Genomic DNA, 59,329 nt, shown 5'->3' on the forward strand with positions numbered 1-59,329 from the left:
CACATGGTTAAAAAGGAGGAAAAAAGAACCAAGGGAGACATAGGTTTGCATATGCAAATACATAGCTAGAAATGTAGAAATACCTATTGCAATATAAACAGAAAGATGGTATAGCGCAACCTAGCAGGGAATGCCATGGCCAGGGGGTGAGCTCAGTTTGCTGCCCAAGTGCTACACATTGAAAGGCAACTTCCATGCTCTTGTCTCTTTCTCTTCTTAACATTCAGCATCACTAAACACAAGGCAGCCCATCCGACAGAGAACGCCTTCAAAGAAGAATTCTTCTCTGACTGCCCTTCAGGTAGAGACCTGCAGAGCAGGGCACCTTGCCCTCTTATGGGGCTCTTGTGAATCTTGCATGTGTCTCTCATTGATCGCCATAAAGAAAGAATGGACCCCATTACCCAAACCCTCACAGTTCCGTGCAGATGCTATCACCATGGACAAGCCCAATGGCATCTTGGACTATACCCAGATAGCTATACTTTGGTTAGTTGGATTCCAACAAATATCCCTTCTTTTCTCTCTGCCTGAGCCAGTTATGCAAAGCAGTCAGCCAACGTATTGTATTGCCCATTTAAGAGAGAAATGCTGATAACTGTCTGTGTGCAGGCCAGGAAAATGCATGAAATATGCAGAGAATCTCTCTGGGGAGTGATAAGCACGCAGCCGCATCATGAAATTCAACAAATTGTATTTGTTGTATTCCAAATCCTCAAATACAAATCCTCCCCTGAGAAGGATCCAGCAGGAATTTCTAGATACAGTAGGACTTGTTGCTTCAGGTAATATCAATTTCATTGAAAGGTTAGGGAAAATAACCGCAACAAATGAAAGATTACTGTTTGTTCATTTCACTTGTAGTAAGCTACCACTTAGATGACAATCTCACTTCCTGCTGACTAAGTGAAAGTAGGTGAACTGCTTGATGGCTGCTGCAAATGCCATAACGGAAGAGGAGGAATGGAGTAAACATTGATGAAGCTTGAGTTTTCTCTCTTAAAAAAACAATGGAGGGACACCATTTAGGGGAGAGGTGCCACAAGCTGGGTTTTTTAAAAGAAAAAGAAAATTGGAGGTAGATCACTATGGAGGCTTACAAAGAACAAATTCAGCTTGTTTTCAGAAACCCAACATTGGCAACCAACTTGGTGCATATGGTAGGCATGTCGTGAGTGGAGCTGGCTGGAGCCAAGGGTCAGACTAGATGGCCTGGGAGACCCTTTCTGACTCACTCTGTTTCTATATACATCATGCCAGTTTGCTTTGTTTATTATATGGCTGTCGCATTTGTGGAGCTGCTATAATCTTGGTTTTGAAAGTGAGTTTCTTTACATGAGGCTTTTAATCTACCGTGTTACCAAAGTGTCTGCTTCCAGATGCTTTCCAGATTGGCTTCTTTACTCACGCTCCCTCAGCCACCAAGCCAGAGTTTTTCTTTTTCTGTCTCTCTGTATTTTTCACTGCACAAACAGCAGGTGGAGTTACAGAATAGTGGAAATGTGAAAAGAACTTGCTAGCACTGTATCAAAGAAAGTAACTGACATACTCAATCTAAAAAAGTCATACATGTGGAGGAGATACTGCAGTAATTTGTTGATGCTTTGCATTACTTCAAGTCGGGAATCATGCAGAAAAGCTCAAAGTTATGGAGCTCTAACAAGGAAAGAAAAAACAAGGTTTTTTAAGGTGGGTACCACAGCTTGGAAGGTCCACTTTGGTGAATGGCTGGTCAACATAAGGGAGGGCAGTATGTGAGGTATCCCCATCCCAAGTTGTTTAGGGCTTTGAATGTCAACAACATAGCCTTGAACATGGTGTGATAGCTAATGGACAACTAGTGCAGTTCTTTTAAGATTTTATGTGTCCATAGCTAAGGATGTAGAACACTGGAAAACTTGAATTTGAAGGACTTTGGCCACATTTCTGACTCAATAACCCAAAGCAGGTCAAGTTAGGAGAAGGCTCAGCTTCTGAAAAAAAATGCTGGAAATGTTTGCACAAATCTGAGCAGAGAGATGAGTATCTCTGGAGCAAATTGGGTAAATTTGTGCAAATCAGGGCTGACTCATTAGATCTGACTCATTCTTGCTGTTGTCCTTATAGCATTTAACATGAGAAGCATAGAAATATCCTCCTTTTGCTGCATATGCACACACTCCACCTTAGTCACCTTGAATTATATAACAGTTAATTTTGGATTTGTGCAAAATTTGAGCTTTGGCTCAGCAAAATCTACACAATTTGCACAGATTTATCAGATGAAGTCAACAACAGCAGGGCTGATAGAACAAGACCATGGGGTTCAGTCCAGAAAATCGATTGGATTTCCACCCCGCTTTGGATTCTCACACATTCCTAACTATATATTCCAGCAAGCACTGGAGCTACTGCATTCTGCACTAGCTGCAGCTGCCAGACCAGGTATGAGGACATGCAAGGCATTACAGTAGCCCAGTCGTGAGTTTACCATGGCATGGATCACCTTGCAAAGATTGTCCCTTTCCAGGAACCAGCGGAGTTGGAACACCAACCAAAATTGGTGATCCATGTTCTGGATTACTGGGATCCCCTGGGCCTCCAGGAACAGAGATGGATTCAGGAGGACCCCCAATGTACCTGCCTGCTCCTACAGAGGGAGTGTAACCTCATTCAGAACAGGCAAACAGCTCAATTCCTCGACACAGGAGCCACTCACCTGCAAAGTCCCTGACTTAACTTGATTCAGCTTCAGATTATTATCCCTCATTCCAGCCATAGCTGCATCCAGGCATTGACTCCAAACCTATGCAGAGTCTCCCAGTTCAGACGTCGCCATGTAAGAGAACCTGTTGTCATCAGCATACTTGTGTCAGCAACCCACATCGCAACTACCCATGCGCCACAGCATAGTCACCCACTACTATTCTCTGGAACTGACCGCTGTCAGGCAGCCCCTTCCCAATTCATGGGAATTGGTCCAGGAGGATTCCATATTCAAGAAGCAGCAATAAGGCACTGCTGCCCGTGGTGTTTGCTCTTTACACAGGCAAGAACACCATCGGAAGTAGTATTTCCTAGATCACAGGAGTTTCATGTAAGCATGAAAAAATGAAGGTTCTGGAATGCAAAATACTGTAAGGACAAGAGCTGGAGTCTGCATTTTCAAACAATGTTAAAGAGAAATAGCTTTCAATTATTTTTGAAAAAGGGGGTTTAAGCAGGAACAACACAGCTCAAAAATAATAATAAAATACTTCTGTGGTGTATTACAACTGTTTGGCAAAACTGAGGCTGGCAAATTCTATTCAAAATGGCTGTCAGTCCAAAACCTGCAGGGCAGGTTTACAATCACCTGTACGAAATGCAGGAATTTGGAAGCGTGAGGAGTAATCTCATCAAAGTGGAAGAGTTAGGGTCTCTTTGGGGGCAAACACACACATAACGGAATGATGTTCCATTTGAAGACTTGCTGTGGAGCGGTGTCAATGGTGTTTAGTTTAATTTTGCAAAGATTTGAAACATGGGCATTGTGCAGCCCCCAACCCCACGCCTAAATAAGGGACTACTTTGTCCTAAGCACAAAGCTTCCTTTAAATACCAAGATAATCTTTTGAGCTTTTCAAAGCAACCTATTCTCTTTTGTGAGCCTCCCATTATCACCTGACATGCCCTATGAGGGAAGGTTTAATCTCTGCAGTTGCTGCTTTCTGTAACTCCTAAGAGGAGCAATGCAAATACTAATGGTGTTTCAAAATGACCATGTAGGATGGACAAAAGTTTCTCTGGTTGAAAAGCAACACTTGGACATACCAACCCTTGGCCCCAGGTCATCCATCTGCCCTTCTTTTAGTTGCCTGAATTGACATAATGTTAGAGCAAAGAATATAGAAAGACGGTGATAGTTCGAGCCTTTTATTCACAAACCATTCATGGGCAGGGATTTATGTTTCTCCAGTGAGAAGAGCATACCCATCCATACAAACTATTTTAGTAATAACCATACATAGTATTTATATAAAGAATAGGCCTTCTTATCTTATCTTATAAATAGATAAGAATAGATCTTCTTATCTGAGCATAGCAAACTGTCCAACAGTGAATTATCTTTTGTAGAAGTAGGGCCTGTGGCCATTGTACAAGGTCCTAACAAATCAATCCTTTTACATTCTAGGGAACCAAAGGACTACCGATTTTTACAAAATTCCAGTAAAAGATTTGTGGGGAAAGGAAATCAGTACTTTTACTGAAACTACAGAGGTAGCGATAGTGGTAGAGTCAGCTTATTTCTCCTGCTGGTTCATGTGACACAAAATTTGGCTGTGAAGAAGAGGAAGAGGAAGAAGAAGAAGATGCAGCAGCAGCAGCAACCAATTCTTGCAGGGATGGGATTGATATGACTTGTACATTTTTGTTGTGCTTGTTGCAACTTCCATTTTGTTGTTGCTGTTTTTGTCTTAAGTGGCTCGGGTAGTAATTTAGATCCTGGACTTAAAGGTCTAGTGGATGTTAATGCTGACATCCATAAGACCTTAGTTGCTAGCATTTATGACCAACAAACTCAAATATGACCAACACATACACCCAACCACCGTTCCATGTTATACAACTCATTCTACATTTCTTAGGATAATAACAGAACAGTGTGCCAACACTGAGTAAAAGCATGTGCATTTATGCATCTGAAAGTTCTTTAAATCAACCAAACATTCATAACTACAGGAACAAAATGGACTTTGGCTTTGTTGACCTGATTTCCTGTTGGTGTGGGATGACAGCACTGAGCTGCAAGGCTTCTGACTTCTGCCCCATGGCCCAGTGCTAGCCCTGTTGCAGTTTGGTGAGAGTGCTGAATGAAAACAGGCTGCTCATTGGAGAATGGCTTTCCAACTCTTGCAGTCAAATCTTGCCTCTGTTCATCACCTGCTGGAATTGCATTCCCTGTATTAGGAGCATAGGCAGCTGCAGTATACGAATTTATACCATTGATCCATGTAGCCCAGCACTGTCAACATGGACTAGCCATGGCTTTCCGTGACTTCAGGCAGAACTTTTTTCAGGGCTACCTAGAGACATTGGGAACTTTTGCATGCAAAACAGGAGTTTTACCACTGAATTATGACTTCTCTCCTTGTGCTACATTTGGAGGTGATAGTCTGATGACCAGCACAACTATTCTGATTTTGTCCATGCCTTGGGAAATGCCATATTCAGCCACTTGAAGGGGAATCTACCACCAGAGGTACACTACTTAAAATTCACCTTCAAATTTGCTAATACAAAGATTGGCAGACATCTATTCATTCTGCTCTTGGACAGCCCAGGAAGTGGTGTGTTTCATCCAGTCCAAGGGGCAAGTCTAAATGACAGCTAGCCTTTACAGTTTCAGAAAATGGAGATGAGCCATTTATTTCCCTCTATCTCAAATTGCATTGCTGATGTAATCTGATACCTACATCACCTTCCATTGGCTTGTTTCTTCAGTATACAATCTCCATTTTGAGATAGGGCATAAATTGCAGACTGCTGGCCACAATATCTGACCCAGTTTGGGGATTGTTCTGTTCTTCTTCATTTCCCCAGCCCTGCTTCTTCCCTTCCCTTCCCTTCCCTTCCCTTCCCTTCCCTTCCCTTCCCTTCCCTTCCCTTTTCTGAAGCCAACTAATCCAAGGAAGACTCCCGGAGAACTCAAAAGTCTGTACTGTCCTTTCTGGCCTTTTGACTGGTCTGGAAAGACATAATTGTATATTGTTTTACAATAAACTTTAAACAGAAGGAACAATCAGTGTTGAGCAACCAGTTTATCTCTCAATTTCCTGGCCAACTGGTCCTAATAAACATATTACCCAACTGTGGACCTTTCACAGTGTAGAGCTAAATTGCTGCTGCTCATCACATGTGTATTATTATCTGCGATTGGCTTAATTAGGCACTGTTTTATGCATTTTTTAACTTTCTTCTAAACAGTTCTGACCCTAACGTTCACAGATCTACCTCCGGTGCATTACACTTATCCAATATAGCAGTTATGTGGCTTTCACATGAGAAACTGCAACATCACAGATACTAATTTTAGTTCTCATGTAATATTTATGCAAATTTCTGAAAGCAGGATTGTCTGTTCTTTCATAATATATGCAGAAGAGAATCATGATGGCACCACAAGGAGAAATACCTGCTCACTGATACCTTAAATTCATTTAATAGAATCCCCTAACTCCAATTTCTGGTGTAAAATGCAAAATAAAAAGAGAAACCTGTGGGAAAAGCAATATTCAGTACATAAATCAAACACATTTCAATACATAAAACATTAAAATACTAATGAAAATAATCTGAGGACAGCAGAGGAAATACCTGCTTCAAATCAAGCACACAAACATTGGGAATGTGTGAACCAGAACGTCTCTTTGAAAATTGTCAGTTCTCTGATCTTCCTCAGAGTCCAGTCCTGTTCCTATCCATATCAGATTGCACATTTCTGTTCACACAATAATTTGCATGCAGGTTTCAACTATATTTTTTTCTAAATGGACACATCAAAGGAACATGTATTCATTTCCGAAATTTAAGTATTTTTGTCCCATTGATGCAGTCCCAGGCCATAAGATGCTGTCTGGATGGTCAAGAGATAGTGTGGCTTCTGCTCAAAATACGTTTGGAGCTCAGAACTGGAACAATTACCACGGCATGCCCTCCAAATCAACTTTTAACGGATGCTGAATTTTCTGCACTTTTCAAGAAAGTTTGCTATAACCCAGGGTACTTGTTCAAAGCCTTCTATTTCTTGGTCATGTCCTGTCAGGACTAAATATGGAGCAGTGAACTGAAAACAGGAGTGTCCCAGTTTCCCAGACCCAGCCTTCCTCTCTTTCTACTGTGGGTGAATTTTCAGCTCATAAAACAGAACAGCTGCTGAGTTATGATCAATAGTGATGCTCATAGAAGAGGAAAGAGGAAAAATATGCCTATTTAGCATCATGTTTCATGTCAAGGTAGCAGCATTGCAAGTACCAAAGGGGATACCCAAAGGGGATACCTATTACAGTTCTCTAATAGGTGAAGGTACATGCCACTTTGCTCTCTCATGGTCAACACGATACAGAACAGAGACCCCCCACACACACCTTTTTTGGATCAGTGAGCAGCTTTGGAATTTTAAGAGAACATTTTGGGTAGGGTTAAGACAAACCCTATCAGAAGCCATTCCTCCAAGCATTTGTGGGCTCCCAACGTGAGCCAACCCAACAGGAAGTCCACAAATGCTTTTAGACGTCCAGTTGCACAATCAGCAACCTTATTCGGTTTCCAGTGCAATCACCCAGGCAGCTGCACCCGGTGTGGGGAAGAGGCATTACTAGTGGTTCCACAGGGCTTCTCATGGAGATCCCCTCACAACCAGCCTTCATTAGCATTGAGGAAGTTGCCTTTGCAGGCTGTGGAGCTTAGTTCCTAGCAAGTGCCCCATGAAAGCAGGTATCCTCATCAGCAACTTGGACTCAGGGCTGCTGCATGTGGACCAGAATCCAGGGAGCCAAGCCCAGGGAATCTGATGGATTCCCAGCCCTGATCAGATTCCTTACACATCCCTAGTTGTGGGTGCTCTCACAAAATGCCTGCCACAAGGAGGGGCATCCCCATTCATACTGTGTCATGTTTATTGTGGCTCATCACAGCAGCTCCTTTCCTAGGAAGTGAAGTGCTGAGACTTAAAGGAAAGTAACTTTCAGTGAAAGCCTTGCTGAACTTCAACCCAATGCTAAGAAAGGGCAAATGAAAGTCATTCCAAGACTCCAGCAGAATGTGATAAAAGGTAAAGTGAAAGAAGCTGCCATTCTAGGTGGAGAAACAGCACACAGTGAACCTAAGCACCCGAAGCATAGAACTAGAATCCCTTTTTGGACCCAAGTCAAGATGGCACTGATAGGCAGCATGTTGCTCTGGACAACCTTCCAGTAAAGGGAAGCAAAATAAAAACTGGGCAGGGCAGGGAGCTTGGCTGTCACCTACAGAGCACCACTTCAAAAGGCCCACAGTACAATCTCCACGTCTCCCTTTCCCATCCAGATGATGAAAGAACTACATGAGAAAACTGTGACGACCTTGGTGAACTTCAGCCCCATGCTAAGAAGGACAAATGAAGGTTCTTCCACGAATCAAACAGGATGTGGTAGAAGCTAAAGTGAAAGAAGCTGCCATTCTAGGTGGAGAAACAGCACACAGTAGGAGCAACCTTCTGCAGAAAAGCAGCTGTGGCAGAGAGCAAACGTCAAGACTTTTAAGTTTCCAAGGTTCTTTCTCAACACGACATCCCTTAATCTGTTTGAAGACGTTCCCTTGGTTAAAGCAATAGCAATGGTTGGCTTCAAGTAGATCTTGCACACATGCACCCCACCAAGGAGGGAAACAATGGGTGTTTGCCCAACCTTTCTTTGCTTTGATAACTTCCAGACAAAACAAGAAGACCCTGCAAACAAACACCCCCTCCAGCTGTGCTCTTTGGCGTCCTGCTGGTTTTCCCCTTTCATCATAGCATCAAGTCTAAAGCTCGGCATCTGCATCTGAACAGAGCCTGCCACTGATGAGGAAGGCCAATGGATGGCTCCCTTTACGCACATCATTTACATAAACAGCCTCCTACAGGGGCACATGTTGAACTACAGCATCCCGTTTTGCAACATGCATGGCATGTATGGCTGTGTGTGTGGGTGTAGGTGGGTGCACAGGTGTTTCTGTACTTAATGTGCATAACGGGAGCCATCCTTTTCAGGGAGAATCACTAATTAGAACTCACTTCTTCAAACGGAAGACTGCTCCTTAGTCAGCCTGAGACATTTTGCTGCCTGCAGGAAATGAGAAAATGGCACTCCTTCCCGTGACCAGGCTGCCAGTTGGATCATACTTCAGCTCTGGTGGTCTGTGTTAATCCTGAGTACAACAGGGTGCCGAGGGGGTTCAGGGAGGCTGTGCAGGTCACACGTTGCTCAGTCCTCAACTACCTTGTGGCTACTCCCCAGCCTCCAGGATCTACAGCCTATGGTAGCCACATCATTCTGATGGACTGTAGGGCCAGCCCCCTGCACAATAGGGCCAAACTTTGGTTTCATTGTATATTCCACAGGATACAGTATGTCTACCTAGGTTGGGGTGTCCAAACAGGTTTCTCCTTTTAAAGCATCTGTGCTAATATCATGGGATTGTTTTTAAGCAAATCAGGGGCATAAGAATGGAAGAAAAGCCATGCTGGATCCACGTAGCCCAGTAAGGTGTACACACTGTGGTGAACCAGTTGCCCAGAACATCCTTCAAGCAGGCTGAGCACAAGACCTCCCAAGCTGCTCAGAAATGGCTGAATTCTGGTGCTGAATTCTGAATTCTGGTGCTGAATTCTGAATTCTGGCATGCTGCTTCTGGTGAAGGAGGTAGCACTCAGCCAGCAAAGCTCATAGCCACTGATAGCTTTTGTCTCCATGAATCCATAGTGGCTAGATATATGGAGTTCCTTTTCAGTCATGTTTTGAAGAGGGATGTCTCCATGGTTGTCTATGGGCCAGATTCAAGCCCCAACTAACATAATGTTCCTTCAGACATGGTTTGTGCATGCGCTCAAATGGACATGGTACATATGAATCTCTCTCTATATATATATATTATATATTGTTTACTGTATATATTGAGGAGGGACATGATATCCCTTTATAAGTACCTCAAAGACTATCACAAAGAGGATCTCTTCCTGCTGATACCAGAGTGTAGGACATGACAACCCAGATTCAGACTAGATATCAGGAAAGGATTCCTCACTGTGAGAGCAATACAACAGTGGAACCAGATGCCTGGCTCTCCCTCACTAGAGACAGTCAAAAAGAAACTGGACAGCCATCTGAATGGAATGATGTAAATTGATGTCCTGCAACAGAAAGGGGTTGGACCCGATGGCCTTCATGGCCCCTTCCAACTCTATGATCCTGTGATCCTCTGATTCTAGAGTCAAAATAAGAGTAAATTGTGCCACATTTTTCTATCATTTTATGCTGGCTGCAGCTCTTGGAAGTTGTGGTCCAACAGATCTAGAAATGACTAGGTTGAGGAAGGCTGGCGTAGGATTATAATAGCTATGTGTTATTGTGCACATAAAATATTTTGTACATGCAAAAGCTGGCTATGCTATTTTTAAAAAGGTGCCAATATTTTAAAGTTTCACAATTCAACATTTCCACTGGATTGTTTACTTAGTGTCACATATCATCCTTCTGTGATGCTTTATGGCCATATTGGTGATCATCGTTAGAGTGTTTTACAATCTGTTGCAAATAACTGAAGAATGGAAAGGAGGGAAATCCAACCTCATCTTTTGAGGACTCTGCTGGAAGGTAAATGCAACTCTGCTGTTGTGTGTCACTGTGAGCAGAACCACATGACCTTATTATAAGGCTTATGGAATATAAGGTTGTCCATGCATCTGTAGGCCAAAGATTCGGGTAGATCTGTACTGAAGCAGCACAGTTTCACATTTCTGTTAATTCTTCTGTCTGTTCAAAGGATCCTGTAATTGAGGTACATAAACTCTGGCAGAGCTTTCATTATTTTCATATGCAATGACAAGCAATATGCAATTGCAATAGGAAGAAGGTATTGTTCTCCCTTGATGGTAGGGATAGCCAGTTCTCTGGGGCTCAAAAAAGGGGATAAAATTTATTTATTAATTGTATACAGATTGAGATTTAGGCAAAAAACTGACACGAGAGGGCTCCCTTTGGCCTATAGCCTCATGCTGCCCAAATGTTTTGGGCTATGACTCCCATTATCTCTGAGCATTAGCCATGCCGGCAAGGCTGATAGGAACTGCAGTGCAAAATATCTGGAGCCTAAGTGAGGCTGCTACAGAAAAGTGATGGAAGTACTTGTGTTCTTGTGCTCTCCACTCTTACCTGCTAGTGCATGCCATTGAACTTAATGAGATGTAAAATATGCATAAGATTAAGAATGGATTCGGATTGCTCTCTTGGCTGCACCATGATCACAGAGTCAACAATGCTTTTTCCATGCTTTCTTCTAATTTTGTTCCAAGAACCAATAGTGGTAGGACCACACAGAGTGGAACACATGAAACGATTCCTCACCAGAAAAGTGTGGTTGTCCTTGTGTACCATTTGCTCCATTTCTCCTCTGGTTCCCCCGTCTAGATCAGAGGTGACAAAGGTTTTCAGTCCAAGGGCTGCATTCAGTTTTGGAGAAGCTCTCAGGGGTGGGCAGGCTGAAGAAAAAGGGTCAGAGTCAGATTTTAGCTGAAAGTGTTTACTGCAAGGAGCTAAGCCTTCAAGAAGCATTTCAGCCTTTTATATGGGGATAAATGTACACAGATGCCATGAAAACACCAAATCATCAGCAGTTGAAAGAGGGAAAGAGCAGAGCTATCTGGAAAATTTTGGGGGTTTGGATCTGGCCAACACTTGATTATTGGTTGGCATGTCTCACAAACCTAGCAAGGATTACCCTCTAGTGTTAGTTCTTTTGAAACAACCCACAATGAGAACTTGTGAACTGTTCTAGAGTTGTTGTTGTTGTTTTGTCATCCTAACCCAACCCAACAAGCTGCAAGGATTAAATCAAACATTTTTAAAAGTACAAAATTAGACAGAAGGTTCGGAAACTGGTCTAACATCCTGCAGCTAGTCATCTGAATAAGGCAAGGCCCTCATTACAACTGTTAAATTGGCTATTGGTCTGTTTCAATGCACTATTCAAAGTGCTGGTTATGACTTATAAAGCCCTAAATGATTGGGACCAGGCTACCTAAAAGACCACTACCTATCAGTCTGTCCAAGTTTTCAGATCTACAGGGCAAGTCCTTTCAGTCTTCTTGCCACCAGAGTTATTTTTAAATATTATTATTACATTTATCACTCAATGATTATTGTCAACTACCCAGAGGCCTTTCTCAGTGGTTGCCCCTAAACTATGGAATGGCTGCTAGGAGAAATGCCTCTGATTTCCCAGATTGCTACCTTCTAGAGGAAGTTAAAGACATATCTCTTCCGACAGGATTTCCCAGATTAGTTCTTATATTTATTTAATATTTTATTATATTTTATTCAGATTTTAATCATTGTTGATTTTGGACACAATAATTAAAATGGTGTCATTGTTGATTTTTGAAACAATGATTTTGGAATTGTGGTGCTGGAGAAGACTCCTGACAGTCCCTTGGACCGCAAGGTGATCAAACCAGTCAGTCCTAGAGGAGATCAACCCTGACTGCTCCTTAGAAGGCCAGATACTGAAGATGAAACTCAAATCCTTTGGCCACCTAATGAGAAGGAAGGACTTCCTGGAGAAGAGCCTAATGCTGGGAACAACTGAGGGCAAAAGAAGAAGGGGACAGCAGAGAATGAGGTGGCTGGATGGGGTCACTAGGGAGGTGTGTGTGGGGTTGAGTGGACTCTGAAATAAAAATCAAAATAAAATAAGTAAAATTAAAAATACATGGATCTGTATGAAGCCATCAGTCCTTACTAGTAATGCCAGTAAAGCCTGGCAGCTGCAATCTCAACATATTTTGGTGATCCTGTATAAACCAGAAGAAAAGAGAATATCCTGGTCAAACAAGTCTGTGCAGCTTCTTCCCCCACCCCTTTCTTTTGCTGGTTTAGCTTTAGCAGGATGGGACAGAACTGAGTAAATGGCCTGAATGTGTTGACACAACAAGAGAAGAAACAAAGGCCTTGTGGCAGCATAAAGCCATCTTCCTCCTTCCTGGTCTCTGAAATGACTTGCTGAATTCCAGGAGGCAAGATGACTAGCCAGTCGCAGGGAATTCAGCAGCTTCTGCAGGCAGAGAAACGTGCCAAGGACAAGCTTGAGGAGGCCAAAAAAAGTAAGTTGCGACGTGGGTGAATTATTTTTCTTCATTGAATGCTCATTAGAAAAGCTTCCACTTGCTTCCAGTTCCCAGAGGAAGCACTGCTTTCCCATTGGGCAAGGGCTGAGCACCACCTGTGCAGCAGAAGCAGCAGTTGACCCTACTTGGAGACTGCCTGACGTATCTTAACATCAGATTCTGTTAATCATTTAACAGAAAGCCGTGCTTGGTCCCTGAGTGAGCATGTCAGGTAGCAAAGAATGGCTCAGGAAACCCCCCTCCACGGCTGGGGATGGTGCACCAAGTTCAGAAGAGGGAATGAAAGCTGACCCCATCCCTCTGAAGCTGGTGCAGGGAGAAAATTGGTCTGAAATTCGACCTCTGAGAGGTGAGAAAGAGGCCATTATGATGGGCTATGATTTATGATGCAGCTTGAGCCACCTTCCTCCTCCCCAGAAAGGGCCCTCACAAGATGGGCTGAAGAGCCCAACTAACAAAAATATAGGACCTTGAAGGATAGAGAGACCAAGATGGCTTCCACCACTCTTCTGGTCCTGCTGACTTCAGTTCAGCAGAGCATGGGATGCCTCTAAGTTCAGAGCTTTCCAAGCAGTGAATGTGGAGTCCATACCGTTGTGCTCTAAATTGTTGGCTTCATCACTACAGTGGAATTTGTCTACCTATCATGCTATTTCTTCAAATTACCCCCAAGATCCTATTCCAGCATTTGGATTATAGGTCGTACAGTTCCAACATTCCATAACTCACTCACTCCTTCCCTCCTTCCCATGATATCTCAAAAGGTATCTTGTGCACTCATACTCTATGCCAGAAATAGCCACCTGGCATTCTCCAGATGATTTGGATTACAATGCTTATGAGACCCAGCCAGCATGTCCAAGGATCAGGAATTGTGCATAGTAGTCCACAACATCTGGAGAGGAAGAGGTGACTTATGCCTACCCTATATTTCTTTTCCAATCCTCTAATGAAAGAAGTGGCTGTTTCCTCCAACTTCGGACCTTTCATATTCATGCTGGGACCTTCCTACTGTTCTTTTATCAGGACCAGCCCTCCCAATTAACTCAAGTATAACACTGAGCTTTAATTATACTCTTCACTGCACTAATGCCAGTATGTCTTTATCTCTTTTATGTTCCCACCCACTGTGGCCAAAATCTGCTTGCTCTTAGTTGCATCTCTAATGATATAGAGGATTAGGCAGTCCTCACATTTTTGTAACTTACATGCCATAAATACAAAACACCATCACTATAAAATCGTGTGTGTTTCTTATGCAGCAGCATTTATCCACTAAGCACAGGAAATTCCAGCACTGTTTTACCTTTACCCAAGATTTCGCTCCCTACTGCTGTATATCTCTTTATTTCCTTCTCTTGTCTTGGGCTCTGTCTTGAGCTCTGAATGCATTTACAACCAGCACTTATTAATATTCCTTGCCAGTGAAATCAGCTTCTGTCCCATGAAGCAAGATGTGCTCCATTAGTTCATGTCTTAGCTGGCTTTTCTGCTCCACCCTCCTGAGCTAGAAGCTTTCTGTTTCCCATTCACTTCCATTAGATCCCACTAAGGAAGAATTGGATCATTGTGAGTTCAAATGTGAATTGAGCTGATCTGCATCAAGCCACGTGCAGATCAGAATGTCGCTTAAGTTCAAGTTTTGTACTTCCCTCAATAGTGTGATGCAGGTCTCAGCTTAAAGAGCTTCCCAAAATAGAAAAAATGGATTTAGAAATGTGTACTTTGAGATAAAATGTGTTTAGAAAGAAATGTTTTGTATGTAAGTGTGTTCGCCAAAGCATATTTATGTTGAAGTTCAAGTTTTCTTGTGGATGGATTTTTAAAAAGCAAATTAATTCTGAATTGGGATGGAGTGGTTTTATGAATGAATACAGATGAAACTGACATGGATTGGAAATCTATTGCTCCATCCATATCAGACTGTTGCTGGAGCTGAATGAGTTGGCAGGATTGATTGCAGTGGCTTCAGTTGGTTGGAGGCCATTCACATGACGGAGGGGTAACAGGTAGAAAACACTTATTCAGTCCCAAACATTTATGTTGCATTATGGTTGTGGCAGTATCCATTCTCATGCAATTTGATGGAAAAGAAATTGCTTTTAGACAATACAAAGAAGAACACTTCAATGCAATTCTTGTAGTTGTGGTATGTCATTTCAAGTATCCCACTTCACCCTTGCTTCAATTAAAACCCAGAAGACGCCACAATGAGATAACTCATCATACAAGTTTGTTTCAGGTTTTTTCCAGATCAAGAAGCAGAAGCCACCAGGGAGGTTACAAAATGATGGAGAGATGAATAGTAGAAAGAAGAAAGCACAGAGACATGGTACAGTCAACACAACAGCCACACTTAAGGATTGAGTATGAATTGAGTGTGTGTCATTGTTGAACTGTGGGTTCTTGCTGAAATATAGGTTACTGTACTATCTGAACCCAGCAGAAATAACAAACCATGATGAACAACCCAATGTTCACAGCCCAACAACAAACCATAGGTTTTTTTTTCATGGGTTGTTCATGGTTAATTGACCAAAGCTTGTTAGTGCAGCTGGGTTCAGAGAACACAATTACACATAGTTCAACAACAGCCCACAATTCAACAACAACTCACACTTCAGTGTTAGAATGCAGGTTATCATGTTGTCTGGACCCAATAGTTTTGGCCAAATACATGCCACCAAAAGAAATTCAAATTAAGTACCTTTAAAAGGTGGTGGAAAATAGAATCCACTTTTATAGTGGGAGAAAATGTTTGGTGAATAGGAGATAAGATTTTTATGCAAGTCTAGTGGAGTTTGTACGGTTCAGTACTTCAGGGACACTTTCTCCTTTTGCCAGAAAACCACGTGGATTGCACTTTTCAGTAGCAATCAGCAAACCTGACATAAACTAAACCTACTTCCGTGCGCACCAGTTCCAGGGCAATCTGTACCAGTTCACCCTGCTCCGTGTTGAGCCATCAGCAGGACTCAGTTGTAAAGCAAAACAGCAAGCTTGCTGTTTATGAACAGATGAGGTCCTGGCACATTAAACTGAAAACATGACCTTCGTTTTCATGGGAACAGATTGTTGTGTAACTCCAACCCTTTAAAAAAAATTATGTGCTTCACTGATTGCTGCTTATTTGCTCTGAGGGAGGGTGCAAGAAAGGGCATTTCTAAAGCCTCTTTCAAAAGCTGGATCTGTAGAGAAAGACCAAGAGACAGAGATAAGGATGGATAGCTTATAGTATGGTTTTTCAGCCAGTAGGCTGGGGTGTCCAAGAAGATGCTTCTCAAGTCCAGGAAGGGCCACAGCAGTGGCTTGTGCAAGCTGGTTTGTAAAACAAAAAGTATGAACAAACCAGGAAAACTGAGTGACAGAGAAAGAGGGAGGGACCAGGAGAAACAGCCACACTCTCCCCTCCCCTCTGCTCCGCTCCGCTCCCCTATTGTCTTTAATTTTTACCTTTAATGGGTATTCAGGGCTGCAATCAAAGGGAGAGCAATGCATTCTCAAAACTCCAAAGCCCTGCCTACACAATGACCAGCTCCACTCCTGACAGCCGTCTGTTGCACATGGACATCTGCAGAGCAAAAGCTGAGCTCCCCCATGCATAGGCTTTCCCACTGCAGAAGCCCACTGTTAACAAATGGGTTCTGGAGTGTGGGACATGGAAGCCATGCATTCTCCAGGGCAGAGTCGATGCCACTGCTTTACTTCCCAGTGGTTACTTGAAAGGGGGCACAAGTCCCATCAAACGTCAGCTGAAATGAACTGCTCAGAGCTCTTGAGTCAAACCCTTCCTCACGGGCTCTGCTGTCCACTTGTTTAATTGACTGATATCTCACTGGCTTTTAGGGTTGTCAAATCAGCAAAATCAGCAAAATGTAAGCTTTCCAAAGTCCCGTTGACACAAATGCAGAAATGATCGTTCTAATTCAAACAGAAATACAGTGCATCCCTCACCATGCTATGGAAAACCCTGAGCCTGTTTACCTGCTCCATCAACTGTTCAGGTACAAGCAGCTGATGGGCAGCAGTTCTTATGTTCTTTATCTTTCAATTGGAGTTGGATGGGGCAGCCCTTCAAATAAAGGGTGTCGTCGAAGAGTGGACTACCCTAAGCAAAAGAGGGTGTCGGCCCTCCCTAATGTTCTGTTGTAAGAGAGGTATCACCTGTGGAATGATTGCTCAGTAGGTCTGCAGTCTGGCCTGCTCAGTCACCATTGCCTCCAGCCATGTTACATGCAGCCAGCTCGGAACCCACCCGCTCTTGAATAATGAGATGCACACATCTGGTACACATCAAGACCTGCTGCAGCCCAAGTCTTGCTGTCAGCTGTGTCCTTGGATGACCGAACAAGAGGCCCTTGTGTGCGCTGCCTAATGCACAAGAAAATGGAAAGGTTAATGGGATCCAAACCATTCATTTGTTTTGGGCTGGCCTTGAGTGAAACAGCAGGTTTAGATCTAGGTTCTGTCATGAGAAGCAATCAGGTGTAACATGGCCTAAGTCATTTATACTGACAGTGGTTGAAACCATCCATGACGGTGCAGGACCAGTGCCAATTTATTCGCAAAGTCCAAACGCAATGAAATGAGAAACAGCAGGCAACTGGTGTGCTTGGACCTAAGGCATGGCGGGAAGCCCAAGAGGCTCCCCTGCCACAATGACACGCACGCTCTCTGCATCAAGCACACCTTGCTTGATTTTGCAGGGTTGAAAAAGAGAAGCACCTTCCAGAGGCCAAAGTCTGGGGTGGTGGAGACTGTGGATTTCTGCATGCCTGGAACAGATCATACCAGAATGGATTGTTCACCTTAATTTAACTGAGGACTTTTAAAAATGTTGCCCATTTGACTGCTTGGTTGAGTAGTCAAAGAAGTAAGACCTCATTTAGAAGCAATGCTTACCTGCACAAAATGATAGCACCCTTATTGATATACCATGCATCTTGGCATTATGCATAAAAGGCATATACCATATAGTATTACGTCTAGACCAAAACAAAAGAGCTGGCTTTGCATACTCTCTCGAGTCAAAGGACTACTTGCATGAGCTATACAGTGAACAGCTTTATGTTGGAACCATGTCCAGCCTCTTAGGACTTGTTATCCTGCTTACTCTGTATGATTCCATGTATAAATCATCCAGTTCCGAACATGAATACCTTAGGATACTTCCTAATTCTGACCCATCTCCAGGTGCAGTTCAGCTGTCCACTTCCTAACGGACTTCCTGGAGTCATTCATACTGTGCACCCTTAAAAAAGCCTATGTTTCTCAGACTATTTTCTATAAATCACATCAAATATATGTACATGAGAAAAACAATTAAGACCAAAGTCCATGATGCAGTGTGACTTAAATAAAAGGATTCACATGCACAAAATGACTTGTTCTTTAACAAAAATATTCATTTATTTAATGGATTTTATATCTCACCCACCTTCAAACCTTTCAGGATAGTCTGTAAAACAGGAAGAAAAGCAGGGTAAAATATAATCAATGTGTTAAAATACCCTTAAAATACGTTTTTATTCTTTGCTTGTCATGAAAGAATCACATTGTTGGCACCTGGCAATTTATTTATTTAAACCTTTTATATTCCACCCTTCACTGTGTCTCAGGGTAGTAATGCAATAAAAGACAATAAAGTACAGCATCAAAAGATACAATAAAGAAAACCCAATCTTAAAATGGTATTAACAAGTCCCACTTATTTCTTGGAGCTTTGTCTTCAGTAGGCAAGTTTACAATAGCTGAACCAGACTTCCATTTCGCAAGCAAGGTTGAATATTGGATTTAAGGCCATCCTGAAGCATTTGAGTTATTCAGCTTCCAGAACAGTGGGTACCAGAGGCTTTGGAACAGTTGCTGAACGCACTGTGACTCAGTCATCTCAAATAAATGTTAGCCCTGGTAAAACATGCTCTGCAGGCTCTTTGCAGGGAGAAAACTCAGCCTTTAAAATAGTTTGTACCCATCTGTACATAATCCAAGAAATCGTCATAATACAGCGACATAACGCAACCTATCTGGCAAGTTCAATTAAATAAGAAGGACTGGGCAGAAGGAATACACATCCCAGAAGATGAAATGATTGAGAAATCCGCATAGTTCCTTGCCAGATAATTTCTTTAGGGGAGAAGAGTTGTACCATCACCCTTGATCTCTCTTTGTATCCTGCAGTAAGCAAAGTCAGCACGACAGGCCAAAAGGTCTGAAAAGGTCTTCAGCCCCTTAGTGCTCTGCCATCCTTCACTGACTTGGGACTCAGCTGTCCACAGAGCAGAAAATCCGTTGCCAAATCAGTCAGTTCTGTACAGAGTCATTTTTGAGTCACAGATCCACCCCAAAGACTTGTGTTTTTCCCCCTTCAATTTGTGCCCATCGCTGCATCATGCCCAGACCTAATTATTTATTAAATTTATATTCTGTGAATCAAAGTCCTGCAGGACTCTCTAAGAGGATTACAAGACACACAGAACCAAACCAATAAGGGACAATAGCAGTAAGACAATAATATACATAGTATAACGATCAACAAGCATTATCATAAACACAAACCTTACCAATATAACACACAATATAATACACTGCGGTTCACTGCTGCATGTCACATCTGATATTGCTTCGCATTCAATCCAATCTGGCATGGTGAGTTAGAGAAAAATGGGAGAAGGAAATGAGCAATTGCCTCAAGTGCAAAACATAAGCACACACTAAATTAGACTTAATTAGAGTCTCTCCTTTTTAACATGAGTATATGGTAACACAAAGGCACAGGTTGATTAAAAAGAGATTTAAGATTTTGGAATAGGAACCTGATGGGTCATGGCTTGCTGAAAGTAAGGCTTCCCATGTCCTACTCAACATAATCTTTCAGTGGTCCCACACGGGAGTCTAATATCCCATGATGCCTCTTTTGGTCAGGAATATCAATCACGACTAACATCTGCTCTAGCACTAATTCGTGACTGCAGCTTTTGGCATTGTATTTAATGTGAACTAAGGGATATACATTCCCTCTGACCTTTCCCCCCAGGGTTTCTTTATTTCTTTTTTCCTCCTGATCTGTTCTGTTCCATATTTTACAATAGGTCTACCCAGTACAAAGTCTCATAATTATTCTTAGGACGTGAGTCAGGAGAACTTCATCTGTAGTAACGGAGAAGTTCTCAGTGGATGGAGCCCAGATCTGGGCAGATGTCTGGCCTGCAAAACCTACTTCGTTTTTCTACCACTAACTGGAATCAGGCGCGAAATGCTGGCTGGGGATGAAGCCAGATGCAAAATGCTGTGGTGTGGATGGGTTGAATACCTCCTACCTCTGTGACCCATACCTAGGGTAGCCCGCATAGACGAGCGCAGACCCAAACACCTAAGGTGGGGATGGGGGAGTGTTTCTCATGTTAAAGCAGAAATCCTTGCCAACTACAACAAATTGTCAAATGAACTACCAGTAGATCCAATCTCTTTGCCTTTCCCTGGCAGGCACTGGATGACATTTGTAACCTGACAGTGTCTAACAGGATATCCTGTATTGGATCAGACAGGATCACCAGCTCCGTCACTGTTCTATTGTTTCTGATTCTTCTCTTTTCTATCATGGTCTTTGTTAGATATTTCTGATCTAATCTTCAGTTTTTGCTCCTATGATGCCGTCCTATAGGTGCATGCTCAGAGGTAAGCCCCATTGAGTTCAATGAAACTTACTCCTAGGTAGGACCGTAGCAACTACCATTTCACCAAAGAGGCTATATTCACCCTTTTTCTGTTAACAATTCCTGGACTTCTACATAGCAGAGATTTGGATTTCCATTTCTTTTTCTTTTTTAAGTTAGTACTTAGACTATTTGGAATGGTTTGTCATTGAGGTTTAAAAGGGTGAAGTTTAATCATCTCTAGCCTCTGCTTAGAGAACAATATAATGAGAGGTACTGAAGGAGCTTCACAGTTTCAGTATCTCATTTTGGGGAGTCCAGCTATGTAAACGGACCACTGTCTCCTTCAGTGCTAGAGACGTCACACCTTTCCCCTGAAGTTTTTCGATGATGTATTTTGAAATTTTTCATGCCCTTGCAGCTTCCTTAGTCAAGCCCAGTTCTATCAGCATCAGCCTACTTAATTATACCTCTGGAGTAGGTCAGAGTCCAGACTACCCATGTTTTAATTGCACATACCCCTAAGTTGCAAGCTCATTCTAAGAATCTTCTGCCTAAAATAATGCTGGCAGGAGGATTTTAAAATGAATTATCTGTTTATCTGACTCATCTCCATGTAAGCTGATAACTCCATACTGTTTATCAGAGGTGCGCAGGATCTTCAGATGTACATTTAATTAAATGGAGGCGAGCGCTGCCGGACAACAAATTTCTATATTGGCTTCAAATACTCATGGATGCTCCTTGGCTAGCAAGTCCAACTGGGGAATCAGCAAATACAAGAGACGCTACACTATGGCAGTGTAAGTTCCATGTTGCCATTGTAGTTTCCAGAAGTCCAATTACAGTGGGATTTACTTTGTACTCTCTAAGTATTTGAAGTAGCCAGGAGTGCAGCACAGAATCAAAGGCTTTGGAGAAATCAATATATACCACTGAGAGATTGTGTTTTCTCACTTATGTGTTCTCCAAGATCACAGCATCCACAGTAAGTTGATCTATACAACAAAAACCATAAGGCTGTACTAGCATTAGGGACTATAGTCTGTGCTGTTCAGCTAGCATCCACACTCTTTTTCTGTTCCCTTGTAAACGTAGCAGATTTTCAAATATCTTTGTACATGGATGGACATGAGGAGAGAAAGTCATGCCAGTGGCCCCCTCAGCCTCCCCAGGCTGATTCTAAAGATCAGAATAGATCCTATGCATAACGAAATCATAAACAAACATTCTGTGAATGTCTAAATGGACAGTGATCATTTAGAAGGGTTCCTAATAGCATTTACCGAGCCTTTGCATACCAGAGGGAAAATCGAGAAACAAGGACATTCAGACCAACTTTTTCGCATTCCTCCTTCCCACAACTGTTTCCATTCAAGTGAGCCATTACAAGAACTTTCTCACTTACAGGAGCAGTGCCTGAGGTGGCTTACTTTCCTCTTCCCTCCTCTTCTCCCTTTCTTTGTATGCCTTGCCTTTTAGATTGCATACCTAGCAGCACAGATCGTTCTATTTGGCATTGATCATTTGTGAGCTGCATGGAGAGCCCTTTTGGGCTTCAGAGTGACATAAAAATAATAAATTTGTTCTAGCAGAAGCCAGTTTTATCTGGGAAGGCAAACATCAATTCCTTTGACCTACTGCTTTCCTCCATACCATATTTTGTACTATTCCAGAGGGTTCTCCAAATCTCAGGATCAGTAAAGGATACAGCAAAATACAGTATGTACAGTGATTGTAAAGCCTGATGTGCGAAAAAAGGGTCTGTGCCACCACAGAGTTCAGCTTCATTCTGTAAGCTCTATTATGTCCTCGTGTTTAGCAAATGGAGTTAAAGACTGGAGTCAATGGGTACAAATCCTCACAGGGATATTATGAAGATAAGATTGAGAGGAGGAGGAGGAGAATTTTGTAAGCTGCAATTAGTTCCTTGGGAAAAAGGTGGGATACAATAATAATAAATACATACATGCATAGTGGCAGCTCGCCAAGCTTTTTCCATTCCTTCTTTTCTTCTGCTTCTCTGTTCTATTGAAACAAGCCTAAGGTGTTTTATACATTTGCTTTGTTTCTCCAGCCCATAGTTAAAATTAGCCATGGTTTAGCATTCAAGATGTAAACCAGAGTTATGTGAAACACAATCTTCTGATCTCCCTTTGCAGTTATGCAGAAGATCAGGGGGAGAAATGGGGCCCATGGCTTGAGCCTCATGCAGCTGATATTAAGCCATGGCTCAGCATTATGCCCAGACAAGAGCATAGGGACTTAAACTCTCCAGGCTCTGAATGATACTGAAGTAGGGAACATTGGAGAATTTTTCAGGTGTTGCTGTCAACTCTTCTGTACCTCCCAGGGGAATCCAGTGTTCACATTTTTTGATAACCCTCAGTCAGGTGACCTCATCTTCTGTTTTACCTTTTGTTGTGATATCACTGATACTTTTATTTCATGTAGCTATGACAGAAAGCCACCCATAATTTTCAGGAGGAATCATTGATCTATACCAGAGCTCCCTCCAGGAGATTTTTCTTCCTGCGGTCTGCGTTTTCCAAATTTCTATACAATCTCTTTTGACTGGCAGTAGCGTTGTTGATGATATCCAATCAAATGTACCTAACACTGCACATTAATCCTCTTCCTCATCATCATCACATTTCTATACCATCCATAGCCAAAGCAAAATATGTTAAGTCACCCATTCAGATCTCAACCAGGCCGGGCTCTGCTTAGCTTTCTTCGGCAGGATCAGACTTTTCAGGCTACACAGAAGCTACACTAACATAACAAAAAAGTCTCCATTCCTTCACCTGAGGAGTTTCCAGCTTAAAATCTGCACAGTGCATGAGAAAAAGGAAAGGCACCAGTAGAGAAGAGCCATTACACTGAGCTAAGGCAGTGTGGTACCTTTCTTGGCACTCACCAAGGTGTCCTAGGTTTGGAATGGGATGCATCTGTGCATACAGCTCTTCTTTGCACTTGGTCCTGAGCAGAGAGGAAGCCCGTGAATGCTCACACAATTCTGGTTGTGCAACTGGCAACCTTTTTCTGCAGTACAAAGGAAGGCTGCAAGTCACACATGTGGGAGAGGGAGGCTGCTTGTGCAGCATCCATGTGGTTTGTGTGATTTTCAGGCCAGGTGGCTGATAGGGAACTTGCCAACAGTGAGAGGATTAAGTTAGAAGGATGGAAACCATGATAATGTAGAAAACACTTGATCATTTATCAGGCTGAACATGAAATAAAACCAGGAAGTGTAGTAATCATGGAGGTTTGTTTGCCATGTTTTATGAACCCTGTCATCTTGTCCTGTCTGAAGCAAAGAAGCAGTGAGATTTGAGCCTGTGCACTTTTGAAAGCAAGTGAGGAATACCTTGCTAGAGCTCTTAGCTTCCATCAGGTACGCATGGACAGGAACCACCGGTCTATGCAAGAAGAATGCAGAAGCTACCAAGAAATGGCAATCTATCACATCTGCATTCATTTATTTATTATTTATCTCATTTTTAGGCTGCCAATAGCCAAAATGCTCTCTGGGCAGTTCACAAAATGCACCATCCAGGTTTAGTTTTCCTTTGGAATGAGATCACTGGAGCTTTATAGATATATTATATTATTTGCATGTATCTGCAGCATTTTAATGGTGGAGGTTCACATCTTCAGGCTGTCCAACAGATGTCCCCGTAGGTCACTGTTCCCTCATCAAATGTCTAGGGTGGGAGCAGCCAGTACCTTAAGAATTCCCAAATCCCTAGTTCTTTTCCTTCCACAGACCTGGCTCGTCCATCTGACCTAGATGACCATATTCCACAGGGATGGCAACATCATGGACCAAACCTGGATTCCCTGGGAGCATGGAGGCTGGTGGTCCTGGAGCCACCAGTCTCTACTGCCGGAGGAATTGCCCCAGTTGCACCTACTCACAGATAAGATCAAGGGACTTTCACCTGTGAGCAAAGCTTCTGGGACTCAGGCAGCAGCTGGGACAATGCTCCTGCAGCTGCCAGCTCAGCCTGGCACACACCACCCCTGCAGCAGCTTCCTCAAGCCATTGGGAAGGTTGTTTGGCCTCAGCTGCTCAACTGAGATAGTGGCAACTGAAGGAGTGTCCCAGTGACTTTGCCTGCAGTTGGAGAAGATGCAGGGCAGGCAGGGCAGCTTCAGGATATGCAGCCACAGACTGAATCTTGTCCATCCGTCCTCTGTCTCCTCGCAGTGGCAGAAGGCAAAGGAAGATACAATGGATTCTCCACCTTGGTCTTCTCCCATTGGAGGAGACTCTTATGCACCAAACCTGGATCCCGGAAGACACACTGTGAGGATCATAGCATCCTGGGCTGTGATCATGTCCTTTTGATATGGCCACACTCCCTGATATCATTCAGCCCATGGAGGAACAAACAGACGGTCATCTACCTCCCACATCCAATTTTGCTCCCACCCAATCAGAGAGGAGAGAAGGTAGGAGAAGAAAACATGTCCTTTTCCTCAGACACAGCCTTTGTTAAAGTCAATTAATCATCTTAATAAAGTGAAAGTACTTCTCTGCTTTGCCAGGGCCTTCAAATTACTCCTCAGTCATCCTACTGGTTGATCAGTTTGCCAGACTCTACCAAGCAACCCACGGGCCCGGAAGGAACCTCTGAGAGTTGATGTAGTCCAATTATTTCTCTAATCCCCCTATTTCAGCCCATAAAAGGAAACTCCAGATCATTCCAGTTTCCTCTACTGGCCCCTCTTTTTATTGAATCATAGAATAGTAGAGTTGGAAGGGGGCATGAAAGCATCTCTTCCTCTTGTATATATGGCTGTTTTTTCATTTTGTTTTTTGTTTTGGTTTCACTTCATTTTTCCCTAATGGGATCACCACACCCTTCCAACAGGAATGGGAACATGCAACCTTTCCAAGTTCATGGGACTGCAAGCTCCATCAGCCCTTACCACTGTCTAGGTTGTCTAGTGCTGATGAAAGTGGGAATTCAACAATATCCCCATGCTGCCTTTACTCCAGTCTGCTTTAGGAAGTTTCAAGGTAGGACATCCCATTCACCATGCTCTGGTAGCCTCAGACCATTGCATTGCACAACATTTCCATTTATTTTCCACATTTTGATGCTACCCAGTTCACAAAGCAAGCCTTGAAATCACAAAGCACAATATCCTAATTAGACATGAAATTAAAATAGTAACATGTTGGAAAGAGGTTAAAAAAAAAAAGCAGAAACAAAATCGTGTTTTTTTGCAAGGAGTTAAAAACATACTAGCATATTAAAAAAAAAAAAAACCTCATCAGAATGCCTAAAAGCCTGGAAAAATTAAAAAGACTTCACTTGGCACTGAACCAACAGGGTAGGTGCTAGGCAAGCTTCTTTGGAGAGGGCATTCCACAAACAGGGTACCATCACTGAAAAGGCCTTTCCTTACAGCTTCCCATATTTGCTGGGGACAACCAGAAAAGGGCTTCTGAGTGTAGCCAGATGGTCCAGGCAGGTACAAATGGGAAGAGCTAATCTTGTGCCACACAGAAGAGTTTCCCTCATGGATGAAGCCACCATCCATCAAGCATAGAACAGGAGTCCTCTATTGGTGGTTTTGGCAGCATGTTGGTGCAGCGAAACCAACACATTAAAGATCTCCATCTTAGGTAGGGTAACATGCACATAAATGCACAGATACATTTCACTTTGGTGGCTTTGGTCTGGGACTTTGCAAAATCTTTCTTCTTTTTTTCTAGAACTCCCTCAAGATGGTCCAGAAAGAGTCATTTTGTTCATTCCTTGATACTATTTGTGTCTCCAGTTCTTGATTTTACCTTCACTTTCATGCTGACACTAAATTAGTGCTTGAAAACGGCTTTGATGTCCTCACCCTCCTTGGCATTTCAGGGAGAGGGGGAGTGTGCAGGGAACCCAATAAAATGTAAATGTTGCAATGCCATTCAGAGTGGAGCTCTATCTTTGTAGTGCCTTGGAAGCCTGCCAGCATTAAATAGAATCCAGTTGGTATGAACTGAAGGGTCCCTGGCAGCGAATCAATATGGCAAATCTTGCAGAATAATGTCTTTTCTCATCAACGACAATAAAATCTGTTCTTTGGCTTTTGCTGTTGCAAATGGCATTAGCATTTGTGGGGAGAGAGGAGGAGGAGGGCCAGAGGTAAAGCTGAAAGCATGATAGGGAGTCATCCGTGGTTGCTGAAGAATGCGCTGTGACGACAGCCACTGCCTTTCAGTTAGCAAGCCTGGAAAGATTTGGTTGTTGATGTGACAGTTAGTAAATAAGGTGCTGCTGAACACAGAGGCAGAATGCAAGCAGGACACCAGCAAAATCAATTGCAGGAGTTTCCTTCCTGTAGTTAGCATGTGGAGCAACAAAAGTGAAAGACAGACTATGTGATAGTGGAAGCCATTGTTCTTGCACTGGGTTTCTGTACACTATTAAAAGTATGCATAAATGTCCACTTAAAAGTGTACAGATAAAAGTTCATCTCTCTATAGCGCAACATCATGAGATGTTCTCGGATGTTCTCAGAATCCATGCACCATGGGGCATGCTGGTGGCAAACACCAATTGAGTTCTCACATACCCCAAGAAACCAAAGGCGGAGTTTGGGGAGAATAATTTCTCATCTCTATGTAGGCAGTAAAGATGATTTATAGGGAAGCAGCCTGTTGAATTCTGACTATTAACTTCAGGTTCCCTGGCGCTGTCAGAAACTTAACAGGTTTATTCATCACATGGTTCTACTCAGCTTTGTGGCAGGGTTTTTAATGCAGGCCTGGAATAGAGTTTGTCCTAGTCCAAGGGAGGACAAAGGGCAGTCTGGAAGCAGGATCTGGAGGTTGGATTGTGTACAAGGAACAGGAGATGGTTCTTCACGGTGCCTGAAAACAGGAAATGGGATCAGCTGTGCCCTGCCTCAGTCCCTGCCGATGGAGCAAAGGCTAAGTGCAACACTCAGAGTGCCATGCTAATTCCCTGGCTTGGCTTGTTTTTCAGGAAAGGGGAAGCGACTGAGGCAAGCCAAGGAGGAAGCCACTGCAGAGATTGACCACTACAGGCTCCAGAGGGAAAAGGATTTCAGACACAAGCAGACACACGTAAGTTAGAGTCCAAAGGCAGACTCGATAAACCAGCCTCTCCCTACTTGGGACCTTCAGAAGGTTTTGGACTACAAGTCCCATAGTCACTCGCTAGCGGCCATGACAGGAGTTGCACTTTGAGGCATCCAGAAGGCACCTTGGTAGCCTTATTTGTCTGAGGAATGTCCTTCTGGGGCGTGACGTGATCCTGCATATAATGTCACATGTAGCATAACCCCACACTGTGCAGATTTGTGCACGGAAGCCCAGTTCCTGCAATCCTTCTTTCTGCGCTGGCCAAATCACATGCATGCAATGCACCTCCATCCTCAGTGCATAAAGCAGGACCCCCAAGTCTTTCTGGTCAGTAGGCACATTTGGAATTTGGAGACATTGTCTGGTCACTCTTGCAAACTGGATGCCTTGGAAGGTTTGCCTGTTGAGAAAATGGTTGACGCCAAAGCACTCATTTCACAGAAGCAAAAGACAAGTCATCAACGGTAGTGTGCCCAGCCCTGGTCTCCTTGTAGCCAAGTTGCCAGATTGTATGTCTCAAGAGTTACCTTTATTATGCAAATTATTTATTTATTTATTTATTTATTTATTTAAACATTTTTATGCCGCCCCATTCGCCGAAGCCTCGGGGCGGCTTACAACAATAAATTAATATAAACATTAAAAATCCAAAAAATACAATATAAAATAAGCTGCCCTGGCCAGATAAAATCAGTTAATACTAACAGTTAAAATACCGCTTAAATAAAAAGGTTTTCGCCTGGCGCCGAAAAGCAAATAACGACGGCGCCAGGCGGACCTCTCTGGGGAGCGTGTTCCATAAGTTGGGCGCCACCACAGAGAAAGCCCTCCTCCGAGTAGCCACCCTCCTAATTTCCTTCCCGGAGGGTTCCCAGAGAAGGGCCTCTCCCGCTGATCTCAAGGGGCGGGCGGGCATATATGGACGTAAGCGCTCCTTCAGGTAACCAGGACCCAAGCCGTTACAACCAGGACCCAACCCAATTACAAAACAATCAAACTCTTTCTCCTCCTGTCATCCTTCTCACTCTACAGGACCCATTTAGAAAGTACCTACCTGCCTACAGGACCCTTCCCAATAGCAGCCCCGTCACTTCCCTGGGCTTTCAGAGCAGGCTTATGAACTAACACACCTGAAACAAATATGGACCAGAAACAAATCCATCCATCCCAACCTTGTGTAGCAAGGCCCATAGCAAAGAAGGCCTTAACAGCATCATAGGTAATGTAACCGTGCATGCAAATTTTGTTTTGATCACAGAATACATTTTGTTTTGCCCCCACAGGTGATGGGCTCCCAAGGTGACCTGTCAGTTAAAGTAGATGATGAAACCTCCAAAAAGATCCAGGAACTCACTAGGAACTATCATCACAACAAGGAGAGTGTTATTGGACACCTCTTGGACAAGGTGTATAACATCAATCCTCAAATCCATTCCAACTATGCATATACAATTTAAAGTGTTTCCTGTTGCAGGAGTAAAAATACCAGTTCTGTCAGGCAGAGGGATGTGGCTTGATTCAGGCGGCAGATTGGGGAGAAGTCTATTAAATGGGAGCATATTGTCAATTACTATATTTTTGTATCCCCTGCAAGGATTCGGCAGGAGCCATTTGAATGTTCTGCCTCCAACACAACTGTCATGAGCTGTCTTTGAGCAGAAGGCATTATTTTCCTAAACCAGTTGTTGCTCAATGTTTCACTGTGTTGTGTAATCACAGAGGTGTTTGTAAGATTTGTGGCATGACCAGCTCCTATAAGGTTTCACACAATCATTTGATCGCATATTTGCAGCAGCACCAGTTTTCACTGCTCCCCACTCTTTTTTTTTCTTTTCTTTTTTGGTAGCAAAGAATGTATCACTCACATATAAGTAAAGGAAGAATAAGGAAGAGTTTGACACCAACAGCTTTTTAGTGGGTGTTTTTTACTTCTTTACTTATGTTCTGTACTTCTTAAAAAGTGTTCTGTTCATATGACTTGGCCCATTGCAGGAAATCTGTTTGTCACAATATGTGGAGTGTTTAAAATAACCAAGTATGTAATAAATAATATAGATATATTAGACCTAAAATTAAAACTCTTGTCTCTAGCATTATACATACAGAAACCCAAAGAGTATATACACTTGGGCATCTTTACAGATTATATCAAGCAACAGAGAATTCAGGCATTCTTTTTTCTGATTGAATATTTGCTCAGAATACTTCCCACTCCCTTTATAGATCTAAAACACATCCAAAAGAGAGCTAATGTTAGTAGCCTCCATCAAAGAGGGGACTCAGGTTCAAATCCCAAATTCTGGGCCATGGCATTTACTGGGAGACCTTCAGCCCTTTAATAGCACAATTTAACCTAATAATTAATTTAGCTGTGTGATTTAGCTGCATGATTTCTACGCATAGATTTCTATCTACAGAATTCTGCCTATATCTGTGACTATCATGTGAGATTATGTAATTATCCAATTTCTTATAGATTTACTTAGAAACAAGTCAGTTTCATTTTGACAGCAATGTGTTCAATGCCCCGCCATGTTTCCCAACACTTCATGCAATGGAACCATGGACTTTGTCATTCTACAGTATAACACAGTTTTATCCTGATTTGTTTCTTTGCATTTGTTCAGAAAATATGTAGAATTGCAAGGAAGAGGAAGAGGAGGGGAAGGGAAGAAGGGGGAGGAGGGAGAGAGGAGAAAGGAAGAGGAGGAGACAATCTTGCAATCTTTGAATTGTTCCATTAGGGAGTCAAGAAGATGGAAACACTACAGACAGATCAAAGATAATAAACGTAATGTCTCTCAGACTAGATAATTAAAAGTGCACATCTATGGCCACTGACCATGCCTAGGTGGGCACAGGAAAAGTCAGAATTCCACTTCACCTTGGAAAAGCTCTCTAAGGTTGGCGCCAAGACTCCACCTTTGGAGTAATCTCCCTCTGCCTTTTCAGCTGACACAGGTCTTTCCATGCTGGCTGTGGATCCCAAGGCAGAGCACCAGCTTCTGGGCTGGCACAGAGAGGATGTCCAGGGGATGGGGAGGAGAGGGGTGAGGAGTCATCATGCTTTGTGGAAATCCAGCAGTGCATCAGCCCTCCCCTCCTTGTGATCCAGAAGAAAACAATTAAAATGGACAAAAGAAGTCATCCAGGTATCTTGCAGCCACATCGGATCATGCCACAACTTTCTCAGACCCGCAACTGTAGTGCAAAGAAAATAATATTGTGTACCTTTGTGGCTTACTCTTCTGGCTCAGCCAAAACTGACTGTGATTTCCCAGAGAAGGCAGTGATCTTAGCACCACCAGTTAGCATCTGACCCTAGGAGAAGGCTGTAAACAGCTGAACTCAGTCAGCTGTTATTGAGGAGCTACTAGCTGTGGGCTATTCGAGACCCCTGCATTTCCTGCCTGTCTTGTATTTCTTTGGCTTTAATCAGGCTTTGGACAGCACTTCAAGTAGTGGGTGCCCTCAAACAGAGGACTGTGCTCTGCAAAGTATGACTCATGGCCAACCTCAGTCTGAAGATAGTTCAGGGAGTCAACAGAGAGATGTTGTATTTGCCAGCTACTGTTCCCATAATGTCAGGGCTCTCTCTTTATAATCCTTCTTACAGCATGTCCTCAGAATAACTCTTGTGGATAATGCTCACTTCTGTGCACATAGTCACATGCATGCACAAGCCGTCAGGTTTCCAGAACTTTCTCTTGGCCTGGTGTCCATATGTCCTGTTTACAGAGGACAGTCTTCTGTTTGAAGGGCTGCTGAGTCCAAGTTCATTTTAAAGGCAAAGAACCATAGCATAATATAAGGTATCTTAATTGTCCCCATCTTCTCTACTCCAGTGGGACATAATGGCTGGAATCACACCGCACAATTGCCCACCCTCAAGACTGAGTATGGATTGAGTATGGTCTGTTCCTGCTGAACTGTGGATTCTTGTGTTGAATGAAAGCAGCTAGATTTACAACCCAAGATTACAAGCAGTCCATAGTTCACAGCAGCAAATAATCAGTTCTCGTTGTGGATTAACAAACCATAATTTGTTAGCAAACCTGAGTTCATACCCATGGTTCAACAACAATCCACACTCCACCCATACACAACTTTGAGTGTGGATTGTTGTGTTGGGCAAACCCAATAAATGCCTTTCTATTATTTATAAATTTGTATCTATGCATATGAATTAGCATATGCAATTTTCATTTTGTGCATATCTTCCTCCCTCCTCCTCCTCCTCCTCCTCCACCTCCTCCTCCTCCTCCTCCTTCTTGCAATGCAAAATGGCAACATTATGTTACTGGCTTACTTTATGATAAAAAATATTCACACAGGGATCATTATTTCTCTAACATTCTTGTCCAAAATCAGAATGGGAAAGGCCTATGATATTCAGGTACAAGTCAGCACAGATAAAATATTCTTATGAAAGGGAAGAACTCATGTGCACATGTGAAGCTGTAATCTTTCTGAAAGGAAAGTGGAAGAGACTGAGACTGTCACATGTCAATTCAGTGAACACATTTCCTTGCAATACGGGGAAACTGTGCAGCTGCCAGATAAAAGTTTAAGAAGGTGGGAAGCATTTTGGCTACAGCTCAAGCAAAGCCAACAGAAGTTGAATGACGTGGCCACCATGGTAGACAGAAGAGTGAAAGAGATTCAGGTGTGCAAAGAAAAAAGACTCCAGCATGGAAAGGAGCTACAAGACTTGTATGGTGCATCTGGCTTAGAGGAAAAAAGGAGAGGAAGAAAAATACCCAGAAGGAAGACTTCGAGAGACTTCCTGAAGGGAGTCACAATACAAGAGCATCCTGTCTGGATCAGAAGAAAGATCCATCGAGTCCACCATCCTGCTTCCAACAAGCAACCAAATGCTCGTGGGAAGTCCGTAAGAGGGGCATGAGCCAGCCTCTGCTGTTAAACTCCAGCAAGTCACACTCAGCAGCAAATTGCCTCTGAACCTACTGGTGCTGCTGAGGGCTGAACACCACAGAGGGAGAGAGAAAGGGCCTGCAGTGCAGAATACAGAAAAGAGGAAAGCATTTTCCCGCATGATGCATGGGTTACATTTACACTTGCAAAGGAGACTGCCACTCGCGTCACTTTAAGGCCTAGTTTCACCCAGCTCTGTCCCACGTCCGAGATTTCAGCCTTCCTGTAATCAGTGCAGATCCAACCAGCTTTGATGCAGAAAAGCAATCTGGAAGATCAAAAGAACTAGCAGCATGCACAGGTTCTGTAAATCATTCAGTGTAGCACAGGCATCCTCTCATTAAAAACAACACTCCCCATCCTGTTTTCTATACACACAGGCAAAAAAGCCATGATAGATTTATTGTACATCAACAGACCACACCTACCCACATTTCGGCAACCCTTTAGTTCTCCTGTGCCTCAGTGTAAACATAAGGGATTGTATGCTCCGGTTTCCTGCACTGATCATGGTAGCCTCCCTTTATTTGCAGTCCCTTTGTTTACAGTCCACTGTTCCTCATTCTTGGAAATGCAAAGGACACCTCAAACTGCTGCATTGCAAAATCCATTCACTGAAAACACAGGACCATGGAAAACTCTGTGGAATTCATCACTCGGGACTGGAAAAATCATGAAAAACAAATCCAGGTTGTGGGGTGTGTTATGAATGTTGTGCTGTCTTCCAAGACTAATATCCATCAAGAAAGCCACTCACTGGAAGGCCTGGCTCACAGAAGGTTTGCGTAAAATAGAGGTGCAGAACGATATTGGGGTGTGGGGCCCAATAAACCCTCTACGAGCCAGGTGACAAGCCACTCTGTGCATACTCAGAGTTTCATTCTGGGTGCTTGTGCTTCTGGAAAATACTTTGGTCAATAAGAACATTTTTGCAAGAAAGGTCTGTGGCTGTCAATGTGTAAGCAGAGGAACCCTAGTCCACAACCCTGCCATCCTGCCCCATTGGGGCCTTTCTCCACACTGGGAGAGACACAAGGTCTGTGCTTATTCCAGTACAGAGAAAGGAACCTGGATGGGATGGTGAGGAGCATCCATCCCAGTGGAGTGCCGCAGGAAGAATCTGCAGTGCCGGAACCCCCTGTTCTCTTGGTATGGGAACAGAGGGTGCAGTGGGACTTCCCATATGCTTGCTTCCCTCCCAGTGGGGGACTCCAGGAGGCTCTGGGGTGGCGGAAGGGCTCTGTGGGCTGGATTAGGACCCACGGGGCAAGGTTTCTACACCTCGCAGTGGTTCCAGACCATTGCTGCAATTTCAAGGAAAGGGCAGGGGAGGGGGGAGGGCAAAGAGCATTTGGGGTACTGAGGGTACTGAGTACCTCAGCATTTGGGGTACTGAGGCTGTCAGGGGAGTTTGGAGGAATGGTGGAAGGGAGAGAAGAGGGCCTGGATGACATTTTTTCCAAGCCTTCCACTTGGCCCTGAAGAAACACTGTCTGAGATCTTACTATTTCTTTTGTTGAAGAGCTGCAATCATTTCTGTGTTAACTGCAGAATAAGGCAAGGATCATAAAAGTTATCTAACTCACCTGTCTCTAAGAGATCACCAGCACTTTGAGTTGGGCTCTGAGGCAGAGTGAAGACTTGTGCCATTGGCATCACAGAGTTCAGCAAATTAAGCTTTTGTCAACCCTCTGCGGCAGCTGCAGTTTCTGAACATGTTTTAAGGGCAGCTTTGCACAGAGGAAGGCTGCAAAGATTCAAGGCCCAGGAATCAAATCTGAACCTCCCCTCTGCCTCCCCTCCTCAGCTACCACCAAAGCATGGTCTTCTAGAGCAGCTCCAAACTGAAAGAAGTGTAATTCCCCTGCAACACAGTCTGTTGCGGGCTCCTGGCCTATGCCTAGAATTTCCCCATCACTGCTGAGACTTTGGTATTTCCAGTGAGGTGAACTGTTTACTAGACATCACTTTCCTATAGCATTGCCATTAAACTTGGGTTGGCTGCAGTGAAAGAACTGCAAGACCAAGGATCCATCTAGTCCACATTCTGTTTGCACTGTGGCCAAACTGCTGCCTCTGAGAAACCCGCAAGTAAGACTTGGGCACAATAGGGCCCTCCTGCCCATCTGCCCCAGCAGCTGGTCTGCATGGACACACCGCCTTTGATAGGCCAGCTTCTCATGGATGTGAGAGCATACATGTAGTCAATCTTGTGTTCTCCATAGATAATCCATTTGCCACCCTACCTTTTACTTTTCTGTAATTTGGAGCTTTGTGGCATTTTTTTCTGTTCTAAAACACCCAGTGAGACAGTCAGAGGTTCAATCAGCAAAAATACCCTGTATTTAAATAAACTCGTTATGAACTCATCTGTCTCTGCAGGCACATGGTGGAGGCTGAAAGAAATGTGAAATGACTTGCAACTTAACATCAGCATCACACTGAAGTAGGGATGGCATCTTAAAATATTTTCTTCTTCCATTTGCTAGCACGTCAGCATAGCAGAATCAGCCTAGCCTTAGCCCATGATTTCCACTGACAAAATCCCAAGAGGTTTATATGTAAAGGGAAAGCTGCCGATATGTATTTGTTTATAAAATTTGTATGCTGTCCAATCACTAACGTCTCTGGATGGCCAACAGCATAAATAAATTGATGACCCACTCTGGCTGCAAATTAATAAAATACAAAAATAAAATTTGATATTAAAACATATTAAAATATTGATTAAATAAAAAGGTCTTAACCAGGCTCCGAAAAATATATAATGACGGTGCCAGGCGGACCTCTCTGTGGAGCGCACTCCACAGTCGCATTTTTCTCTTCTAGATGAATCTGTTTGGGCATCCTTGAAAGATCCTCCTGATCTTTACAGGTGCAATCCCAAATTGGCTGGGGAATGCTGGAAAATGTAGGTGGTTTTCCCCACGCTGAACCTGAATGGGATTGTATCCTAAGTTGTATTTTTCAGGTAGGAAGGTAGACATTGCAAAGTTAATTCTAGCTCCATTTCACCTTTTTTTCAGACCTTTGTGTTGTTGATGATATCGGTATTCATACGCCTTTATGCAAATTCACTCTTCCAAAAATCTGCAAATCCTCCACTGTACATTTTCATCACATGTTGGGTTGGTGTTTTCTTTTTTAAGTTTTGTATTTCTCTTTGACCAAATTTGTATGAACTTGCAGAAAGGGTTTTTTTACATGGTCCGCAGGTCTGTGGACTCTGTACAGCTTGGGGAAAGCCGTCCTCTCTGGTATCTGCAGGTTGTATTAATAGAATACAATGGATCTGAATCCACTGAGGATTTATCCGGTATTCCTAATGTCAGCGACTGCACGGAGAGCTGAAAAACTCTTGTGCACGCACATTGTGCATGGTTTCTTGGTTCTCAGACCATAATTAATCCTGTGTGCCTGCCTTTTCTTCTTCAGGTCCCAATAGTGCCGGGCAGCCATTCTTGTGGTTTGTCTTTGAACACCCCTTTGTAAGAGAAGACACCCAGCCAACCAAAATATTGCTTACAATCAATAATGCTGGAGGTAAACCCTTCCGTAGGATTTCCTTTGAGCAGCCACGTGTAGGATTGCACTGCAAATAATTAAAATATTTTGGGCAAATGATAATAGAGATTGCACAGCAAAATCTGGCTTCACATTCTGCTGATTAAATATTAAGAGCACAGAATGTTAAATGTCAAATGCTTTATATTTCATTTTGGATACAGTGCCTGAAGAAAGATCCAGCAGGTCTTGCCAAAGAAAAAACATATTTTACTTCTTCTGGGTTTCTCAAGGAAATGTGCCAGTAATTGTTCCATGCTTGCCTTTGATTGCCATGGTTGGAAACTGGTATTAGGCAGGGCAAGGACTGGGAGAGACCAAAGGCTTGCCTGCCAAAGTTATTTAGCATATTCCCCCTAGCTATATATAGACACACATTTGGTGTTTCTAATCTTTGCTATCAAATACTTTGGCCACCTAATGAGAAGGAAGGACTCCCTGGAGAAGAGTCTAATGCTGGGAACAATAGATGGCAAAAGAAGAAGGGGATGGCAGAGGATGAAATGACTAGATGGAGTCATTGAAGCAGTTGGTGTGAGCTTAAGTGGACTCCGGGGGATGATGGAGGACAGGAAGGCCTGGAGGAGTGTTGTCCATGGGGTCGCGATGGGTCGGACATGACTTTGCGACTAACAACAACAACAATCTTTGCTAACTACTAATCCCAAGGTATAACCTCTGCCTTCAAAGAGTTTCATCACAGGCAGGAGTTCCCACCACTGCTCAGCATTTCTGTCTTGCTACATGCCTGTCAGCATGCATCTTTCCCAAGCACACCTGGGAAGGATGTACGGCATCACTCCAATTTATGAACTAGGTGTTCATAACTTTTCTTGAACCTTCTCTGTTTGGAAGCCTCCATACATACTGTTGGGTGAGCTTCCATATCCATGACTTTATCACATGTGCAGTTAGTGTACACCTGATGCAACATTACATTACAGCAGGTGCCCGCAACATTTTAGACCCATAGGCCCATTGGGGAATTTGGAAGTTCCAAGGAACTGCTGTGGGCACCAGCACAAAAAGCCAAATCAGCAGATCATATTTGTCATATCTCCTGATTGCCGTTTGCATCTCAGCCAGCAAACCTTTTGTTTCATGTCCTTTGGACACCGTAACATCTCCTTTAAAAAAGCATTGTCTAAATCAGCTAAACGCTAGTGGGACAGTACAACAAATGCTTCTTTCAAGCACATGTTTGGCATTGTTCAGTAGTTGATTTACCTGCAGGGAACCTATTACACGGATTCATTTTGTACTGGAACAGCTTTTAATATTCAGTGACGTGCACACTCTTCTAAATTCTTTACCTGCTTCATGGAAATTAACACATGGAAAGGAAGATGGATTGTCTGCACCCTTGGTCAGCTGAAAGACTAATCTTACAATGCTGGAAGGATAAATGCTCACCGCCTATAATGCAAAAGGTTGAGCACCTTCAACACTTTTGATATGGAAAAGGATGGCAGGTAGACACTTCCTTCAGTTGGAAAGCTGTTTGGATATGTGGTCAGCATTTGTTTGGTCTGACTATATGGAATTGCTAGAAGGCTGGGTGCATTTCATAAAAATTGATGTATGCATATTTTAATCATGGAAAAAAGAACCAAATTATAAATTCCTCTGCCTATGAGTACCATTTGGGGATGCTTTTTTTTGGGGGGGGGGGCACTGGAGGTTCCTGTAATGGTGTCCGTAAGGCCTGCTCTGGGAACCTCTGCACTAGGAGAAAGTAGGTTTCTGCACCAGATTTACTAAGGGCCAAATAAGAGATGACATTTGTCCTTATCTAAAGGAACGCTTGCGTCCATATATGCCCTCCCGCCCCTTGAGATCAGCAACAGATGCCCTTCTCCGGGAACCCTCTGTGAAGGAAATTAGGAGGGTGAGTACCCGGAGGAGAGCTTTCTTTGTGGTGGCGCCCCATCTATGGAATGAGCTCCCCAGAGAGGTCCGCCTGGTGCCATCGTTCTTTGTTTTTTGGCGCCAGGCTAAGACCTTTTTATTTAAAACTTATTTTAATTATTAAATTATTTGTATTTATAGGATTTTAAATTTTTAGCTGAGATGCACCGGGGGTTTTAAATTTTTTTTTTAATTGTTATATTATTTATTTATGTATTTTGTTTCTGTTGTGAGCCGCCCCGAGGTTCCGTTGCGATGGGGGCAGCATAAAAATGTTTTAAACAAATAAATAAATAAAAGAAATAGCTGGGGTATGAAGGAAGGGCAAGGTAGGTTGGGACCATGGTGTGGTGAGAAGTGGGGTCAGAGCTTTGCCTCTGCAGTCTCTTTGCTCCTATTTGTACCAAGAGGAAGTGTGTCCTTTTTATTGCCAATTCTCACAGTTCTATGACTTTTTCCATAAACTGTCCAATGCAGTCCAGAAACCTCTTCCAGGTCATCCCTGACCCAATCAGAGTATATGTCAAAACAAACATTTGCATCCTGGTATGGATCACTTTATGCATCTGCTTGGCTGAGTAACATTCAGCATGTCCTAAAGGAGTTTAACTCACCATGAAATAAGGCTTTCTGTTTGGGAGTGTTCTTGGGTCCAGCGTGTAACTAGAGGAACAAGAAACCTCAGCGGTTCAAAGAGCTTTTGCCAGTTTAGGCTGATAATGCCATCTGGGACCATCGCAGGACAGACATAACCTTGCTACAGTTGTCCACACTCTGGTAACCTCCCATTTGGACCACTGCTATGCGATATACAAGGGGTTGCCTTTGGAAACAGTCCAGAAAGTACAAACGAAGGCAGCAAGCCTGTTATGACTGGCAGATTTGACCAAGTTACAACATAGCCAATCTCACTGGCTGCCAGTTTGTTTTCAGGCCCAGTTCAGTGTTGGTTTTACCCTCTGAAGCCTCAAACAGCTTCCTTCTCATAGCAAAGTACTCTTCTTTATCTGCTCTCCTCCTCTCTCTCCAGCAGAACTGCAAAGAGGAGCCTGGAAGCATTCAATTCCATTTTTTCTTAAACCAGTGCTTGCAACATCATCCAAACCAATGCACTCTGGTTAATGTTAACTATGGTTCACTTGAAGCAAGATGGGCAGCACTTAGCCACTGCACTCTGCTGCCAACTACTCTTCTGCCTTTGCATTTCGAAAGTCAAACTAGAACTTACACAGCACAATTAAGCATTTCTGCCCTTTATCTTCTAAATTTAACCTGTGCTAGGAAGTCCATCCAAGGAACACAGAGAAATATTCTGCTCTGGCCTGCAAGCTTCTTTCTTATTTTCACTCTAATGTTTTTATTGCATATACTGATATGTTTTCAACATCCAGGTTGTTATGCATACAGCACAATCCTGGCATGATTCAACAGAAAAATATTCTACATCTCTCAGTATTCCCCAGCTAGCACTTTTTTCTGTCTTAACATGCCTAGAATGCCCCCTGTAGCTGAATTTGTGTTAAAACTATGCTGTGGTTTGCAGGTAAGCTAAGCTCTCCCCTTTATTTTTAGTCTGGAATCTCTGATAGTTCTGATTTAAAAAGATAATTGGTCCTAGAACAATGTTCTTTCAGAGGGTAGCTGGCCAGCTTCCATTTTCACTCCATTTGGATATCAGCACCACGAACTTCAAAACCTGTCTGAGGTCATGTTTTTGTCTCATCTATTACTCACCATCAGGAAGGAGAGAATTCACCCAATGTCCTTGGCAAGTGCTCTTGCAGACACCCTACCAGGAACCAACGACATTTCAAATGAGAGATCAACACTATTTGTGTTATTATTACACACAATGGCAGAGTTATGTGGCAACAACCTGCTCTCTTACCAGATATTTTCAGCAGTGAAATTCAAAATACTATATCCATATAGCACCTTTATTAAGTCAACTAAAGAGCCACCCCAAACATCTGCAAGCTGCTGAGCTGTAAAGGTAAAATTGCGTAAAGGGTAAGTTTCAGGCTTGCCTGCGTGTTCAGACTCCACCATCCAGTTGGATTTCTTTTCTTACCAGGAGTGATAAAAGCATCTTTTCTGCCTGAAAATTCCTCTGGCTCTAAACTTGGTCAGTGGTTTCTTGCCTTTATCTAATCCTCCAAGGAAGCAGTCCATGCTTGAAACATATTGGGATCAGTGCTTGGCTTAATAAAATGGCTTCCTACACCAGCCAAAGGATTATCTTTGTCTTTGTAATGGTGGTGCCAACTTTGCAAATGTGACAAGCACAAAAATGGGCCAACTGTAGCTTTGTGGTGATATTTCAAAGATATCTATGGGTTGGGCCCAAAATCTGCTTTCCATGAGATGAAAGAGCTTTCCACTAAAAGGAAGGCTCACTGCTCACGCAAGTACCTGATTCAGAGGCATCCCCCACACACTCACCAAAGGCCACCCCATTTACCAGGGGCTCCTGGCACTCTTTGCAGCATTTTTAGGGGCCTGAAGAAGCTGCCATGAGAAGAAGAGGCTGGGGACAAAAAACTTCCACCAGCACATATCAATCTGATCTGAGCCTTTGAATGTGGCAACAGGTTAAACGTTTCTGCAAATAGCAGAAATGGGTTAGCATTTCTTCAGATTATTATCTTTGATGAGAATTTATCAAAACATTTCATCACATACAAGGTGAAACACTTTAGATTAAAACTTGAAATTAACATATAACGTGACACGATTACTGAGTAAATGGCTATTTTTCCTTCATGGCAACTTTCTCTTCTTGAATGCCTCTATAGCCTTGGTCCCATTTGGCATCTGGCTGGACCAAGCTGGGAGCTGCAAATCTTCTTTGTGTCTAAATTTGCATAGGATTTCAAAATCTGAAAACTAGGAATCCCCTTTTGGCCAAAATAAGGTCCCCAAGGATATCCTATACAAATTATTGTTAAAACTTCCAAAGATTTATAAACTTTAAAAACAAACCTGAACCTCCCCTCCAAACAATTCCAAAACTTGAAAACCCATTTCAAACTTTAAAAGCTATTTTAAAACTTTGCAACACCAGCAGCAGAAATTGAGAAAATGAAAGAAACTTTTAAAAAGAGTAAGGGGGCTAAGAGATTTAGAACATGCATATTTACACAGGGAAAAATTCTACAACTCTCAGTATTCTGGAGCATGGCTGGGTAGGGAATGCAGGGAATTTTGTGGTATTTTTCTGTTTAAACATGCTTAGCACTGCAGCCTTAAAATATTAAAAAGCCGTGCAGAACCAAAGGATGGGGGCAGAGAAGAAAAGTCTTAATCGCCAGTCCAAAACTGAACCGAGGACTTCAACATATGACTAGTCTCCCTCACTGTTGACTTCTCCTTTCTTCCACAGATTATTTGCAAATTTTATAGAGTAACAACTAAATCCATTAAGAAATACGTGTTCTCTGCTGAGTCCATCCTTTATTCCCTCACTTTCTGTTCCCACACAAGTACAGGCTGTATTGCCTTTGGATGCAGCTGAGTTCTTTTCTTAAACAGCTCCTTCCCTTAAACAAGGCACAAGCAGAGCTAATTACTACAATTCAACACGAGATGGCACTGCGGACTTAGCAAAGTTCGTGGCGAACTCGTGAGCTGAGTTCATTTAACCAAAAGAGGAAGCAAGAATTCTACACTGATCTGACATGTTTTGACATGAATCAATTATGCATCTCTATAGTGCCAACTTTCTTCCCCTTCACCACCACCACCACCAACAAATGCCCGACAAAAATGTCCAATATGGGATAGCTTTTAGCAGTAAGGTCCATCACAGCTGCCATATCTCTGATTCGGTTCTGGAGAACCTGTTTTGTTTTCTCACCTTTAGGGCTGTGCTTTAAGTTCTTCTCCTCTTTTTTTCTTGGTCAGATCTGTTCCAGAGGATTTCCACTCTGCCGAGTGGACTAGCAGAAAAAGACAAAAGTAAGGAAATAGACAGAGAAAGGCTGACACTTAGAATGTGCTTTCTTCTCCTTAGAACACCCTGGTACCCTTAGGATGCAAATGTATGCTCTGTTGGCTGGGCAATGCTACCATTGCAGAGGGACTGGATAAGAAGATAAAAACATTTTCTCTTGACCAAGCTGGACCTCAGGCAGGAGATTTCTGGGCACCTTTAAAAGGCTGGAACCAATGTTAAAGTGCATTTGTGTATTAATTGCAGTGATAGTTTTACTACAATCTGGGGCTGTAAAAGCCATTCAGATTATCTATTTAAGGCATCAAAATACCTTAGATTGTGCCTGCTCTGAGTTGTTTCCCTTGTGACCTTTGCAGTAGATTTATTTCAAAAACAAAGAGGGAGGCAGTTTGTGGATCTTTCTTGCAGATTCAAGGGCGTTCGAAGGAGCTGAATCAAGAGGGCTTAGTTGTCACTGAGATGGCAAACCTGTGTCTAGGCTGTTCTAATTATGCCTGCAGAGGGGGACTTCCATGACTGAATGCTTCTTCTGACCAATGGTGACAACAACACCAGGTTATCTAGAAAACTAGTATTTATTTATGTATTTAATAGATCCTGCCTTTTTTCTTACAAAGTACTCAAAGTGGCTTGCATCATTCTCCACTTCCTCCTCTCAAGCTTATCCCCACAACAACAACCCTGAGAGGTCATTTGAGCTGAGAGTCTGTGACTGTTCCAAAGGTACCCAGTTGGTTCCGTGGATGAGCAGAGTAATTTAATACAAATAGCCTGAGTCCCAGCCCTGTGCTGTTAACCACTACACCACACGGGTTCTTATCAGGGATAGAATAGAAATCTTCTATTTGAAGTATAATTTCCTTTGTGCAAGACTTTTTGTGTATTTTTACGAAATCCACCTGAGCCTCTCCCTGCACTCAGGAGTGGTAGAACCAAGCCACAGGTTGGACCTGTCTGTGAGGGACTAGGCTGAGCTTCCCACTAGGTCCAGTCTTTTCAGAGGTAAGTCTTCCTATGCTCAGAGAGCCTTATTCTTACAGAAGTGCAGATACGACCGCAGCCTTAGCCTCAGATTGGAAGGAGGATCAGACCAACACTTTCATCCTTGGACCAACCATGAAATCCGCACCACTTTGGGCACCTGCAGGAAGGGGCCCCTGTTTAGGGAGGCTGGAAAGCCCTGGAGGGAGTAAAATTTTGTAAGTTAGCACAGGGTTTTGAAAGACAGGGAAAGACAGGGCAGGGAAAGGGCATCTGAGCAGGCAAAATGTACCGTGCTGATTGATGGCCGTGAATATCACTTCACAACGCCCACCCAAGGGTCGGAGCCCCAGAGGGGGCAAATTGTGCAGCCAGCATGCTGCAAATGGGGGGCTGAAATCTAACACAGGAAGCTATCCAACTAGGTGTGTATTGGTTCAGAAGCTAGCCCCACTGCGTTCGGTGGGATGGTCTCCCAAGGAAATGAGCGTTACATGGCAGCCTTAGTTATCCTCAGTGTGGTTCGAGCCATCACAGTCAGTAACTGGGAAAGCATAAGAAGAGCATACACCCTGATGTGGAGCAGACCCAGTGGTAAAGATCACTTATCAACAAGTACATGTAGAGACACTATGTGATTTTCCAGTTTAAAAAGAATGACTGAAACATTGGCTGGATACTGTGCAATGGTTCCAAGGAGACAAGCTTCCCTTCTGTTTTCCCAAAGGGCCCATTCAGTTCAATGGATGACCTGCTCTTACCTGGGTTCTCAGGGGGGAGACTAAATTGTGCTGCCTGCCTCTTTGTCCTTTACTTCCCCTCGGGAGAGTGGGGATAAGAAAACACACATATCACCCACTGGTGCCAAGTGCAAAGGGAAGACACATTTCTTGCCACCGTGCCATGCAGTATTTAGGAAGAGTTCGCCCACCATCAGACTGTTCTGTCTTAAAAGATGTAGCTTCACACTTTTCCATGCAGACCGTAGGTGTGTTACTCTCTTCTGTCCATCTGTTACTTCAGGGTTTCCAGTCCCTCTGCTCCAAGCCTAGAAATCTTCCTCAAGCCTTCATCAGCGCTTCGTATCACAGTACTGACATTTATAGGTTAACTGGATCCCTTTGCTTCCCAGGATTCTTGTGACATCACATAATTGTAATAACTAGCACTGTTAGGTTATATCATTACAGCTTCAACCCTATACAAACCAACATGCAATTCATTTCCTCTTGATAGAGATGTTGAAAATCATAGAATACACAATAGTGTTAATTTCTTCCAAATGTATCATAGGTTTCTTTGAATTTTCAGTCATTACCCCAAGGAAGCAAACCAATTATAAGGTTGATGAGCATACAGTTGTAAAGAGAGAATGCTGTGAAAGGAAAAAATGTAATGCAACTTACTTTTGAGTAGACGTTCACAGAATTGCACTGTTAGGAAGGACGACTCAATGGTATTGTCTATATGAACTTCTCCTTCGATTTTCCTGTTTCTGAGGCAGAAAGGGAAACCATTCTTTTCTGCTTTGTGGTAGATGCAAGATTATTTCCAGTAGGGAAAGATGCACAATAAGGGGAAACATTCATTTAAAAACTATAGGTAGGGTTACCTGTTTTTAATAGCACATAATTCTGACATGTTTTCAGCAAAGGCGGGAAAGTCACTTTTTGTTTTGTTTTTAAAACAAGGTAGTATTCCCCCCACCCTTTGCTATTAATTCTTTTTCATGTCATTCATTTATTCAACGTAGATCCTGTCCTAGGACCAACTAAGCCCTCAGGGCTGCTCACAGCAAGAAAGGATGCATTATCTAAAAAGTAACCCAAGACTTTTGTTTTTTTTTTTTAAGTAACTACAACAGCACAATAGAAATAAGTACAGACAAACAGATGTACACATTTGCATATAGAAATCAAGGATCGTCCCAAGAAAGCTTTCCCCCAAGACTAACATCTTCAGCAATTCTGAATATCACATGACTGAGCCTTTCGCACTGTACCTTGTTCCCTACTTTCTTTTACCTGCTAGATCCAAGGTCCAAGGCTCCTTCTGATGACCTTGTGGAGTCCTGGGGAAAAAGCAGTCCTTAAAATACATAATCTAGGTTATCTAAGGATCACCTGTTCCCATATGTACCTACCTGGAACTTGAAGTCATCTTCAGAAGTCCTTCTTTGGGACCCCCTTCCAAAGGAAGTGAGGTGGGTGGCTACCAGGAGGAGGGCCTTTTTGGCTGTGGCACCCCAGTTTTGGAATGAGCTGTCCAAAGATGTATGCCTGGCACCTATTTTGTATGCTTTTTGGTGCCAGGTGAAGACCTTTTTATTTCCCTAGCATTTTAACAATCTAATTTTTAACCTTCGTTTTATATATTCCATTTTATTCTGTACTGCTGCTATGCTTCCGTGCTGAATTATAGCAATCGCCATTTCAGTTATGATTTTGTGTTTTGTTTTGTTTGGTTTTTTTGCATTAATTTGTGCATGCTCAACTTAACTTTTGTTTAACTTTAACTTTTGTTAGCTTCCCAGAGAGTCTCAGCTACTGGGCAATAGAAAACTGAGTTAAATAAATAAATCTGTACATAGATCCATTTCACCGACAAGTCACTCAGTGGGGAGATTCAGTTTGGAGATAGCAGATAAACTTTTAAAGCATGGTAGGTTGAAGATACATTTGCAGGCACTTGACTTGGAAAAAGAGACCTAGAACTTCTGCAAGCAGTGATATATCAGTGCACGGAGCAGTCAGCCATCAGCACTGGGGAAGTGTGCAAACTCTCCAGACTGCAACGAGGGAGTTGTGGTCACCAAGGATCAGCTCAGTTAAGCAACCCAACATTTCAAAGTGGGATCACTGCAAAGTCCCCCCTGAGCTTGCTCCTCAGTTTCAGCACTGCCACCTGCTTTTCCACCTGTCCCTCACTGTGCCCGGCGATGCAGAGATGCCTTGCCCTGCTTGTTCACTGGTTCTCTGCCCAGGAAGGCAGCAGACCAGAGCAATGGAGAGAAAAAGGGTATAAAGCAGGAAACAAGGGGGGTAAGAAGGGATCTTTGCTGCAGAAGAGGCTCCACTGAGGGGATCTTGGCTGAGGGCTCCCAAGGACATGGAGCTGGTACTGATTGTGACACTGCTTTGGACTGGAATGCAGCTGTGACTTTCAGTTGCTTTGCTCTTCCAGGAATGGCTATAAGGAATCAAGTACAAATGGACTTATCTTAGGTCTGAAGAAATACGCTTGCAATTTTACTGTTCATGTTGGTTTGTTTTTGCACTGCAGCTAAATATCCTGACTAGCTTGTTGCAGTGCTAGTTGAACCATACTAGTGACCATCCTAGCTGGGCCTTAACCGTCAGCTGCTAAGTTGCCATTTTAAGTGCAGTTGCTTGGATGTCCTGCATCCTGTCCTTTGGAAGAAACAGGTGACTCAGATGCCAACCAGTTCTGCAGACATCAATCTGGAAATTGTATCATTAGGACACCCATACCCTTTATAGTTAAGTGGCACCACCTAGTGGTAGAGTAATGGAAGAGATGTAATAACAGATGGTGGAGTCCATGATAAATAGTGGATGCTTATTGAATCCTGAAAGAGATGAGATGTTCAAGTGTGGGATATCCTATCCCTCACAACTTCTGAACTCAGGTTTCTATGGAGTTGTGGATGACAAGCCACCAGAATATTTGCCAGGCAACCTACCCTACTTTACACAAGACAGTTCTCTGTTTGAACATCTGTCCATTCTAAGTCCAGTTTAAAGATCTAGAACCCTCAGAAGGGAGGTGAGGGATGTCAAATTTGCTTTTCAACCATGATCACCTGGACAGCAGATTGGATGGATATGCAGGGAACCTGTTCACAGTTTTCTATTTAAATTATAGAAATTATCACCAGTGTTCATTGATATGTATAAATTGAGATATGCAGTTTTTATTCAAGGTGGGGACTCTTGTCCTTCTTGGTGTGTGTGTTTTGGGGGGGGTGGAATTTTTTTTGAGGGGGTGGATGTGCTATGTAAACACCCTACATGATGGCAAGGTCTAGCCCACAAGCTACCAGTTGCCAGTGTCTGGACTTAAGTTCTTCCTGTGATGACAATGCTAGAACATTATCTTCTTTATCCTTTATTTTTTCCTTGAAAGCTCTCATAGGCGTCAGGCTCCATCGAACCCAGCTGCTGTGTAATCCTGCGATGTTTTGCCATTTTGCACCAGAAAAAGAAAACCACTGGGGTTTTGCCAGGTGCGTTAAAAGATGATGTGTGTAACGTATCATCAGCTGCTTACAGAGAGAAGATGTTCAACAAGAGCAGGGCACATTTGTTGTTCCGTTCGGAGAGAAGTCACAGGCCAGGCATCCTTATTAGAACTCCATTTTCACTTTTGGCGGAGTTCATCTAACAAGCCAGGCTCCCCGTCTGATGAGGTTCTCCTTTACTGCAGCAAAGGGAAAGCCTTTCCGGGGAAACTGCCCATCCTCTGCTTACCCAGCCACATGCAGGTTCACAGTCAAAGAAGCAATTCTCACAAAGAGGAAGCTGTGAAATGCATTTCTAAAAAGTGTCCTGTTGCCATTCCAATTTTGGAGCCCCATGTTGGTGGTGGCCATCTTCCTGCAATGCGGGGTCCCCTTGTGCCACTGGCCTCATGACAGCTCAAGAAAAGGACAGGGCTGCAAATTGGTTTTGAGATTTCCATACGAATATCAGAGATCACGCTCATACATTTGAAGATACCACAGTTCAGCTATACTGTATAATATCGAGAGCCCCATCCGCCGATTTCCACAGTAACCTTGCAAGGTTGGGAGGTAAGCAGCGACCTATTTTGCAGCATGCCACATGGTTACTGGGGAAGTCTGTCAGGTCTATTTACAGAACAGGTCTCTTTCCGTTTGCTTTTTCCTCAGATTTAATTTAGCTGGATGAATTGGGTCACCCCAGCTGCTTTGGACTCCTAGTATTTGGGCTCCAGAGAAGGTCAAGTGCTTTGGAGCCAGGATGGGGAACTGCAGAGATGTAGAAGAGAAGAGCAGAGCAGGGTAGAGCTGACTACGAAATCTGGAAACAGGGATGGGATGGGTGGATTGAAGCGCCTTTCATTGTTTGGGGCTGTAACAGAAGTATCCCTAAGAGACGACTGATCCCTCCATGTCAGGATTAAGCCAGCAAATGAAAGAAGCGTCAATCCACTCGCCATCTTCTCTACCCACAGTTCATGGATGGGTCTGCTGTGCTCCCATTTCCTTCGCCCCCATAATCTCAGGTGTTCGTCCCTTTGCAGCAGTGGCTGCCAAACACTCTAGGATGGCTACTGATAAACCAGCTGAACAGAGGAAACACATCACTGGGGAAAGGACAAAAGCAGATACTGATTTGTGCCACATTTGCATGTGCTAATTCATGTGTCTGGAGATCTTTGACTATGGGGCAGTATAGAAATGAAATTGTTGTTGTAGTTGATGATGTTGATGATGTTGTTGATGCACATTTGGAAATAATGATTTCAATATAAATAGAAATATGGAGCATCACACCATCAAAGAAGCCTGGGGGAAGCCCCAGTGTCTGTACCACCTGGTCTCTGGGTGCCAACTACTGGTGGGCCTCAGCTGTCCCTCTCCTTTATATGCCACCAAACAGAGGGTGGCCTTCTGCTGGCATTTCAAATAGAGGACTGTAAAGCCCACACTATCCAGTCCTGCTGCCTCTTTCCCTTGATGCTCTTCCTTCTCTTGCACTCTCCACTAGTCCAGCTCCCAGCAATGTTCCCAGACAAGGCAACAGACACAGTTCCTTGGAATCCCTTTTCTTCTACCCAAACAAATACAAGAAACTTACAAGGCTTTGCCATGTAGCTTCCCCACCACATTTGTTTTGTTTTAAGGCAAAAGGCTGCCTGGGTGGCATAAGAGAGTATGGGTAGGGATAAGCGGGGGTGGCTATTTTGAAAAAGACCTAATCAGATTTTGGGTCCATGGACCTAGTTTGAACCAAGGCAGATCTTGGAAAATTCTTGTTAGGGTACCAAAGCCAATTCAAATTGGGAGAAGGGCTTAGGAGAACACGTCCTGTGTTTGGCGCAACTTTTTTGCACGTGCGGCCAACTACGCGAGGCAAGAGTCTTAACTAGTTTTGGTATTTGGTATTTGTAAAGACATCAACAATGCCATTAGTACATGTGAGGCTGTTATATTTCAAACAAGGAGCTTGGAAGGAGCTAGACCAGCTTGTAATAATCTATTAAGAAGCTTAAATCATAATCGTGAACAAGCATGGAAATGGGTATAGTACTGGGGTTCAAAAAAGCCTTACCACAAATGCTGGCCTTCATTCCAGATTCTGAGGATCTTTTCCAAACCCCTTGAAAGGTCTTTCAGGTAATACAGATTCTTCCCCAGTGAATCAAGTAAGCAAACTCTATTTTCACCTTTCCGTATTAAGGACAAAAGGTGTGCATGTTATATTTTTCCAGTAAAGGCATCCTATGCAATTGTCTGAGTGGCTCAAAATCAGTACATCCTCACGTCAAAGCAGCCAGTTCCCCCACTTGGTCTGCACCAGATTCTAGTAGTCAGGAAATGGAAACCTGTCATAATAGTGAATCATTAGTAGATTCCAATCTCCCAGCATAAGGATGCTGTGCTTCTCACCCTCAAAAAGACAACTGTGTCAGAGAAGATTTGTGTCAGCAAAATGATCCAGGAAAGCAGGAGAGACCTGGTTAGTAACAATAGCTAGAGAAATAGAATTGTCCTCTTCCTTCCGTCCAAAGGGCTTCAAATTGCTCACCTTAACAGCCTGATAGGAGGACCCTGCCAGTGACAGAGGAGCTATTAGAAAACCCAGGTGGAGCACTGTAGTTGATCAGAAGAGCCTGGGGTGGTTCAGTGGTGATGCCATAGCCCCCTTGGCCAATAAAAGGGATTTCCAATCAAAGATTGCGCTGAAGAATGTTTCGGGGGAAATTATACCAGCCAGAGAGATTTTTTTCCAGTCTTTTCATCACTATTAATTCGGAAGGGCCCTGCCCCTGAGTCTCCGACAATGGCTTCAGCAGAGTTACCCCCCTAAAGAGAAGGCCATCTTCCCAGTCAGGAGACATACCCAGATCAGTGCCCAATGCAGACACCATGGCCAGGTTGACATGCCATGCCAAGCAACCCTGCACCGTTACCACCATGCATGCTTGTTGGTGCGGATGTGTCTGAACGATGATCCAGCTCAGCCCAGTAACACTCCTCCCATCTGCCATTTTCTTTTCCCTCAGTCCCCCAGGCGGTATCCAGGGGTACCGTAGGGAGGAATGAGGGTCCTCGCTTGGACAGTCATGATCATGAGCTGAGTTTGCCTCACCACAGCTGTCAAGCTGCCCCTGCAGCAAAAGCTGGGCTCATGCCCTGAAGTACAATGTAGAAGATGTGGGAGCTGGCCAGTCACCCCACCTCCTATTCCAGAGGAGACAATTTCGGCAGAAAGGGGTGCCTGATTCATGCTGTCTGGTTCAGACAACACAACCAGCAATCACGGTATTGAGAAACCATAGAACAAACAGATATTTCTGTTTGTGCTTTCTCAAAACCAGGTGTGCCATGCTGAAATACTTTGATGGCATTTGGATGACATGACAAACCAAATAGGTCAACCCATTTCTTTTCATGTTGTGTGTGTCTGGATCTGGACTGCTCCAGGGGTCCATCTGGTGGCCTGAACCAGAGTAACCACCACAGTAATTGCAGAATCCGTCCCAGGTTCTGCTGGAGCTCTCAGTCACCTGCTGAGTGCCAACTGGGGAAGATGGGGGAAGAGCTATGTAAAAGCAAGTTCTTCCTTCCAGTATCCTGTTCTCCCCCCTGGAAAAAGAAAATCATTCATAGTCTGTTGGTCAAAGTATGTCAACCACAGAAAACTAGGACATCACAGCCATGTTCCAGTCAAGTGCAGGGATGAAGTCAAAATGCTTCCCTCTTTCCTCACCAATCCTATGCTCCACGGAGTGTGGAAAATAGGGTGACCATACATCTTACTTTGCAGAGGATGGCCTTCCATTTGAAGGACTGTTGGAGGACCGTCTTCTGTTTTGAAGGAATGCTCAATGTGAAGTGTCCAGTTTAAATAAAAAGAACCCTCTGAAAAGAGAGCAAAGGACTACATTGCTCATCAATTATTGTTAGCACTTGGCTAGTGGACTGGGTGGACAGGAACCCAAGACCTGGTCAGTCTTCTCTACAATAAGATGAACTGCATGTATTTTTAAAACTATAGTAAACATTTTCAAAATTTCATCTCTCTCTCTCTCTCTCTCTCTCTCCCCACCTCCCCCTCCATAAACGCTGATGTCAAGGAACAGCAGTGAAATGTTTGAGGATGGAACCCTTGTTCAATGCAACCTACTGTGCATCCTTTTGGTAACTGCATTCCCTTTATGTTCAGAGAAGGATGTTGTCCCATCTTCAGAGTTGAGTAAGGCTCTACTACCTTCACTCAAGAAACAAAATGTTGACCAACCTGAGCTCATCCCATTTCTTGCTGCCTGACATCTCATGCCTAGCCCTTCTACTGCACAACAAAGGTTTAGTTTCATAGAAGGATTAGCTGACCGTTTGGAGCTGGTTGGAGGAAATGTTTAATTTGTTTAAGGGTGCCCACAGCCATCTATTTTCACCCCCACCCAGTCATGCAAGACAGCAGAAAGTGCTCTTATGTTGAAAGGAACAGCAAGCGGAATGCCCAACCATCACCATGGTAACAGAAGTGCATGCCAGAGAAGAGGACCATGTGGAAGAAAGCAGTGCATTGTGCCAGAAATACATCTCCATAACAACAATGGAACGCTGATGGAGAAATTTTAAAAATCAACCCAGGAATGCAATGGCCCATTGAGGAAATCAAGACACCTGGGTGGGATGCAGCTTGTCAGTTTGGGTTTTATGAACTAAATATGAGACATAATTGGTTACACATCATAGACAATTATGGCTCTTTATGTGACACACCAATCTTTTTGCGGACAAAGAAGCTACGAGAGAGCAGAACATCTAAATATGTTAGAACAAGAAAAGGCCAGAGAGAGTAATGAAGATAAGAAAGAAAACTTCACCTTAACAAACTACAAAATTAAGTTACAGCCTGTATAAAATTCAATGCACATACTGAATATACAATTAAGACCAAACATGTTTTCAGAACCAATTCAATGAGATAGAATGAAGCATTAATCAGATTCTGAATCTAAGCACCAAGCTAGATGAGATGATAAATGATTTGTTGCATGTAATGCACATTTTAAAAATACAAATAAAAGTTGCAAGGGGGAGGAGCTAATAATTATTTGATAAGCAGCGAGCATGGAGAGAAAATTTAATACCTCCCCACTATTTCTGTCCTGCCAGCATGGTTCTGAGGAAAACTTCTCCTCTGAACCCCAAATTGCACTGGGCCTAAGTCCCAGTGGCACTCTTGTTAATTATGGTCTCCACCAGGATGTGTTATTTCCATGCTAAAACATGAACATTACATGCAAAAAACCCTTGGAGGAAGCAATCCTATGGGTTATGCCTTCATTAGATGCAACCCTCTAGCCTTGGAGGCTTCCATGCATCCAATGTCCTGCCAAACAGCTACCTGGGCAGTGGGATGAGCTGATTTTCCCCTCTCTTGCCTCCATGCTTGTTTTCTTTTTTTCTGGACAAACACCTGAGCCAATCTAGCAAGATCGTGCTGGTGAAGCCATAGGATTCATTGTAACTTCATCTCTCCTTTCCCCTGACCCCCTTTGTCTCACACGATGCTTCCTTGGTTACCTCTCTGAGGTTCTACAAAGCAGCCTTGTAACCTCAGAAAGCAACGGGGGGGTTTTTTCTGCACCATCTGCAAGTGAAAAAGAAAGGAGAAATTGAATTGTGTGGGCCCCTTCTGAGGTCAAACAGTGTCTACATCCTGGAAAGTGTGACTTGGAAGAATCCTATTGAGCCTGGAATGGTCTCCAAGACTGAATGATTTCCCTCTTGATCTCAGTTCTAGTTGAGTCTTCGTGTTGTTTAGTTAAGAATAGCACAGTGGGCTAATGATGGCCTCTTTCAACAATGGTGTCAAAAGATGAGTTTCAATTCTGGCTGAGCAATGCCAAGTTTATCCTTCAAAACTGATCAGTCCGAGTCAGTATCTTTGGTCAGGCTTCAAATATGAGGTATCGTGAGCTGCTAATACTGTGAAGCACTTATCATACCATGCTTTCTGAAATTCTAGGCTCTTTTAAAAACAACCGCACAGTGATTACTACTTGCCAGCTCTCTTTTATGATATACCAGTGATATTGTAACATGTAAAGAGTTCCTGAGTGACTACTGTTAAAAGGGTCTATGTATTGAATGTTTATTCCAACAGCCTACAGATATTGATGCCTGCATAGTTACTAGGATATAATACAGAATATTCACAACAGAAGCTTTCTAAATGCTGTGAGTTGGATCCAAAGAAACACTTCATAAAGTTCCAGTCACTCTAGAGAAATAGGATAGAGAGGTGATCTTCGCACTTCCCTAGCCTGATGTGCCTGATCCTGCCTAACCCTGAAAGCTAAGCAGGGTCAGTCCAGGTTAGAATCTGGATGGGAGACTTGAGTCCTGTATTGAGCAGGGGGTTGGACCCAATGGCTTTTAGGTCACTTCCGACTGTATGATTCTATGATTCACCTATGATTCCAATCCCTTTGCCTTTTGGAGATCCACTGCTATGGAGAATTAAGAGACCATCCAGAGCACCACAAATGGCATGTCAGGAGACTGCAGAGGGAGGAGATATTGGTGATGATTCCTCCTTCACCACTTCCCCCAACAGAAAGTCTCTGCTGGATCCCAATACCTCCTGTGAGCAGGAGGCATCATTCCAGTCATAGAATGGCCAATGTGGATCCAAGCCACAGTGTCTTACAAGTTGTCTAACAAAACCACCTCTGTGGGCCTTTAAACTTGCTTACTGATAGCCTTTCTTCTGTCTCAGGACCTAAAATTGTTAGAAATTCTTGGGATGGTATACAGACTGAAACTTAAAACCCAAATGCCATTTTGAGAGTACCCTGACTTAGCTAGAATGCTGTTCAGTTCAAGCAATTTGTACATTGTACATTCATTCAGAAAGTTACTCATGTTGCAGCAACAGAGCCTTGCAGGCAGCAGTTTGGCTGTGCAGAAGCAGGAGATGTGCCACCTACAAAAAAATTTTGAGTGTTCTGCTCTTCCTCAGAGTTTTGTAGATTCTGGGGTATCTTAAGGTGCAACGTTAGGTATGTTTAGGCAGAAAAAAGGCCTGTAACTGACAGTAAACCCAGCATAGGATTCTGCTCCTAAATACATTGCATTTGTTGTGGAAAAACATGCCCAGTGACTAAGAAGGCCTTGGCAATTATAGGCAACCTATAAAGGTATGTAAATAAATAAATAAATAAATAAATATGCATCCTGGTTGGGTCGATGACCATTCCTTCAGAAGTTTTGATAAAGAAGAGGCTCTTCTTCTTACTAGCAATCATGCAACCTTTGCCTCAGGTCCAGCCTTATCTTGGAAGTTTCTTTACCCATTGTTTTACCCTTCCAAATTCCACTTATTAGCTGCAACTTGCTCTTCTTCTTTCCTCACTCAGCTTTGCATATACACAAGCCTTGTTTATCCCAGTTCTTTAGCCATTATTTTCCCTGGTAACACTGCATGTCACACCGAACTGGAGTGACTTTTCCATCATGCAGTCCTCTGCAATCCATTCAGCCAAGAAGAGGTCCATCATAAGATTGTACCTGAAAAAATGGCACCCCCAGACTCAGCCCTTGTGGGACATTAGTGCTTTATAGAGATGGACATTCAGAGAGGTTTGCCCTCTTTCTCTTCTTCCTGTGGCAGACAGTTGCTTGTGGGAGAGATCATTTTAATTATAGAGCTATAGTGTTTGCTCAATGGAATGAAATGCACAGAGAATCATGTGTTTGCCCACACCTTCTCACGCATTCCCTTTCCCTTTGGGAAGCATTGGTGAATGGCTTTTCCAGAAGAGCTCAGAACTATGGAGAGGAAAAAGTGGCAGGTGTAATTCAACAGCATTTGGTCACAAGAGCTATGCGAGAAACACAGAAAAGCAAAGAACATTGGTGATGTTCTGGAAGGGGCCACCAGAGCAACACATATCCCAGACTTGTGGCCCCAGGAAAGTGGAGGGCTGAATTATGTTTGAAGATGTTTGTTGCTTTTCTTTCCAAGGAGCCCAAGGTGGCATGCATGATCTCCTCTCCATGTTATCCTCACAATAACCTGTGAGGCAGGTTAGGCTGAGAGCCAGTGGCTGGCCTGAAGACTCTCAGTGAGGTTCATGGCCAAATGGACCTGGTTATTTTGAGCTATGAAGCACTAGCCTTGGTGTTTACAAGACATTGGTTCTTTTCATTCATCTTGAATGCTTGAGCCCATATTTATAAACCTTGCTCTGTTCAAGGTGGTCTGAGGACTTGTGTGTTTGTGTGTGCATGTGTGAAGCACAGTCACACAACACAGACAACAAAGAACACAGTAAATTTCCTACAAAATCCCTTTTGCTCTTCTTGTTCAGTAACACAGTGGGCACATTCACGCATCATGTGCTCAAGGGATGATCACACCCCCCTTCACCTTGTTCCTCCAGCACATATCTCCAGGATCCGAAAACAGGCCCAATTTCTCTCCTTTTCCCCACCATGATCATGAGCTATTTACAACTCTCTGAAGCTTTTTGTCCCTTTACCCATTTCCAATAGCAGCAAGAACATCCTCAACGTGTCCAAATGGCACATTGAAGGGGCTGCCAGTGGTTGGGAAACACCAAGTGTCCATTTGTTTAAATTTAGCCACAATTGCAGTTGGAAACTCTGACTAGATTAATGCCCAGAGGAATACCAGCTGTCACAGTATACGTAGTACCAACCCAGGGCCTCAAAGAGGCTTCAAATAGCCTTTATCTTCCCTTTGTTTTATCATGATAGCTGTCAAAAGATGGCCTGTCAAGAAAAAGCGAAGGCACATATGATGGTTGCTTGGAAAAAGAGGGTGCTGGAATTTGTATCCCCTTTTGTGGCAAGACCAAGCAGTAAACACATCCATTAAAACTGTTTATGATTCATCATAACAGCTAAATCGCTGCTCCTACACTTCTAAGATGTTCATATTGCTTACTTGGGAGCATTTCTATCATGCAAGCTATGTCCATACAAATTCTTTTTAAAAAATGCAGGGGAGAGGGAGCAAAGTTTTTTCCTTTCATATTTTACCGAACCTCCCTTCCACAGCTTCTCTCCTGTATGCAGAACTGTCTGATATCTGGAAGGCTTTATTTCTCATAAGGGACAACTGCCAACTGCTGAACAATTATGAAGGAAGAGTAATTACAGCCTTCAGAAAAGTTTTAGAAGTACCCATTCAAAACACCACCACCACTTAATTTTTAAAGGCCATTTGTACAAAAACAAACAACCAAACCCCAGATTTTATTTGCCCATAATTTTGTATGCATAGCCACTCAGGAAGCACTCTTAGGCCAGCAAATTTTATCCAGTTTTGATGAAAAAGTAAAATGTTCTAGATTTGTGCATCTAATGTAAATAAGTGAGAAGACATAGGAAGCCTTATAGTTTCCAAAGTTAAAATATAATAGATCCAAGTCAAAGAGGTTGTCCTCTGAAGCAGTCTGAGCTGATAAGAGCTTTCCAGAGTGCCAGCGTGTGAGGCAAAGAAAACTTGTTTTTGTGCATACCTTAATAAACACACTAGCATTTGCAGTGAAGAAAACATCTCTGAGGCATTGAAAGAGCAGCTATGCATCCTCTCTAACAATCCAGCACAAGGAATGTGTGACCAACTAAATAGGGCCATATGCATGCCCAGTTCTCCGAATGGGAAAGGGGTGGGATGACCAGGCAATTCCATTTCTCTGCAGGTTTAAAGTATGAAAAATCATCCTCTTCTTGTTCCCCAAGAAAGCACTGCCCTTTCTACAAAAATAGCACCCTCATGACTCAGAAGGACAAAAAAAATTACAACCCAACAGGTAGTGGGGCATATATTCAATTAGTAAGCTGCAAACAAGGCGAGGGCAGGAGAGAAGCATTAAAGAACTGTTGCATTCGGATGGTCTCAAACCGCAGGCCAGGGCCCCGAAAGGGGCCAAAATGGGCACGTTGGCAGAAGGCTTCCAAATTCACAGTGTTTGCTCGGAGGGGGCCCCGATACCTGTAGTGTGCCGGGGCTTCTTCCGGACCCCTGGAAGGGCTGTCTGCGGAAGGCAAGCAAAATCTGTCCAAAATGCCCAAAATCGGCCTGCGAGGCTGACCCATGGGTCAGGGCCAGGAAAGGGGCCGAAATGGGCAGGATGGGGGAATGCTTCCAAATTCAATGTTTGCTGGGACAGGGCCCATGGTGCCCTCTGAGCGTCAGCACTTCTGCCAGACCCCTGGAAGAGATGTCTGGGGAAGGCAAGCAAAATCTGTCAAAAATGCCCAAAATCACCCCGCGAGGCTGACCCAGGGGTCCGGGCCCTAAGAGGGGCTGAAAGGGAAGTGGGGCAGAATTCTTCCAAATTCACAGTGTTTTCTTGGAGAGGGCCCATGATCCCCTCCGTGAGTTGGTGCTTCTGCCAGACCCCTGGAAAGGGTGTCTAAAAAAGGCAAGCAAAACATGTCCAAAATGCCCAAAAGCAGCCCACGAGGCTGATCCAGGTCAGGGCCATGAAAGGAGCCGAAATGGACAGGGTGACAGAATGCTTCCAAATTCACAGTGCTTGTTTGGAGATGCCCATGATGCCCTCCGTGCGTCGGCGCTTCTGCTGGACCCCTGGAAGGGCTCTATGTGGAAGTCAAGCAAAATCTGTCCAAAATGCCCAAAATCAGTCTGCGAGGTCAGGTCCCCGAAAAGGGCCAAAATGGGCAGGTTAGCAGAATGCTTCCAAATTCAGAGTGTTTGACTGGGGAGGGCCCCTTATGCTCTCTGTGGGTCGGTGCTTCTGCCAGACCCCTGGAAGGGGTGTCTTGGCAAGGCAAGAAAGAGCTGTCCAAAATGCCCAAAATCAGCCCACGAAGCTGACCTGTGGGTCAGAGTCCTGAAAGTGTCCTAATTGAGGGGGGTTGGCAGAAGGCTTCTAAATTCACAGTGTTTGCTCAGAGAGGGCTCCTGATATTTGTGCTGTGTCAGTGTTGAACCTCTTCCAGCTCAGCAGCCAATTTGATTACAGGGAAGCTCTCAAGAACCTCATTTCAGTGGACTTATATGGTTTATTGACTCAGGCTTGAACATTCAGGTAAAAAACCCATCTTTTGAAGACATATTTTGCTATGTAGAAGGGTCATGAATTGTGGAGAAACTCAGAGTCTGGAAGTCCTCCATAGTTATGGATGAAACTGATCAGCAGCTCTTTCACTTCCTGTAATACTGTCACCATTCTTGTAGGAAGCTTTTTCAAGTGATAAGACGGTCTGTGACGCTGTTTCTGCAAATGTCCTGGAATGGGTCCTTTGGGGCTCCCCTTCCCTGTATCTATATGAAGAACCTGCAAAGCATTCCTTGTATTATTAATCCATCCAAGTAATTATGCTCAAAATGGCTTACAAAGAGAGCTTCAGCTATTGAGTGGTAGGGAAATACAACAATTAATAGCAATACAAAGTATTAAAAAGAGGTGTAACATATCAAAAAGTGTTAGTTCACTGCTAGGGAGAAATCCAATTCCACGGGAGAAGGAAATGGCAACCCACTCCAGTATCTTTGCCATGAAAACCCCATGGACAGTACAAAAGGCAAAAAGACATGATGCTGGAAGATGAGCCCCTCAGGTCGGAAGGTGTCCAATATGCTACTGGGGAAGAGCAGGGGGCTAGTACTCGTAGTGCCAGAAAGAATGAAGTTACTGGGTCAAAGCCAAAAGGACACTCAGTTGCAGATGTATCTGGTGGTGAAAGGAAAGTCCAATGCTGCAAAGATCTATACTCCATAGGAACCTGGAATGTAAGATCCATGAATCAAGGCAAGCTGGATGTGGTCAAACAAGAGATGACAAAACTGAACATCGACATCTTAGGAATCGGTGAACTAAAATGGACAGGAATGGGTGAATTTAATTCAGATGACCATCAGGTATACTACTGCAGGCAAGAATCCCTCAGAAAAAATGGAATAGCCTTCATAGTGAATAAAAAAGTAGGAAAAGCGGTACTGGGATACAATCTCCAAAATGACAGAATGATCTCAGTTCGACTCCAAGGCAAACCATTCAACATCACAGTAGTCCAAGTCTATGCCCCAACCACTGGTGCTGAAGAGGCTGAA

General features: G+C 43.4%; 1 protein-coding gene across 1 annotated transcript; it reads left to right on the plus strand.

The window, feature by feature from the left end:
- The first annotated feature begins 12,774 nt into the window (after positions 1–12,774).
- On the plus strand, positions 12,775–29,106 carry ATP6V1G3 (ATPase H+ transporting V1 subunit G3). Its single transcript, XM_044432567.1, has 3 exons — positions 12,775–12,856; positions 27,531–27,631; positions 28,933–29,106. Exons 1-3 carry the CDS (start codon positions 12,775–12,777, stop codon positions 29,104–29,106), a joined length of 357 nt encoding a protein of 118 aa, XP_044288502.1.
- The last annotated feature ends 30,223 nt before the right edge of the window (positions 29,107–59,329 follow it).

The sequence above is a fragment of the Varanus komodoensis genome, unplaced genomic scaffold (assembly GCF_004798865.1).
Source record: "Varanus komodoensis strain SLA01 unplaced genomic scaffold, ASM479886v1 scaffold24, whole genome shotgun sequence".
NCBI classification, from domain to species: domain Eukaryota; kingdom Metazoa; phylum Chordata; class Lepidosauria; order Squamata; family Varanidae; genus Varanus; species Varanus komodoensis.

Excerpts from the sequence above, each read along its gene's own strand:
- ATP6V1G3 (XM_044432567.1), top strand. The coding sequence starts at position 12,775 with ATGACTAGCCAGTCGCAGGGAATTCAGCAGCTTCTGCAGGCAGAGAAA. Across the intron at positions 12,857-27,530 it reads GCTTGAGGAGGCCAAAAAAA|GAAAGGGGAAGCGACTGAGG; the intron begins GTAAGTTGCGAC and ends CTTGTTTTTCAG. Across the intron at positions 27,632-28,932 it reads TCAGACACAAGCAGACACAC|GTGATGGGCTCCCAAGGTGA; the intron begins GTAAGTTAGAGT and ends TTGCCCCCACAG.